This window comes from Coffea arabica, chromosome 7e (genome assembly GCF_036785885.1).
Source record: "Coffea arabica cultivar ET-39 chromosome 7e, Coffea Arabica ET-39 HiFi, whole genome shotgun sequence".
In the NCBI taxonomy this organism is placed as follows: domain Eukaryota; kingdom Viridiplantae; phylum Streptophyta; class Magnoliopsida; order Gentianales; family Rubiaceae; genus Coffea; species Coffea arabica.
This window is the reverse complement of record NC_092323.1, coordinates 39,843,929-39,916,017: the sequence shown is the minus strand read 5'-3', so window position 1 is coordinate 39,916,017 and position 72,089 is coordinate 39,843,929. Positions and strand designations below refer to the sequence as shown.

Genomic DNA, 72,089 nt, shown 5'->3' with positions numbered 1-72,089 from the left:
CTCGAGAAGGATAAAGTATCGTCAAACCAAACAACAATAATGTTTCGATTGGTGTGTTATCCGATAGAAGTTCCGTCCACAACAAATGCTCTGTTTGTAAAAAAGGAGGTTGAAAATTTTTCAATTGAAAATGTTATCGAAAATGATAATGAAGGATGGACTTTAGTCACTTGAAAAAGGAGCAGAAAATAAAGAAGTATATATTTTCGAAAGACATTCGTTCGACAAAGATTAAAGCGACAGGAAAACAACAAAATGCAATAAAGAAACAAAAAAGAGTGGTCGTAACACCAGTTCTTTCAACTCATCCGCTTCTTCAAGAGGTTCGACAACCTGTCACATTGAGAGAGTTTATGCCAAAGGGATATTTAAGTGATAATGATAATGATTTCACTTCTTGTAATGTTATCAAGGCTGACAATTCTCAAGTCACACAAATTGACACTAAATTTGAGGAAAAACTCAAAATCAATGATCAATCACTTGTAGATTGTGCAACGACAATAATTTTTTATGATAATGATTTAACAGTTGATTCCAAAATCCACAATCGACCCTTGTTTGTTAGCACATATATTCGAGAATAGAAGATGAATTGGGTACTCATTGATAGGGGATCTGCTGTCAATATTATGTCCGGATGAGCTATGAAAGAACTTGAAATTTCAAGCGATGAACTCCCCCAAAATCGTCTCATGATTCAAGAATTTAATCAAAGGGGGCAAAGAGCAATTGGTCTTATAAGGTTTGAATTGCTTATTGGTAAGCTATCTTCAAGCGCGTTATTTTATATTATTGATGCAAAAACCTCTTATAACATGCTCTTAGGAAGACCCAGGATTCATGAGAATGAAATTATACCATCCACTCTTCATCAATATTTTAAATATTATCGAGATGGTATAGTCAAGAAGATTACTGCTGATGATAAGCCTTTCACTGAAACTGAAACACACTTTGCCGATGCCAAATTTTATTTTCAAAAAGAAACAAAGAGAAAAGAATTAGTGAGAGAAGAAATTCAAGATTCCAAAGTACCTATTTTGCATTACATTCCAAAATCAAAGAGAAAAGAAAGTCAATCTTCTTTTATCAAAAGTGACACATTAAATGTTCTACTCACCAAAATAAAGCTGATTAAAAGTGAGAAAGTGAACTTGCAAGGATTTGTCCATCCCAAAGAAGAACCCGCAGTAGAACATCACTCATTACCAACCAATCGGATTCAAGAAGGTTTTGATCCAAACGCATATAGGTTTCTTGTTAAGACGGGTTAAACCCAAGTGAAAAGAATGCATTGGGTAAACTCCCTCCTGAAGTGACTGGCGAGAAGACTCATGGATTGACATCTAAGTAGAAAATATTGAAAGAAAGAGATATAATGTTGAATGTTCATCAATGGGTCTTGGTTATTGACCATCTTCTCCTATTCATATAGTAATCAAAAGGGCAAGTTGTAATTATGTGAACGAAAAAATGGAAGTCACAAGTTAGAAGAGCTCTGCTTTCGATAGATTGGAAAATAAGTCAAAGTGTACTTCTATATTTAACAGACTTGGTCCATAATCAAAGAGTTTGAAACCGCTTATCCATGAGAGATTAGGCAATAAAAAAAGGAAGCAGCAAGTTGTCAAGGAAGAAAGTTTTGCTCCAATAAAGAAGAATGACTCGAAAAAACGAGTCTCTAATTTCTTCATACACTATCAAAACTTGTATAACGTAAAAATTGAAGCCATTTTTAAAGAGCAAGGTCAAGAAAGTATTGCTTCTGGCCATCATATTACGATCAATGATACTGAAAAAGAAGAAGATGCAGATGACGCTCCCCCTAAATTTGAACAAGGAGTAAAAAATATAGTCGATATGCTAAAAGAGATTAATCTTGGCACAAGTGATGGCTCTCATCCAAATTACATAAGTTCTTATATGACTCTTGAAAAAGAGAAAGAGTATGTTGATTTGCTGTTTGAATTCAAGGATGTCTTTGCCTGGAATTACTCAAAAATGCCTAGTTTAGATCCAAGAGTCGCTGTTCATAATTTGTCTATCAAACGAGGAACAAAATCTGTTAAACAAACTCAAGGACGCTTTCGATCCAGATTAATTCCTTTGATAGAAAATTAGGTAAATAAGTTGATTGAAACTAGGTTCATACAAGAAGTGATGTGACGCCCCCACGTCTCCCTAAGGCGAACCAAAGGGTATCCGCAGGATGCCTGCCCAACTCTCGCCAGGACTCACTACAATCCACAATTCAAAAGTTCGGAATACTTCAAATAACTTCAATACATAATTAAAGTATTCCAAAATATACTTACAATTAATCAGCTCTCAAGTTTAATACAACCCAAAAGAATATTTACTACAGCCATCCACTATAATACAACTTTAAATTTTCAAAAGAAAACTATCTAGTATTATTCACAATCATTCTTGGTTTCGAACCCTGTTAAGGAAAACAAAATCGTGGAATGAGCTATACAGCCCAGTGAAGTTCCAAAACACTCTAGCAGTTCAAATAAATCAAGTAATTGAGCATACTGCATGTATGGTTCAAGGTTGCACATTGGCATATTAACATGAGACAATAATCATTGTACGAGTAATTTGAACATATCACAGGTATGGCACATTTGCATGAAACAGTTATCATTATATAAAATAAACACACATTGAAGGATACGGTGTTCCATTGGAACCATTTCGATCATCTGCACCTTATGACTTCCGGTCCCCACGGTACTATTTGGCCATCACCTTATCCCTTCAGTGGTAATACTCGAGTATACCGAAACGGTGGGCCAAGATTCCAACCTACCCGACCGATCCCAGTTCTGGCTCGAGTAGGTCAGTAATCAAAGGCAGGGCCCAAATTCAGCTTAGAACTTACAATATGCACAAGTAATCAAATAACTTGGCGAACGGTAAAAATTTATTCTTTTGGTAGGTCGAGTGAGATAAAGTACACTTCGCCTTAAAATGGTGGACAATTTCATATGAGCAATTACTAGCAACAATTAACACATAAACATGTAAGCAATATTTGAAAATTTTATGTGAACATGTAATTTACGGTAATCAAGTAGATAGGAAAATGGTAAATAATTACGGTAAACGGTTAACGGTTGATGGTTAATGGTTAACGGTTGACGGTTGACGGTAGTAATCACAGCTAATTGGTAGACATTAGTCATTTTAATAGACCGCCATTGGCCATTTCCCATTTTTACCACTTAAGAGTCGAGGAGATTCATTCCAACCGACTTATATAGCCATAGCATAATTAATTCTTTAAAAACATCACATAAATATGCAATTCAAGTATTTCATGTCGAGTAATTCAAGTATACATTACTTAAATATGCATGAATGTGGTAAATACTTGACATGTAGCATTTAACACTTAATGATCATGGAATAAGCATGTCATAGACTTATTCAAATTACGTACTCCTATATGGAACACTCACCTAGTCAAAACAAATGAGTAAGCGCCCAAACAAGTGTTTAGGTGTCCGCTCCGAGTCCCTCTTGAAGGTCCCCTTGAGCGCCTGAGCAAATAACCATCAATTATTATACACTATCACTTAGAACCCCTACTTATCAAAGAAAGTTGTACTAGGGTACAATCTAAGGAGAATTCATGAATTGAACCTTAATTATTTATAATCGAGACTCGGAAGTGAGTTTCAAAAACACAAGAGAAATCTGATTTTCGCCTTTGAAATCAAGTGTAAAATGGTCTAGCAATATCGGAGGAAAAAATGGAGAGTTTGAAACCCTCAATTTCCTTTTAGTTCGGAAATTTCAAATTCGGCAAGCAAACTTTGAAAAATCAGATCTTACTCTTTATGAGTCCAAAATTAGAAAACTTAGTACCGTTGGAAATTACTTCCAAAATACTAAAAGTTTCTAGAAGACTCTTTTCCATGATTCCAAACGGAAGATATTCAAAATTTGTCTCAAAATTGCTGTTTTGGCTTGCGAGGCAATTTCGGGGTTGGTTTTTCGCCAACTTGGAAAATTCGGTAAAATTCACAGAATTGGAACTAGCCTCTCAAATTTGAAACTCAACTAGAGTTACAATCAAAGTTTAAAATGGAACAAGTGGAATGAGAATTGAAGTTTTGAGCACCAAGATATGGTAGCTCAAAGTTACCCAAATTTCTTTGTTAAACAAGGGTTTTCCAACATCAAGTCATGAACTTTGGAAGTTTAGTTGAGCAGCGAAATAGACTTGGAATAGCACCAAAATTAGCAGTATAATACTTCCATATAAGGAGTATTTCTCTGCTAAATTTCATGGATAAATATGCACGGGAAGTTGGTTAACAAAGTCACGAAAATTTCTAAATTTTCAAGGCAAAGCTGCCTTGTGCTAACATTTCCCTTTTCTAAATCATTCGGCTAATGAAATATTTTCAAACATGGTTCATTTGTATAGACAATGTTTAAGTAACATTCAAGATACATTTTCTTAGGTGATTAACACCAAGAATTTTGAAATAACAAGTCCCACGTCAAGATTGGCCATTCGGCTAAGAGAAAAGGAAAAGTTTTCCAGATTCGAAGAGTAATTTCGAGATATCATTTGCATCTCAAAATTGTCTTATAATATCACCAAATTTTTCACAATTAAACCTCCATATGAGGACTACTTCTCTACCCAATTTCATTTGAAAATTCACACGGAAAGGTAGTTAACTAAACCATCAAAGTTCAAGAAATTTCCCAAGGCAAAACTATCCTCTAGCTCTTCTTTCCTTTTTAAACATTTTGTCCAATGCAACCAACCCAAATCTGGTTTATTTGTGAAACAAAGTCCAAGGAACATCTAATATAAAGTTTGGTAGATGTTGGACATCAAAGTTTGCAAAACAACAAGTTCCAAATCAAGTTAGGCCATTTAACTAGCCAAAAGAGGATTTTCAAGCAAAAATTCAGGTCTATAATTTGGCCATATCTCACTCAATTCAACTTGGAATTGAGCATAGTTGGTGGTGTTGAAAACTAGATTCATAAAGATACAAGTTCTCAGAAGAAATCATTTTCAAAATCCATCCACAACTAGCTCACATTTGAGCATCAATTTGTAATTCATGTTCTGCCCTGTAGTGAACCAACAAAACAGGACAGCAAATTTCAAATGAATGGTTTGGCTCACACAAGTGGAACTAGGACGTGCATTTTATACCAATAAAAATCTGGGAATGTCTAGTTTCCAGTGCCACAAACGGCACTGAATTTTGACATCGGAGTAAAAAGTTATAGCTGAAACAACAGGACTGCCTGGGCAATCCGGGAAAAATTTCCAATTCTGTCATACTTTAGAAATCAACACATTTGACCAGCCAAATCATGTTATTTTTCAACGGAACTTTCTACAATATCCATATAACATGTATACATCATAAACAAACCATTAGAACCTCAAAAATTTGCACAAAAGTCCACGAACATAGCAGGGGCAGATTCGGAAGATTTTTGCTCTTCACCTCCTTTGAGCTTCCTTTCAACAATACAACTTATTTCCACTAATTTAAGCACTAAACCAACATTAACAACATCAAAACTCATGAAATCAGTCCGTCAAGTCATTGTGGGAGTTCATAGAACCCACACACCAAGATCCAACATAAATAAAGCTACCCATGTAAATATACAAACTTATAAGTGCAATACTACTTCCATAAATCAAGATTTGGAGGGTTGATCATCCATTACCTCTCTTGAGGAACTAAACAGAAATTTTCGGTCCTTATGAGCCAAAGAAAAATCGTGAGAGCAGCCTCCTTCCCTAGCTTGAAGTGCTCTCCAAGTGTTTAACAAGGCGTGGTTAAAATTTGATGTGATTTGGTAGAGGATTAGTGAAGATTTGATGGAGGAAAATTGAAAAACTTGGTGTTCTTCCTCTTGAAGTGATGCACGGCTGTTTAGAGGAAAAAGAAAGAGTTGCACGGTTGTTTGAGGTGATAAAGTGGAGAGTTTTGATCTGGTGTGATGCTCCCATGAGAAACCTAAGAATGTGTGGCCCAAAATGCTTCAAAAGTCAACTAAGGAGAGTGCGCGTACGCGCACGTTTCGCGCTAGTTTCCCCTCGGGTTTTGTTTCACTTGTGCACTAAATCTCTAATGCACTTCTATCCATACTATTATTATTCATTCTTAATAGTCTATAAATAAAGGTCTTAAGTCTCTCAATTAAACCGCCCGTGTGAAAACGCGTATTTCCAATTTAAGCACGATAAAGTGAAATTTTCAAGAAATTCTTATAACGATGGTACTAATAACTATCACTTGAATATTTAAACATAAAAATACCTATTTTAAGACCATTGTGTAAGTCTCCAATTTTCCAAACTCACTATATTCTCAAATCGATCACTATCTCCAAACGCGTATTTCCTATTTTTACTAAACGAGCTTCCAAAAATTAATTTTCGTAACAAGTCATTTTAAAAATACATGTAAGTCATAGTTCCATGTACTTGGGTCTAAAAAGGTTAAAAAATAATATTCGGGGCAAACAAGCAATTAAATATTTAAATAACCTCATAACAGGAGTTTAAAATAGTTACATTTTTATGAGTCCTCACGACCTTTCTTAATCTACTATTGACCATTCTTACTTTTTCAAAATTAATATACTCTCAATTCAAATATAGTCTTGAAAAACGTGTACTTATTGTTCCGAATTAAACGAGTTTTCGAAAAGTAACTTTTCTAACAAAACGCTTTAAAAACATAAGAAAGGCGTTTTTCCATATAAATGGATTTTAAATAGTCAAATTAAATAATTAATTAAGCCAGTAAAATAAAATAAAATAAGGAAATTTTCTGGTCCTCACAAGTGAATATCCAACATGAATTTCGAGTATCGTCACTGTGAAAAAGAAGAATGAATAAATACGAGTATGTGCAGATTTTTGAGATTTGAATGAAGTTTGTTCATGTGAGGACCCGAAAAATTTTCTTATTTTTATCGTATATTACTGGGTTATTTAAATATTTATTCACCCGTTTTCTCCGAATAATTTTTTTCTACCATTTTAAATCCATTTACACAAAACAATGTCTCACTTACATTTTTAAAACGTCTCGTTAGCAAATTAATTTTTCGGAAGCTCGTTTAATGAGGAATAATAAGTACATGTTTTTTGAGGCAAAATTCGATTCGAGAGTACAATAATATTGGAGATTTGAGGACTCATGTTTATTCTTAAAATAATTATTTACTTTAGAGTTAGTTAATTATATCACTGTTACATAAATTTCTTGTAAGTTTTGCTTTATCGCGCGCGAATCGGAAGTTCGAGTAAATCGAGTCGGAACGGGTAAATGGAGATTTAAGAAACTTATATTAGACTACTAAGAGTGAATAATTATAGTATTAAATGAATTACATTAGAGGTTTAGTGCACAAGTGAAACAAATTCGAGAGAAAATGGACACGAAATCCTCGTGCGCGAGTACTATTTATAGTTGACTTTTGTGCAAATTTTAACCACAAATCACCTAAGCTTTTCCAAGAAGTTTCATTCATCAGCCACACTCTCTCTCTCCTCTCATCTTGGCTGGCCGAAACCCTCAAGGGAAGAAGAAGAGAAAACTTTCCACCATTCTTGCACCAATCTTCCTCCATTTCATCTCAAACTTTGCATCCAACTCACAAACCACTTGGGAATTCACTTAAACTAGAAGAAAGACTTCATCTTGGCAGTTTTCTTGGAGCTTTTGGTGCCAAAAATTTCTGGTTTCTCTCAAAGTTAGGAGGTAACCATCCAACACCATCCAATCTTTCATTCTTGGCTTTAATGGGTTTTATCCTTGGCTTTGAAGCTTGTAGCTTCATTATTGTTGTTATTACTTGGATTGGATTGGTTGAAGTAGGCTCTATGAATTTTCACCTTGGTTGTATGGGCTAATATGATTATATAATGCTTGGTTTGAGTTATGTAAGTGTTGTTTAAGATGATTATAGATAGAGAATCGAAGGAAATTGCGTAGGAATGCTTGTTGAAATCAGTTCTATATTGCCTTGTTTATATTTCAAATTTTTGGTGCTCAAATGACTGTGAAACTGATGTATATATGTTTTATATGGTATGTAGAAAGTTTCTACCAAAAATCATTTGAATTGGTAGAGCAAAACATGAAATTTTGAAATTTAATCAAATCTGGAAATTGTGTTCGAACAGTTTGAACAGTGTCCCTTTGATCGAACATATCTTTTTGTACAGACATCAAAATTGAGTGCCATTTATGACATTTGAAACTAGACAGTTGTATTTTTCCAAAGGTATAAAATGCACCATCTAGTTTGAATTGAGTGATCCGTAGTGGTTCACCAAAATTTCCTATTCTGTTCTGCTGTTCTGTTCGAATGGTAGTGAGAAGCTGCGACTTGTCACTTGAATTCGAGCTACCTATGAACTGATTTTCAGAACAACTTTTCTGATAAAATGTAGTCTTTTGAATTTAGTTTTCAATGCCATCAACCATTCTCAATTCCAAGTTGTATTGAGTGAGATATGGTACAATTTGTAAACTGCAGCAGAGCTGGAAAAACCCTACTTTTTGCTGGCCAACTAATTTGGTTGTTTGTTAGATGCTTTGCTTTGAAAATTTTGATGTCAATCAACTATCAATTATTTTTGAAATGTTTCTTGGATTTTGGTTTCACAAATAAACTAAAATGGGACTGATTTCATGGTGAAAAGTGTTTAAAAAGGAAAAGAAAGCAAGAAGACAGATTTGTCTTGGAAATTTCTTGAATTTTGGTAGTTTTGTTAACTACCTTCCCGTATGAATTTTTACGTGAAATTTGATATAGGAATATTCCTCATATGGAAGTTGAATTGTACCAAATTTGGTGTTATTCTAAAACCATTTCGATACCCAACTGAAGTCCCAAAGTTTGTTTTCAAATCTGGAATATTCACAGAACAGTCTTCAATTTTGGCCAAATTTGAGCTGCTATATTTTGGCACTCAAAACTTCGAATTTAGTTCTGCTTGTTGTGTTTGAAACCTTGATTGGAATTATTATTGTGTTATAAATTTCAGAGGCTAGTTCACTTTTTGTGAATTTTTCCGAATTTTCAAAGTTTGCTGAAAAATATGATCGAAACTGTCTTGTAGGCTTATATCAGCCACTTTGGGCTGAAATTTGAATATCTTCCATTTAGAATCTTGAAAGGTGTCTTCTGAGAACTTTTACCACTTTGAACCAAGATTCCAATGGTATAAAGCTTTTCAATTTTGGACCTATTAACTGCAAGTTCTAATTTTTCTAAATTTGACGTGCAAAACTTAATTTTTTCCCACTCGATGAGAAATGAGTTTTTGGAAACTTTTCTCTACCCTTTGATAATGATTGATCGTTTTAAACTCGATTTCATTGAGGAAATCAGTTTTTCTCATGTTAATAAATCCTTACTTTTGAACTTTTATTTGGAGTGGTTAAGGTTCTTTGTTTGAGGTATTGACTAGTCTAAATGAGTGTACCTTTTTTCTTGATTAATACGTGATTGTGAGTGAGAAATACTTGTTAATTGTTCAGGCGCTTAAGGAGATTTCGAAGGGAATCTCGGTACGGATACTTAAACTTTTGTTTGCTCACTTATTTTGAATCAGTGAGTGTCAAGTGCATGATTTGTCGTGTTTACTTGATTAATCTTACTTGTATACATGAACATAACTTGATGAGGCGAGTGTGTAGTTTATCGCACTCGTTCTCCTGTATTTGATTTATACGTGAACATGACTTATATGTCGATCAGAGTGAATCTCATCGACTATTATACGTGTACTCATGGGCGACACCCAAATCTTATTGGCCAATCTTGCGACTCGAGCCGGCATAGTCTTGGTCTAAAAGCTTGATGAACCATGAGAATATTACAAAACACAACTTGATCTTTTGAAATCTTGTTCGGCATACTCGTGGAGTATCGCCCTTTTCGTGCGTGTTCTTAAAGACAAAACTTGATCTTTTGAGATCTTGTTCGACATACTCGTGTAGTATCGCCCTTTCGTGCGTGTTTGGTTACGGATCCGAGAGGGTGGAATGGTGAATGAAGGAAGTAGTAAGTGAAGTTTCTACGGACTTAATACCTACCCGGATGACAGAGTGTCATCACGAGGGGGTATCGGATCGAACCTTGGCGAAGCAAGTGGAAATTAACTCTTGAGAGCTCCCGTATCCTTAACAAGTGTGTTATATTATAAATTGTGAATTACTTGAACTTACTGGTTTTAATTCTTGTACATATGTTATTGTTACTTGTTACTTGAACTACGTGTTCGCATGTGCATGTTTTATTTTTTTTCTTGGTCTCACGAGCATCCGCTCACCTCGTTAGATTTGTTTTCCTTAACAGGAGTTGGAATGAAAGGAATTATGGAGAAACCTATTTGATGACTCTTTTGACTAGAATTTTGGGAATGTACTTGACTAGACATTTTATGGAAGTTGTCTATTTTGGGAAAGTGGATGTATTTTGAAACTTGTAATGTAAGATTGAATATCTGTGTATGGAAGTGACTTCTTTTCTTACGTTGTCTGGTATTAATAGTTATTATTGTATTAAACTTGAATGAGAATCGTATCGAGTCTTAGCGAAAGTTGGGCAGGCATTCCGCGGATACCCTTGGATTTGCCCTTGGGAGAAGTGGAGGCGTCACAGTTTGAAAGATGATTTCCACTCCTCATCACAAAATTGACAGTAGATGCTACAACGCGACACGAAACACTATCTTTTCTCGATGAATCCTCTGACTACAATCAGATATGCATAGCAGTTAAAGATGAGGAACTCACTGCTTTTCGCACTCTCAAAGGAATTTATTGTCATAGAGTAATGCCATTTGGATTGAAAAATACCGGAACAACGTACCAGAAGGCAATGTAGAGAATTTTCGATGATATGCTTCATCGAAATATAGAGTGCTACGTTGACGATCTCGTGGTGAAATAAAAAAAGCGAGAAGATCACATTCAAGTTTTCGAAATGTTTTTCAACGCCTTCGAAGATATCAACTGAAAATGAATCCTTTAAAGTGTGCATTCGGAATCACTTCTGATAAGTTTTTCGACTTTATTGTTCATCGACGATGAATAGAGATTGATCGATCTAAAATTGATGCCATTGTGCATATGTTTGAACCGCGAAATATCCATGAATTGAAGAGCCTTCAAGAAAAATTAGATTATATTCGAAGATTTATCTCTAATTTGGCCGGACGGTGCTAACCCTTTAGTTGATTAATGAAAAAGGAGTACCCTTCGAATGGGATGAAACTTATAGAAATGTTTTTGCAAGTATTAAAATTTATCTCATGAATCCACCTGTGTTAGCTGCATCAATTCCCGAAAAGCCATTAATCCTCTATATTGTCGCTCAAGAACGATCGGTTGGAACCCTACTTGCTCAAGAAAATGATGAAGGTAAGGAGAATGTGTGATAGCCCCATCTCATCCTAGGGCATACCCAAGGAATCAGCAGACCGCCTGCCCAATTCTCGCCAGGACTCACTACAATTCATAGCAAGAATTATTTGAAATTTCTAAACTAACCAAAATAATATTAATTACATCCCAAAATAACATTTACATACATCCAAAAGCTATTACATAGGTTCGCGTACAAAAGATTCATCATTCGGCATCAATCTTAACTACAACCCAAAAATATATACACTACAGTCATTTCTATTAAAATAAAAACTTAAAGTCTCTCAAAACATTTCAACAGTATACTTGAGCACTCTCGAATCCGAATTCTATTAAGAAAAGTAAAACATGGAATGAGTTTACGCCCAATGAGCATTCTAGATAAACAGGCAAAATAAGAGAATAACACAATTTAACATGTAAGCACGTTTTTCAAGTAATATATAGGTTCAAGCAAATCGATACTCAACTTTAGAAACTGGTAGTGGAACAATTAATTGTAATAAAAATCTTTCAATATAAAATACTTGATAAACAATAACATTCATGCGTGCATTCAATCATTCGTTCAAGTAAATGTAAGGATGAATAATAATTTAAACATGAAAAGGATACGAGACTCACAAGGAGCAGGAGCAACATTCACCTTATAACTGCCAATAAACAATCCCCTACATTTTACCACCTTATAACTTCCGAACTCTCACCTTATGTCCTCCTAAAGATTAACAATCCCCTCATTTAACATTCACCTTATGCCCTCCGAAAAATCAATAATCGCCTCATTTAACATTAAACATTAAACATTGTACTCAAGATCTTTCGACAAAGAGTTTTGAACTTTGCAGTTAACATTGATAAGTTATAAATTCAAAGCTGTCCAACTAATCCGACCTCGCAAATAGCGGGTCTCAGATAAGGTGCCAGTATAAGATTGAATTCAGTTCAGCCGATGCGATAAAGTACACATCGGCCTACATTCTTGCACATTTATCATGCATTCATGCAATGTGAACATGTACTCATAGCAAATTAGCAAGACAAGAAAATCACAACAGTCATTCACTTATTCTCACGTTATTCAAAGAAGAGCACTTAAGCAAGTAATAGCATTTTCTCAAGTCATGCATAATCAAATAACATGCATTGAAACACTCATCAATCAATTGCAACCCTTTACTTTAACCCTGATTCATCCTCTTGAACTCTATCGAGTCTTGTGATCATATACTATATTAAAGGACTAGCAATACAAGACCAAAATACATGAAGAAATTGAGCTTTTAAAACTTCATTTAGAAAATACATCAATTTACAAGTTTTATACCCATATAACCTATCAAAATATAATAGTTTTTTGTTGGAATCGAGGAGAAAATCTCATGTTCTTACTAAATCAACGTTGCAAAAGTCATTTGGAGCACAAAAACATCGATTATAGTCAAACATTTGAAGAAATTAGACCAAGACTTTCAAAATACAAAGTGAAAAATTATTCGACCTAAAATGATTTGAAGAAATTCATTTCCTTTCATTTAAACCTCAATTCCACTCATAAAACCAAGTTCAAAATGGTTTAGCAACTCCAAATTAAAGTTGAAAATGGAAGCAAGAGCAAATTTAGAAAACAGAATTTTCTCTAGTTTTGCGCGACACTGTTTGAAAAATTGTATCGCAAGTTTCTTAAGTTCAAAATTTAAAAACTTTATATCGTTGGAAAATAGACTCAAAGGACTATAATTTTTCAGAATACATATTTGTAAGATTCTGTCTATAAATCAGTCAAATTCTAGTCTTAAATTGCTGCTTTATCAAGTAGAAAAACAGAGCAGGTGTAAAAATTTAGTCAATTTTGAAAAATCATAGATATTAATGGGAATTGATAAAAATTTTGAAATTTTCACGGTATAAAATATTCTGAATCTAGTTTCAAACACAACGAGAAGAACTCAATTTAGATTTTTCTATATCAAAATATAACAGATTTTCTAAAACTGGTCAGAGTCTCCTGTGGAATAAAATTTTCAGCAACACTTGACTCAACCTTCCTACTTAAGCTCATGATTTTGATTCAAATCCAACACACAATCAAAATTTAATGTCTAAAAAAGTTTGTGGAGCAAGGTTTCCCCCAAAATTTCTTGAAAATTAAGGGTTAATAGCACTTAAAAGTTTCAACCAACAAGAAACTTTCAAAATAGAATTTTTTTCACCAAAATTTGCAAAACAATCCAACTAAGATTCAACCTTTTCAAGAAATATACACACAAGCCACAACATCAAACTTTAAAGCACCAAAATCTACCACAAACATTCATCATAAAAGCACAAGAATTAACTTCAAGTCATCTACTTAGTTTGCCATGAAAACACAAGAAATTTTCCTCAAGTCATCTACATAAATCAAGGTTTCAAGAAAACCCATTAACAACCCATTAAAGATTCAATTTTTCTTGCTACAAATCTACTAGAAACTTGAAGGAAAAGAGGGTTTCAAGCCCATACCTTTCCTAACAATTTCAACCAAGCAATAAGTCCAAGTTTTCTCCAAGAGTTACCCCCAAACAAGACTTTCTACCAAACTCAAACAAGATTCCAAGAATCAATCAAAGTTGGGGAAGATTTGAAGCAAAAATGGAGGAAGAAAATTGGGCCTTTCTTCTCTTTTTTTTTTCCTAACTCTCGGCCCTCTCTCTCTCTCCTTTCCTCTTGATTTTGGTTGTTTTATTTTTATTTTTTAAGGTAAGAAAGGAAAGATTAAATGATAAGAAGGCTTGGTCAAAGGTCTCAATTGGTTTTTATGGTGACACTTGTCACTTTCTAGAGTTCTTTAGTTCCAAGTGTCCCAATTTTTTCTCTTAATTCATTAAAGTCCTCATTTTTTTTTTTGCAAAAGTTCCTTTTAATCCCACTAAAAAAGAAATTTTCATTTTACTCCATACATTAACTTTCATATATAAAATTTAATAAAAATATTAAGACAAAATCATCATCAAATCAATAAATAACCAAATAGATGATTAAATAAATAAAGTACCATGTAGTTAAATTAGATAAATTAGCAAAATTGCTAGATTCTCACAGAATGCACTGTATTACTTGAGTCAGATGAGAACATCAAATGAGTTGAATTATTCACCTATTGAGAAGTTGTATTTGACACTTATATTTGCCATTCAAAAGTTGAAACATTATTTTCAAGTACATACTATTCGACTCATATTCAAATCTAATATCATTAAATATGTCATGACAAGGCCCGTGACGTTTGATCATCTTGCGAGGTGGTATCTTCAATTTCAACAATTTGAAATTATTTATATACTTGCAAAGGCTGTCAAATGACAAGTATTAACAGACTTTTTAGTTAATCATCCCATGCCTGCCGAATAGGAGTTGACTGATGAACTCTCTGATGAAGAAATATTTATGATTGGATCTCCGTGATCGATGTATTTCAACACGGTTGCTCACCGTGACAGAACTGGTGTGGGAGTCATCTTTTAAACTCCTTAGGTAGACATATTGTCGTATTCTTTCATTTTAACACGTCGATACTCAAATAATGTGGTCGAATATCAAGCATTAATTTTTGGTTTTGAGATGGTTGTGGACATGAAACAATTACATCTTAAGGTCTATGATTATTCCAAATTAGTGGTAAATTAACTTTTTGATATTTACAATGTTAAGAAATCTAAATTAATTTCATATTATAATTATGCAAGACGACTCATGGGATATTTAGACAATGTCACCATAGAACACATCTCTAGAAAATTCAACAAACAAGTTGACTCTTTGGCAAGGTTGGCGTCCACACTCACTCTGTCTTCTTATTGAAATCAAATATTAATATATCAAAATTAGGTCATACCTCCAATATTCGATGAAAAAGATAATGGTGGGGAAGAAAATTTCTATCATATTTATGCCCATGAAATTGAAAAGAAGGATTGGCGTCATCTCATCAGTGACTATCTTAATCATGAAAAATTACCAGAAGATCCTAAGAAAAAGGTTGACATACTCCGTCAAGCGCCACGTTTTATTTCCTATAAAAGGATGTTTTATCAAAAATTCTTTGATGGAATGTTCTACGATGTCTTGGAGAAGAGGAGGCCATGCAAGCAATGGAGGAAACTTATTCTGGGGTATGCGATGCTCATCAATCTGGTCCAAAATTACACTTTCACATCAAGAGAATGGGATACTACTGGCCAACTATGGTGAAGGACTATATCGATTTTGTTAGAAGATGTCAAGTTTGTCAATTTCACAGTAATTTCATCCATCAACCTTCTGAACCATTGCACCCAACTATGGTTTCTTGGTCATTTGATGTTTGGGGTCTCGATATAGCTGGACCGCTTCCAAAATCTTCTAGTGGACACATTTTTATTTTGACAACAACAGATTACTTCTCAAAATGAGTTAAAACAGTTTCTCTAAAAGAGGTCAAAAAGGAGAATGTAGTAGATTTCGTTTGTTTACACATCATCTACTGATATGGAGTCCCACGATATATTATCACTGATAATAGTAAGTTTTTTTACAATACAACAATGAATAGGCTTTGCAAAAAATTTCACTTCAAACAATACAATTCTTCTATGTACTATACTGCTGCAAATGGACTCGCTGAGACATTCAACAAGACTTTATGTAACCTGTTGAAGGAAATTATGGATAAATCAAAAAGGGATTGGTATCTTCAAATTGGAGAAACTTTTTCGGCATATAAAACTACTTTTCGAAGTCCCACGCAAGCAACCCCTTACGCGTTTGTTTATGGTGTTTTAAACTATTCTTTGATTTGAATGTCAAATACTTTCGCTAACAATTGCGATTCAAGAAGGGTTCAGTGAAAAAGATAATGTTCGTCTTCGCTTTGAGGAGTTAGAATAACTTGACGAAAAGAGATTGGAAGCGCAACAACAGATTGAGTGCTATCAAACTCGTCTTTCAAAAGTATTCAATAAGCACATTCGACCACGCTCTTTTCAAATTGGAGAGTTAGCACTCGCTATTAGGAGACCGATCATTCTCTCTCGTGATGGACAAAAAAAATTTCGTCTAAGTGGGATGATCTATAAATTGTCCAAGAAGTGTATACAAATTGATTGTTAAGGATGGATTAAGAATTGGCCCCATCAATGGCAAGTACCTAAAAGGTACTATGCATATTTGAAAACTCCTACCACCAATAGTGTAGTATGTGGTTAAACTGTTGAAACACTCTACCAAATCTAAGGTGAGAAACAAATAGACACTCCTAACCCGCATGAGTTTAAAGTGTGAATGGCAGGAACTACGTGTGATTTAATTCTCTTTTTGGGATATATAGGCAGCTTAGATGGCAACTTCTAAGTTCAGTTACACCTCCCAAATCAAATCTTTTTTTTTGTCTACTTGCAAGAAAAAAAAAGGGAATTCTTGCTTTTTTTAAAAGTAAAATGCTAAATTTAGAAGTTCTTTTCTCTTAGAAAAAAATAACAAGAGATAAGGGATGAAAAGCGTTTTATTATTCATAAAAAGTTTTATTACATGAAAAAATGATAAAAAAAATTTCAATGAAAAATGAGAAAATGATGGAAAGTCTAAATGTCAAACTTATAATCCATTACAACTATTTTACATGTTTCGAGTGCGGATTTCATGTTTTCAAGTTCTTTCGCTACATTGTCAGTTAAGACATTGGCATTCTCGATCGAGAAGAACTCATCATACGCTTGGGTTATCTCAGTTTGGATCTTTTTGAAAGTTTCATACTTCTGATCGATAGTTGAGCTGATTTCCGTGTCTTGTCTCTCAAAATCAATAAGTTCCTGTTGAAGAACTTTTTTCCTCTTTTTGATAGATTGCAACTTTTCTTCGAGATTCTGCATATGACAATTTATTTCTTCCTTCTTTGCTTTGACTCTCTCGAGTTGTGTAGTCACTTTAGAAAGAAGTTCTGCATGTGTCTTTTTACTCATCTTTTCCCAAGATAAAAATGCCAAAGTATCGTATATCTCTGCCTTGACAAACAATTCTATCAAAAAGTCTTTTAAAGAAAGACCATTGATAGGATCTGTCCTTGTGATTTCTATAATAATTTTCTCTACGCACTCTTTTAAAGAAAAGATTTGCTCGATAGGAGTGTCAAAGATCTACCCGCAAAAATTTATCCACAAACTCTATAAGTATTTATTTCGATGCACTTGGATCAATTTTTGTCCATGAAATTCTGAAACCAATGCTACCTTAGGCCTCTTTTGGATCTCGTGCAAACTAGTCAACCCCTTCTTATGTATTGATGAGGCACATCCACTGGTAGCAAATTGTTTTGGAATGGTGACGATGACTTCGTCACCTTTCTTGTTTGAAATTGCACCATCAGTTTCAAATTCAATTGGTGAATTGTTGCTAACATCTTCTTGGCGAAATTCAAGAAAAAAAGGGCTGAAAAAAATAAAAAATAAAAAAAGTTACAAAAAAAAATGAGAAATGATATAAGTTTAATTACCTTAAGTGATGACATTCTAGCTAACGATGATGTTAAGGAAATCTCCTCCAAATCAGAAGATGTCCTCTTCTTTGATCAATTCCAATGACGGTCTTTGACTGCTACTACTGCTTGTCAATGAATGGGTTTCTCCTTGGGTAGATCCGGTGCACTGGACTTGAGTTCCTTCTTTTTCAATAGTCTTGATAGAATCATGATCATCCAACATTTTAATTTCGACATCTTCTCCCACGGAAGTCATGGTTAAAGATTTTGAAATTTTTAATGGCATCTTCTTTTTTGAAATTGCTAGTTTTGTCTTTTTAATGGCCCGTTGAGAGTCTTTTGAAGACTTATTTTTCATAACAATACTTTTCAACCGAGCGTTAGTAATTTTGTTCTTCTGCAAAGTAGATGTAGTAAGACCCGTTCCAGTTTCTATAGTTCCATTGTGATGCATTGTCTTATTGATGGAGGTAACCTTGTCCTTCTTTGATGATTGATGAAGGATTTTAATAGTGAATTTAAAGGAAGTTGAAGAGAAGCTATTTGACCGTGTTGACCACCGGCATCATAATCTTTTGTGATCAATGAATGCTTCCTATGCATAGGTATAGTCATCCGAGATCGCGTCTACTTGCGAACTGAGAAATCCTATAATTGAATAATCTCACTCAAAGTACAAGTGTGAGTAATCTCTTTCAAATTATTTGAAATATCCTGGCAGAAGCCGAATTATCTACTAAATCTACAAAGATTATATCTTTCAATAATAAATATATTGTCCTTACGTAAAATTAAGTAGTAAGAGTGTTGATTGATAAAGTAGCTTGTAAACCTTAATGATAAGGATCTATCGTCGATCAACATTTTTTCTTCATTTTCAGTCTAGCACAATTTGGAAAGTATCAAGGGATTCACTTTTTGAAGATTTTCTCAGTTTCTGATTTACCATAAAATATTGTCATTTTTTCACTACTAAATCTTGTCATGCGCGCGTGGTGGCTACTCACTTAGTTATTCTCATAATACATGTCAAAGTATTGGCCAATCCAAGCATAGACGTAATGGATTGGAAAAACTACCCCTCATTCTCCAAGGTTAAGGGCATAGACGATCTCCCTCAACCCATGATATATGCTCGCAAGGACGAAAATTGTAAAGCAAAATCTTTTTCCTGTAGCAATTAAACATGCAACCTTGAAGACACTTGGGTAAATGCAATCGACCTTTTTGCTTGGCAAAAGAAACTTGCAAATCCAACACGCTATGAATGTCGCAATATAGGTTTCCTTTCTCAAGGATCTTGGGATGTCCAATGTGTCAACAAGGATGTTGAAATCCTTTGTTTCAGCAAGATCATGAGCCTCTATGCTTTCAGAAGAGTTATAGGTCATTTTTGATCTAGATGTGGTATTTCTTCTATTCGTCCTAGTCGGAGGAACTCTATATCTAGCCTCTCCTTTAAATCAGAAACGGATCCAGTCTTTCATCCACACCCCTTGGTCATTTGTCCAAAGGTCGTAATAAGCAGAAAAGAGATTCTTACAACTCTCAGGGAGAAGTGACTTCCCTTCTTTGTCACAAGTGAAAAGTTCTTGTGCTAAAAGAACAACTTCATCAAAAAATGAGCTATCAATTGAAAGACCACCAAGTCGATAAAGGTCCCAAAATATGATGGACAACTCCCCAACAGGCATATGTAGTGTATTTGTCAAGGGACACCAATATTTGAAGAAAACTCGTAAGATATTTTGACAATGGTCGTAGAAGAATCTTGACGCGTAGACGGCTTCAAATATACCAGCACGTGTGAACACCTCTTTATACTTTTCAAGAATGTCCTTGACCCATTCCCAGTAGTGAAAAGTGAAGCACTCCTTACCAAAGAAGGAAGAAAGAATCTTCCACATGGTTTTGCCAATATTGAATCCCACAAACGGAAGTGTAAATTTGGCTATTTCTGGATCTCCATTATGAAGTGACAAGTTTAATACGACCACTTTTTCTTCTCTCGACATAGTAGAGAAAGTTGATGGTGCTACAACTTCCTTAGTCCACTTGCTAGTCCAATCTTCAAGATGAAAGCATCCTTTAAAGGATATAAAAGACTCAGCAAAGGCACCAATTGCTAGTTTATTAACATATAGTGACAGACTTTTCGATTGAGATCTTCCCTGTTCATCCGTCAATGAAATATCTGGCAATGGCATGGCATAGTCCTTGATTTGCATAGTTGTTGAAATTTCATAAAAGAAAATATTAGATGATGGAAGGAAATTCTTACAAAATTTTGGTAATTAAATTACCTAATTGGTTGTCCTTTTCTCAAGTCTCCGAAATTGCTTAAGACTCCCCTTCAAGTGCAATTTCGGTTATCTACAAGGAAGCAAGTTAATAAAGTTGAGATATTGACATAGACTAATGTGAAGATTAAGGTCAGAATTCTAGCGACAAGAAGTTGCTCAAATATCATACTTGGTATTATCCTAATAGATGAATCAAATGGCCAGGCTATCTTATGATACGTGTTGATGCAATTCTACAAGTTCAAAACACATGACAAGTAGACATACAAATTTCAAGTACCAATCACATTCGAGACACAAGGATGCATTAAATAAAACATGCAAAGTCTATTGCCGAAGTTTCTTTTAACAATTAAGTACCGAAAAGTAAAGTCTTAGGTACCTAATAAACGAAAAATGGTATCGGCAAAATGCAAATAGTGGGTGGCACCAATTTGGTAGAGGCAACCATCAAATTTTCCACTTTAAAGCATTATTGTTCATAGTGCGTCATCAAATTTTCACCTTAAAGCATGACTGGTAGCCATAATGTACTAATCAATTCTTGGTGGAAAGTTTCGTGGCATGAAAAATAAATATAGAGCGCCGCGTGTGTACCTCCAAATAATTCGAGAGTAGGTTGGCAGAGGTGATGACCAGCTTCAAATTGTTTCTATTAGTCGAAAGACAGCAAAGCAGAGCGAATAGCAAATAATAGGCAGTGGAGGTAGCAACAAAGCAATTCGCAGTAGTGGCAACTTGATGATGACAATTAAAAAGAAGGGAACAAAGCTCGGTTTAAAAGCTTTCATTGAAGAATTTAAAGCCTCGGTCTTGACTATTTATAATAAGTGCTCTTTGAGTCCAAGAAGAGTTTAAGTTCTTCAATTCAAAGGAATCCGGAAGATGAGCTTGAGGTTGACTACGAGTCCAACGGCAATCTGGCTTCGGGACTCCCAACTTGATCAATCAGATTTGATTCCTAATGAATTTCAAATACTACTTGGTATTCTTCTTGGCAATTGATCTATTGTATGGGTTGTGCACAAATCTTCTTGATTAAGGTGGCAGGTGTGATTTGGTGGATGGAAAAAAAGAAATTCTTTATTTTATGGGATTGTGATTTAGAATTTCGTATTTGGACTCCTGATAAAAGGTTTGATCCTTCTACGACTTGATTTTACAAGCCGTAAAGAGACTAGCAGTTAAAGTTTTCAAATTGGTTTGGAATTCGAATTCATCGCTTACTTTAGCCATGGAGCAAACGTGGTGTTTATAGTAGATTAAATTAAGGGATTCTTCTTGTTCGGTTTGAAATATTAAACACTCATATTGTTTGCATTCCACGAAGCAAAGTTTGCAAGATAATGTGAATGAGTTCATTTGGTCATAGAAATTCATAGCACAAGTCCCACTAAAGTGCACATGCGTTTGATGATTGGAGCGGTGGTAGGATTTAAATGTTTTGCATGGCTACATTACATGACTAAGTTAAAACACGTGGCTATAAACCTCAAACTTGAAGTTACATGAAGTTCAAGTCTTTTCATGAACTTGAATTGGAGATTGATGCTTGAATCTCGTCCTTGTGGCATTCTAATCAAATTGAAAAAAAATGTCAAAACCTGTCTGTCCAAATCTTGCTCCGATCTCCAGTATTCAAGAACAAGTTTCAAGGGAGCATTTGTAGACAATAGAATTTTAATTAAATTCAAAAAAAAATTACCATTGGTCTATACATTTCTATGGCTTATTTTTATTAAGTATGGCCATGCGTCATGCACCCTTGGAACTTGGCTATTCGGGGGCCAATTATGTCTCTACACATGTCAAGATGAAGTGTTGCAGCCAATTAAAATTGTCGAGACATTACTACCAATCAAATTATGCCATGTCACATGTCAAAGAAATAATATTTAAGGTTATTTAATCCATGTAGATGACTTATATATTACAATAGCTTGTCCAACCAAATGGCGCTACGTCATATATCCCTACAATCTTGGCCAATCAAGGAATCACTCATTGATATTATCTCTTTATTAATAAATACAAAAAGAAGAGATAATATTTAAACTGGCACAGTCCTAATATGGCTGCATGTCTTGCAAAATAAGTAGAGTGGTATACATGTTTTCAACTTCTACTGTTAATTTAGCCCCTAACTTTTGTTGTTTATAAAATAAATGGATATTACTAATATCTTCTCAAAGATCTTTTTAGCAATGAAGCAAATTAGATTCAAAAATTAAATACAATTGAAATAGACAAAGAGTGCTGAAAGCTGTTGGAAGCTCGAGAAGACTGGATCGGGCGTCCGATAATCATTGCGCAACTTCGGATGCATGAAGAATTTCACCACCGGATGTCCGAAAGAATTAGAATATTCCTTCTAAACTCATTGATCTCGTTTGGACGCTAAGCATCAGAGCACTGGCCGTCCGATAGAGTTTGCAAAACTTCGGATGCAAAGCATTGTAGGTGCTGGATGTCCGAAAGAACTAAAGAAGATTTCTCAAAATGATTATCTGCTGTCGGACGCAAATACCAGAGACACCGGACGTTCGATAAAATTAAAAAATTTCTCTCAAACTCACTGCCTACTGTCGGACGCAAAATTCAGACGGACCGGACGTTCGATACACCCAATGGTTAGTTGACTCTTCAGCTGCCTTCTATCCGTTGGAAGCATTAATGGGACACTTTTTGGTCTCATATAAATAGTGCATGGCCAACAACTTTTAAAAAACTTTTGCACGTTGAGGCTACAAAAGATCAAGAATGATTTTAGTAAAAAAATACTCTTCCAAGAAGATTTGTACTCTTAGTTGTGTAAATTTTATATAAGATTTTCTTGTGTGAGACAATTACTTCATAGTGTAGTTTTGTGAGGGTTATCCGAGTGATTGTAAAATTTCATAACTTAACCAAGTGTGGTTTGGGGTAAGGAGGAAGTGATCCTTCCTTTATACACAAAGAGTGATCGTAATTGATCAACTTGAAAAAACTTACTCTATAAAGTAAAATTCAAGTTCAAGAGGGGCTTGGAATTTGGTTTGATATTCTTTCCCTACTGCTTACTATCTTGGAAATATAATTTGCTCATCTCTTCTACTCACAAGTAATCTTGCTTTCTTGTTAACTGTTCCATTGAGTGGTCATAAAAAAAGGGGTAAATTTCATATTGAGTCAAAAAGTGTCTCATAACTTGATTGATTTTTAAATAGCCTAATTCACCCCCCTCTTAGGTTGTCTTCAATCCTTACAATTGGTATCAGAGATTGACCTCCTAGAGATTAATCTCAATCAGTTTTGGAGTAAAAATGGCAACAAACAATGCCATATTTTTTGAAGGTCAATCTGTCACTAGACCCCCAATGTTTAATGGATCCAATTATGTGAGTTGGAAAGAGAGAATGATTATTTTCTTATAATCTATTGATATTGAATTATGATTTATTGTTAATAAAGGTTCATATGATACCTCTATAATAGATGAAGTCACTTATAGACCAAAATAAAAAATTAGAATGAGTTGACTGGTGATGATAGAACCCATCTTACTTTGAATGTCAAGACTATGAATGTGTTGAATAGTGCTTTAAATTCAAATGAGTCTATTAGGATCAAATCTTGTAGGTCGGTTAAAGAGATTTGGGATAAATTGAGAGAAATCTATGAAGGAAATAAGAATGTGAGATAACAAAAGTAATCTATCCTAGTTACCAAGTATGAATCATTTAAGATGGAACCTCATGAAAATATTGACAAGATGTATTGTAGATTCAATGATCTCATTAAGCATTTAGAGGTGCTGGAAAAGGAATATTTTCTAAGTGAGAAAAATAGAAAAATCTTGAATATCTTGACCAAAAATTGGGAGAGTAAGGTAACTGCCATTGAAGATGCCAAAGATCTGAAATTCTATGCCTATTGAATCTCTTATTAATTCTCTAATTTCTTATGAGTTGAAACTTAAGACCAAAGTATAGGAGGAAGAGGATGCAAAGGTAAGAAGAAACATTGCTTTAAAAGCATCTCAAGATGAAGGTGACTCGACTTCCTTGGATGGAGATGATACAGAATTTGACGACAATGATCTTGCTCTGATCACAAGAAGTTTCAAAGAATTCTTAACAAGAGGAGATTCAGAAAGGGAGGACCTAGCAATTCATCTTCAAATCAGCTAAACATTGCAAGAAACAAAGGAAAATTAGAGGCTAATAAAAAGCAAACTGACAAGTGCTTTGAATACGGCCAACTGGGATACTACATGAATGAGTGCCCAATGAAGAAGAAGAGAGAAAGAAATATTGAACGAAAACCTAGATTCAACAACTTTCAAATCACCTGAAATGATTGCAACTCGGATGATGATGTTGAAGAGGAAGAAGAATCTGCTCAAATGGCTTTCATAGCCATTGGTGATAATGAGGTAACTTCTTGCAACTCTCAACTTAATAGTGATGATGAATCTGATGATGATGTTAATTCCTTCATTGAGAGATTGCATGATAGTTTGAAAGAATCCTGTACTAGAAACAAGCAACTAAAACAAAAGATCAATTTTCTTATTCAAGACAATGCAAACCTTTTTTGACAAAATAAGAATCTGAAAGATGAAAATGACCATTTCAAAAAGAATGAACCTGTTTTACTTTTTGAGTTTGATCGAATAACAAAACTTTGTGATTTGTTTAAAAAAGAACAAAGTGACTTGAAAAAAAGAATGGTTTGTTTAAATGATTTGCTTCAACACAAGAAACAAAACTGTTCAAATGAACGAATCAAAATCTCATGAGAAAATGCTAAATTCTAGTGCAAACAAATTTATTATTTATAGGAGAAAGCAAGTTAGATTTGTTAAACCTGTCCATATAAGTAATTCGCTGACCGTGTGTAGTTTTGTTGTCAAATTAGTCACATAAAGAGTAATTGCCATGTAAGGAAAAATATGAGAAATGACATGAAATGTATGTGGATAGTTAGATATATTGCTAACTCTCAAGGATCAAAAAAGTAAAGGATACGAAATATTATCTTGTGAACTTTTGTGTAGGTGAATTTGGTGAACATCATTAAGGAATCAAAATGGTACATTAATAGTGAATGTTCAAAACACATGACCGGTGATCCATCACAATTCATCAAACTTAAGTCAAAATCAAGTGCAAAAAGTAACATTTGGGGATGATAGCAAAGCCAAAACAATTGGAATAGGAAATGTTGGTAAGAATGGTCAAACTTTTGTTCATAATGTCCTTTTCGTTGATAATTTGAGCTATAACTTGTTAAGTATTAGTCAATTGTGTGATAGAAATCTGTTTGTGTCATTCAAAAAGCATGAGTGTCTTGTTCTTGATTCAAAATTTAATATTATCTTCAAGGAAAAAAATAAATGATATCTATGTAGTTATTATTGAAAAAATTGATTCATCTAACTTTAAATGTCTTAAAGTTGAAAATGAAGACCCTTGGTTGTGGCATAGAAGGTTTTGTCATTTCAACATGGATTTGTTAAAAGAAATTTTCAAAAAAAAAACTTGTTAGAGGTTTGCCAAAAATTAAGTTTGAAAAGACTAAAATTTGTAATGCTTGTCAATTTGAAAAACAAGTAAAAGTTTTTTTTAAATCCAAAAAATGTGTTTCTACTTCAAAACCTTTGGAACTTTTACATTTTGATTTGTTTGGTCCTACTCAAATTGCTAGATTGGGTGGTAAAAGATATTGTTTGATTATTGTTGATGATTATTCTAGATACACTTGGGTGATGTTTCTTGCCCACAAAGATGATACTTTCAAAAATTTTGTTTCCCCATTTGCAAAAGTTCAAAATCTGATTGGGTTAAAAATTATTAAAATTAGAAGTGACAATGGCTCGAAATTTAAATTTTGTGATTATAATGGAATCACTCATGAATTTTCTATTACAAGGATTCCACAACCAAATGGTGTTGTTGAAAGAAAAAATGAACTCTTCAAGAAACCGCAAGAACCATGTTGAGTAAATGCAATTTGCCAAAATATTTTTGGGTCGAAACTGTAAATACGGCTTGTTATGCAATGAATAGAGATCTTTTGAGATCAATTTTGAACAAAACCTCTTATAAGTTAATGTTTGATAAAAAGTCAATTGTTGAATATTTCAAAATTTTTGATTGCAAATGTTTTATTTTAAATATCAAGGAACACCTTGAAAAATTTGATAAGAAATCTGATTAAAGTATCTTCTTGAGTTATTGTGAAAACAAAAGAGATTTTAGAGTCTATAATAGAAGGACTCTTGTCATAGAGGAAGTGATACATGTCATATTTGATGAATCTAATGATGATATTTTCAAGAGTTGTTGTGCGGATGATGATGTAGGTGTTCAAGAAGGACTCAAGAAACTCACAATTCATGATCAAGACAATGCTCTACTAGAAGACAATTCAAAGGAAGATCAAACATTGGAAGAAAATGACAAGGATGATGATACACCTAGGGATCTTCCAAAAGTTTGGAAGTTTGCTCAAAATCATCCCAAGGAACTTATCATTGGCGATCCATCCGAGAATGTTAGAACTCGTTCCTCCACTAAGCAATTGATGGATAATTTTGCCTTAGTCTCATATTTTGAACCCAAAAATATTGTTGATACCTTGAAAGATGAAAACTGGATTTTGTCCATGGAAGAGAAACTAAATCAATTTGAGAGGAGTAAGATTTGGACACTAGTTGAAAGACCTCAAAATCATCATATTATTGGTACAAAATGGATTTTTAGAAATAAAATGAATGACAAAAGTGAAGTTGTGAGAAATAAGACTAGATTTGTAGTTAAGGGGTATGTTCAAGATGAAGAAATAGACTTTGATGAAACATTTGCTCCCGTAGCTAGATTAGAGTCAATTAGAATATTTTTGGCATTTGCATGCTTCAAGAATTTTAAATTATTTTAAATGGATATTAAAAGTGCTTTCTTAAATGGTTTTATTGATTAAGAGATTTATGTTGACCAACCTCCCGATTTTGAAAATGAAACCTTTCCAAATCATGTGTTTAAACTTTCAAAAATTTTGTATGGATTAAAACAAGATCCAAGAGATTGGTATGAGTGGTTAAGTGATTTTTTGATTGAAAATGGTTTTAAAAGGGGTATTGTAGACACCATTCTTTTCACTAAACAAAGTTCTAATGATCTTTTAATTGTACAAATATATGTTGATGATATTATCTTTGGTGCTACTAATGAGTGTTTGTGCAAAAAAAGTTTGAGATGAGTATGATGGGAGAATTGAATTTCTTTCTTGGGCTCCAAGTGGTTCAAACTCAAGAAGGTACGTTCATCAATCAAGCTAAATACACCAAGAAACTACTCAAAAGATTTGAAATGGAGGATTCAAAGCAAATTGAAATACCAATATGCACATCTACCAAACTTGACGGATGAAGAGGCGTAAATGTTGATGAAAAAAAGTATAGAGGTATGATAGGCAATTTACTTTATTTAATCGCAAGTAGACCTGATATTATGTTTGTTGTTTGCTTGTGTGCCTGTTTCCAATATTGTCCAAAAGAATCTCACTTGATTGCTGTGAAAAGAATCTTTAGATACTTGAAAGAAACTTTGAACTATGGTCTTTGATATCCAAGATGTCTTGAATTTTCTTTATGTGATTTTTTGGATGCTAATTTTGGTGGATGTAGAATAGATAGAAAAAACACAAGTGGTACATGTCACTTTCTTAGTAATTGTCTAGTGTCATGGCTTAATAAAAAGCAAAATGTTATCCCCTTGTCTACGGCCGAAGCGAAATATGTTGCCGCCGGTACGTGTTGTGCTCAATTAATATGGATGAAAAGTACCCTAAATAATTTTGGATTGGAGTATGACTGTGTGTCTGTGTATTGTAATAATACTAGGGCCATAAATTTGACAAAACATGTAGACATAAAGTATTATTTCATTCGTGATCTTGTCCAAAAAGACGAAATTTGTGTATAATATGTTTGCTCAAAAAATCAAATTTCTGATATTCTTACAAAAAATTTACCGCTGGATCAATTTGTATTTTTGAGAATAAAATTGTCCGTTTCAGAAAAAATCTTCTAAAAAAAAAAAATCCTCTGATCACACTTTATCGGACGTCCGACAGTGTTTTTGGTCATTTTTTTAGAAACAATTTGGTTCAGACGGGATTGTCAGACGCTTCTCTTCGTTCGGCCAATCGACACTCAAAAGATGCGTATTATAAAGCAGTTCTCTCGTTCATTTAGTTCATATCCAACCATTGGTTTTGGACGCACCCTTTCCTCTTCTCCCACTTTCAAATTTCAAATTCATCTCTCCTTTGAACAAGTTCCAAGAAATTGATTTTTTCAACACCATTACATTCCTTTTGCGTGTCCATTAGCCCTCATAACTTCCTCCAACTACCAACCACCCTACAAATCTCAAATTTCAGCCGAAACCCTAGTCACTCAAAATTCACTCTTTTTGGACCATTCAAGCATACATTGTAGTCTACACCGCTCTCTAAGTCCATCTCATACACATTTGCATTATACTCTGCAATAAAAATATCCTGCATATCATCATGGTAAGTGTAAGAGGAGGATCTGTTGGTGTCGGACGCACTACCCGTCTTAGAGACGAAGATATTGAAATTGTTGAGCTTTCGACCATGAAATCATCTAGAAAAGGAACTGAAACTCACGGTGAAAAAAGAAAACAGTCTGCCAGAAAGAAACGGATTGCTAAAACTGAGAAACTGCAAACTACTGAGTCTTCTATTGAGTAAACTGAGGAACAGCAAAATACTGAGAAAACTGTTGAGGAATAGCAAACTACTGAGCCTTCCACCAGAAAATCACCAAGAACAAGGGCTGATGTACGGTCTGATATACCAACTGCTCAACGCAGTAGAAAGAGGAAACGCCTTGCCAGAAAGCAACCTGAGACTCAAACTGAAGAAGAACCGACTTCATTACCCAAATTCATTGATGATAATGCCAAGGAGGGGTTTGAATGGATTTCACAGAAATGCTTGATCACTCAGAGGACCATTATCCCTTATGAATTCCGTAAACTTGATCTTGAACTAGCTATTAAGCCTTTTGAATTCCAAAAATGGACTCACATTCTGACTATTCCCAACACTTATTATCCTGATATGCTTCATCAATTATTTGCTAACCTTAAGAAAGGTCACACACTGATCTTGTCTCTCGAGTCAATTCAGTCGATATTACTTTCAATCCTGAGATTGTTAATATTATTTTAAAGACCAAAATTGAACATGATTTTAAAGAAAAAATTGTAAAATTTTTCTCTTATGAAGAGTTTCCTTCTGTCTATCATTATTTTCATATTGCAAAACTAATGATCTATTTTCAAACACACTTTAACACTCCTGTTGAGACAAAATTGGAGGATCTCAATACTCAAAATTTGATCAACTTTTCAATAATCTCAAATCTGTTGGTTCCTACTGATGGTCATAGGACTGATGCCAATAAAATAGAGTTTTACTTATTTTATTGATTTCTTGAAAAGATCAGAATTGATTATGGCTTTGTTATGTGCAAATTTTTGCTCAAAATCAGCACTGATAGTCGCAGAAAACTTTCTTATGAAAAATTTCTAACACCAATCTTTGCTCACTTTAAGATTCCTTTCACTGGAGTGTCACCAAAAGAGAGTGCATCCACCATCTTTTCAAAAACCTATTTTGAAAGAAAAAAATATGAGATTCTTTGATGGTAAGTGGTGCTACAAGGAGTCTGTTTTGGAGTTTAGGATAAAGAGTCGCCATGAAATTCCTGTCACCCCTAAAACTCCTCGAGATCAGTTTAAATTTGTTTCACCCTTTACTATCCATTCTAGAAAATCATCCACACAGTCTTCCTCATCAAATTCTGAGGTCATCTTCCTGCTTGAGGATCTCAAATAGCACATTCTCTTTCTTGAAGATGGTCTGATGATGACCATGTCACCTGAATAACAAGCCACTTTCATTAACAAAAGAAATTTATTTGTACCTCATATCCCTCAAGAAAATGGGAATGTGCATCAAAAGGAGTCTAGGGCTGAACCAACTGAGCACACTCCACATACTGAATCCACTCCAGAAGTTCATGCTTCCAGTTCTCAACCACAAGATAAGGGAAAGGTTCCAATAACTGAAGACAGTGATGACTGTCAGGAAACTGAAGAAGAAGAAGTGGATCCTGCTCAGTTTTGCCTAATAAGAAGGAGGTCTGGATCGTCCAAGATCACCTTTTAGGCACCTTTAGACACTTGCACTTCATTTCTAGGATGACACCTCATAGTAGACATTTGCATCATTTATATTTTGACATTTCAAGTACTCTGTACTCAAAATTCTGGTTATTTGGTTAAACTCTGTTGGTTTGTAGTGTATTTGGTTAACTTTTATTTTTTGATGGTTTCTGGTTACTTTTGTTGGTTAACTTTCATTTGGTTAATTCTGTTTATTTTTGGGCTAATGAGTGCTGAATGATTGGTATAGCTGTGACATTGCTGATTTCTGATATCAATTCTCTGTGCCTGTCAACTGTATTTCTGCTGTTTTGGTATATTATATTGGACGTTGGTATATCAAATTGCATCTCTGATATTGACTGCTGATATTGATGATGTTGGGTGTTATGGGTTAATGCTGATATTGGTTGTTGATATTGATGATGTTAATGCTGGATCATCAATATGGATATTAAGATTATGTTAAAATCATAATCTTAAGATGATTATCATCTATGATGTTATGCCACTGGTTGTTAAAATCATCTAATAATGATAAAAATGGGGAGAAATGGATGTTAAGATTATGTTCGAATGTCACACCAGGAAGTGTAATTTGGTAAATATGTAAGGGGGAGCTATCCTAAGAGGGAGTGTGTACTTACAAACTTTTTGGATGCATTAAGTGAGAGGGAGCTTTAACTCAATTATTTTTTCCTCCATTCATTGTTTTATCATCATCAAAAAGGGGGAGATTGTTAATCTTAGTCCCTAACTTTTGATATTTACAAAATAAATGGATGTTACTAATATCTCCTCAAAGATCTTTTCAGCAATGAAGCAAATTAGGTTCAAAGATTAAATACAATTGAAAGAGACAAAGAGTGCTGAAAACTGTCGGACGCTCGAGAAGACTGGATCGGACATCCGATAATTATTGAGCAACTTTGGACGCATAAAGAATTCCACCACCGGATGTCCGAAAGAATTAAGACATTCCTTCTAAGCTCACTGATCTCGTTCGGATGCTAAACATCAGAGCACTGGCCGTCCAATAGAGTTTGCAAAACTTTGGACGCAAAGCATTGTAGGTGCCGAATGTTCGAAAGAACTAAAGAAGATTTCTTAAAATGATCATCTGCTATCGGATGCAAATACCAGAGACACCGGATGTCCGATAGATTAAAGAATTTCTCTCAAACTCATTGCCTACTGTCGGATGCAAAATTCAGACGGACCAGACGTCCGATACACCCAACTGCTAGTTGACTCTTCAGCTACATTCTATTCGTTGGAAGCATTAATGGGACACTTTTTGGTCTCATATAAATAGTGCATGTCCAACAACTTTTAAAGAACTTTTGCACATTGAGACTACAAAAGATCAAGAGTGATTTTAGTAAGAAAATATTCTTCCAAGAAGATTTGTACTTTTAGTTGTATAAATTTCGTATAAGCTTTTCTTGTGTGAGACAATTACTTCATAGTGTAGTTTTGTTAGGGTTATCTGAGTGATTGTAAAACTTCCTAACTTGACAAAGTGTGGCTTGGGGTAAAGAGGAAGTGATCCTTCCTTTGTACACAAAGAGTGGTTGTAATTGATCAACTTGAAGAAACTTACTCTATAAAGTAAAATTCAAGTTCAAGAAGAGTTTGGAATTTGGTTTGATATTATTTCCCTACTACTTACTGTCTTACAAATATAATCTGCTCATCTCTTCTACTCACAAGCAATCTTGCTTTTTTGTTAACTGTTCCATTGAGTGGTCATCAAAAAAGGGATAAATTTCATATTGAGCCAAAAAGTGTCTCATAACCTGATTGGTTTTTAAATAACCTAATTCACCCCCCCTCTTAGGTTATTTTCGATCCATACAGCTCGTCTCTCCTTCCTGATCCTTCAGCATTCTTCTTAGATCGGGTCCTGGGCATGTCATATAGGAAGGTTGAAAGTGGGCATGTCATATAGGAAGGTTGAAAGTTTCCTACAGATGGTGCCAATTGAAAAACTTGCTGAGGAGCTTGACCTGAATAGAATAGCTAGTAGGCAAACACAAACTAACTTGCGAAGAACCGAACTATGGGACTATCTCCCATAGTGGTTCTGACGCTCAAGTCAGTCAAAAAATCAAAGTATAGAATGAGATAGGCATAATAATTTTTGGTATCTACATTCTTTTGATTCTACCCATCACTATTTATAAGGCTTCTCCTGATAAGTTACGAAGGTGCCAAGATTTATCCTCTTACTCCTAGTAGTCATCCTATTCAAGAATATGAGTCCTACTAGGTTACCAGATGTAAAGTCCTCCTTGGATTCAAGTTCTAGTTTTATCTTGAAAACTGAGCTCTTTTGAACTAAGATATCTATCACCTCAGTTCTGTTTGGGAGATGAGTCCGAACAAGGCCCTTTAGAATTGACACATGTCTGCAAAGGGTTCCTCCCTCTACATCATCCATATTAAATTCTCCGTCTATGCCAATTTCACATGCAAGGATGGATAGTAGTAGTGTGCATCTATGCTTTGTGAAAAGAGTGATTTTAGGATGGAATCATTTGATTCATTAAGGAGTTTTCTTGACATGCGAGATTTGCCTAAGTTCTATCAATTTGGTTTCTAACTACACATAAAACATGGAATTTGAGAGTATCGAGTACTGAGGTGGTGAATATGGTGACTCTTTGAGAGGTTCAAGATGACATAAGAACAAGGGTGTTGAGAAATAAGAACTTGATAGAGACACCTATGTAAAGACATTTTGTTCCACATTCAACCGGACAAACCAGTAGCCCGTAATGCCCCTTCCCAACTAAATGCAATCAATGGTCAAGAATTGCTCGTAACTCAAATGAAAGTTACAGACTATAATTTAAGTATTTTCCTTTACAGCCTAACATTCATTCATGTTTCATTAATGGTGGAAACGGATGAAGGAAAAGTGACAAGTTTAGGCAATCTTGTAGGATGTGCCTAAATCATATTACTTTTGGGATGCAAGCTTGAGAGAAAATTTCAAAATAGAGTAGTAAGTTATTTACTATCAAGTACATGCATTTTGACTTTGCTATAAATGTACACTTGTATATTAAGATCAATATATGTTTCTTACTTTAACAAAAAAAAAAAACAGAAAACATGTGTCATCTTTGTAAATTAGGTTCCAAGTATGCACTTTTACGAACTCTTCCCAAAATTTTCTAGTTACTTCAAACCCCCCTCTTTCTAACTTAATTCAAGTGGTGTCTAAAAATAACAATTCCCTATTCTAACTTAATACGTGAGTTTAATGATTGGTATAAACGTTTAAAACTTAGTAAACTGCTTCAAGTGACATATCATAGTTTGAAATTATCTCTGTTTTTCTAAAAATATTAAATATTATATCTTAAGCTTCCAATCAAACTTTTAAAACTACAATCTCACTAGCAAGCAAAAGAGAGGTAATGAATCTACTTAAGCAAGTTTGTTTAGACGTGATTTTTTATAATACTCTATGTGGTAAAAACAAAAAAAAAGAAATAATATTCATGTAGACATCAAATGAAGTTTAATGCTTAATTTTTTTATACTATATTAAACCATGTCTGCCAAGTACAGGGAAGGAATTAATGATTAATAAATGAACGTGCAAAGTGTCATGTATTACTGATGTGTACGATGAAAATGATGAATCGTTGTGATTAATTTGGCTTGATAACAACCTTAATCATCTAGCCGTTGACATCAAACCAAAATATACACCATGTTTGAGCAGCACAATATATATATATCTATATAAGTAGATCGTAAGATTTCTTAATTATTAATTATTAACTATGTCCCTGTGCATTGTACACTACTAGTACTCAATGCATATCCAATGTGTGTGCAATCAAAAAATACATAATATTATGGTCATATATTTTAAATAAAATTTTTATTACTAAAACAAACTTTAATCTCTTAAAAAATTTTCATAAAATAATTTTATACTTGTAGTTATAATGTTTAGGTGTAGTTAGATTGAAAGCATATATTTTAGTTAAAAGTAAAAATAGCCATGGATAGTTATAGGTAGTTAAAGTAAAAATAGTTTTTAAAAGGGCAAAAAAGAAAGTTCATAAAGTGACAATAAATGTTAGCCCCAATGTTAACCCCAAACCTCTTCCTCAGGCTTCATATATAGTATAGATAATTCGAGATAGTGAAATCATATAGAGACAGATATATTCATCAAATATTTATAGGTGGGCAAAAAAACTAATCTTTCTAAATAAAAGAAACCAATATTTAGGGCATGTAATTTTGTTTAAAAACAGAAACCAATCTTTTTCCAAAAAGTATTAGCCATACAGTTAGAAACTTGATACGGGTCGTGCAATTATAGTTGGCACTAAACTATACACTAGTGCTAATCTAGATCACTAAACTATTTTCTTAGCCAAAAATGTCACTAAACCAACCAAATTGTATGTTTTGTGTCATTATATGCAATTCAGCCATCGAGACAAACGAAACGGACGTCACGTGATTTGCAGGCTTGGTATTTGGGAGGCAAAATCATCGATTCAGTTTTAGGTTGATGTTTGTCTTCTTCCCCTAAATATTATAGACAACAATGAGTCTCCATTCTCGTTCAACCTCGAGGCTCTTGTGAATTTGTGTCCAAATCTGAAGTGGGTTTCTTCTTGTCGTCTTCCATATTGCCAGCCAACAAATGGCTGGCATTCGTAAGCACTGTCTTTTGAATTGGAACGGTCTCTTCCCCTTCCAACAAAAATTTCACTGGTGACTTGAGCTCCCTTCTTGGTCTAGTGCCATAGTGCCATAGCACTTTCTTGGTCTAGTTGGGTCTGTATACCCACTAACCCCTACCATAGCCTTCTTATACTCTCCCTCCCCTTAGATTAGGATAGAGTAGGTTAAACAAATGTATCGTTGCTGACAAAAAAAAGACTTGAGCTCCCTTCCTCCCTAATCACAAACATATCTAAAACAATAGATCCTTAGCTTAGAGCTGAAACCATGCCAGTTCAAGACTATATTGAAGCTATAATTTTTAATAGCCTTTTTTTAGGCTTTTGGGGATGGGTCGAGTTTTAAACTTTTCTCTCTCGCTAACGGTTGAGAGAGAAAAAGAGAGAGAGATTTGTGAGTAAAGAGGGAGGAAAGCTTCAAGCAAAATTTATTTAGACGAGTTTGCTCTCGAAAAATTTCGCCTACAAGTCACGTGACTTGAATTAGTACAAGTGATATTTTCGGTTAAGAAAGTAGTTTAGTGACTTAAACTAGTACAAGTGTATAGTTTAGTCACACATTCAGTGCAGTTTGATAAACTGCTATCTCTTTTATATCTTTATACTACTTTTATTTTGTTTAAATAAAATATTAGCCATATTCTGGTGTATGTTTATATAAACCGTTATACTTTTAACATTGGGTAAACAACAAAAAAGCCCCCTGTGGTTAAGCAATCATACATAAAAGCCCCCTGTGGTTTCATATCATACCAGTCGATACCCCGTGGTTTGAATTAACCTGAAAAGTGGACGGAAATCGTCAAATTTTTGGCGTGTGTCTTATACGAACTGCAAAGGTGCGTGCATATGCGAAAAACAGATTTCCACCACAAACTTTCACCTGATAAGCCTACTTTACCCTTCACTCTTTAATAATAAGAGACCAGCTTTCAAGTCTTCCGAGTCTTCATGTTCGGCCAAAATTGAAGATTGAAGGCAGCATTCGAAACCTGTGCAAGTAATCAATCAAGCAGAGCTTGCAGGCTAGCAAAGGAATTGCAGGAAACAAAGCCTTAATGTAAAAATGTGAACTGTATCTGTATATATTCGGTCTGCAAATTCTGAAGAAAAAGTGCAAAAAGTACCTCAAGATGTCTTCCTCAAGCTCTCGACCAACAAGCGGGGGAAATGGAGGCAGAGGTCTTCGATACCAGTACAAGGTATGTAATTGTCGAAGGAAGGCAAAACTAGAGATTGTTGAGTCGGAAAAGCCATCGAAATGATTGTTATATTTTGTGTGTGAAAAAGATGAATGTGGGTTCTTTTCATGGTGTAACCCAATTTACAGAGACGAGCCAGATCGAGATGCACCTGTTCCCGTAGTGAGCCAACCTGTTCAAGAAAATGCGTATTTTGGTGGCGTGCTCTCGAAACTGGAAAATTTAGACAATGAAATGAAGAATTTGAAATTGCTAGTTGGAGGTTGTGTTATGGTATCTATCTTTTTTATTTTACTATTGTTGATGTCTACCAGATAAGATAATGGTAGGCTGTTGTTGATGATATAGTTCTTCATCTATCAAATTGCTAGTTGGTAGGCTGCTGGTGATGTATGGAGTTTTGTTGCAGTGAAATTGAACAAAATTGGTAATCGACATCTTGGAGTTTTGTTTTGGTAATCTGCATTTTGAAAACACCAAAAAATGAACGAAATAAGCTAGCTGGAGTTTTGTTTGCACATTAGTAGTCTTAGCTCAACTAGCTACATTTCAGCAGGTAGTCTTAGCTCAACTAGTTGTGGAGTTTTGTTTGGTGTCTACCCCAACTGAATAATGGTCAGATTTGTTTTGGTGTTTCCACTACGAGTAAGAAATATACCTGCTGAAAATTGGACAATAACCGATACAGAAGACAAACAAAAGAAGATTGGACAACAAGTGATATAGAAGACAAACAAAAGAAGACAAAATTGAATCTAGTTGCTAGTTGCCATTCCGCATAACATTCATCTCAACTTGCCAGGAACATAGATTCAGAACTGTTTCCAGAACAAAGAGTGTAACTACAAAATTTGTTTCCAGAATATTCAGTAACTACAAAATTTGGTTGCCATTTCAAGGAACCAAAATTTGGTACCCAAGAACTTCATTCAGTCACCACAAAAATAGTAAATACAGAAGCTAAGTGTATGCAGAACATAGATTCCATCACTGTTTCAAGAGTCATTCAGTAACTACAAAATCAACTTGCTATTTCACACAACCAAAATCTGGTACTCAAGAACTTCATCCAGTCACCACAAAAATAGTAAATACATAAGCTAAGTGTATGTAGAACATAGATTCCATCACTGTTTCAAGAGTCATTCAGTAACTACAAAATCAGCTTGCTATTTCACACAACCAAAATCTGGTACTCAAGAACTTCATCCAGTCACCACAAAAAAAGTAAATACATAAGCTAACAGTATGCAGATCAGTAGACATTACATTTTCATGGACAACCAATCATTGTACATTCCAGATAGTTGCAGACATCATTGCAACTACATGTAATATTCCAAAATGAAGGTCTAACTACAGCTCGACAACTATTAGGCAGGTAATTAAGGCTGGATAGCTTTTGATCTCTTTGGCCTTAACTTGCGCAAGACATCAGTAATAGTTGGAGCTGTGGCTGTGGTTGCTGTTGCAGTGTGGCATCAGCACTATTACCCCCACTCATATTCGTACCATGCGCAGGCTGCAATTACATATATAAAGAGAACTTAGATGTATATCAGAACTCCGTTTGTTTTTATGAAACTCATTAAATCAATGTAAAAGCTTGGTTGAGTGTACACCTTCCTAGCCTGTTTGCTAGTCATTGTGGTACTTCGTGCAGTAGTCACTCCTTTACTAGTTGACTGTGGTTGAGTGGACGACTCAGCAATTGGTTCAGCTGCGCTTGCTTCAGGTGCCTATAAGAATGATATTTAACATTATTAATACATACAGATGCTATACAAATGACATTTAAGTGTACAAGGAAAATTACCTTATAAAATTTGGAGTTAGGGTGAATGGGATTCTTGCGCGTCCGTGAGTTATGCCTTGGCTGAAAACATCTCTTGCAATGTACCACAAGCCCCTTTCTAGTTGATACTTGACCCTTCTTAGGTTCATCTTGTGCTCTCCGGCGTAGTTTCTTTGGTCTACCAGGCATTCTCCTAACTGCAGGGGGGTTTATGGACTCTTCTTTAGCTGTTATCCAGTTAATATCACTTGGAACAGGTGTGATAGTATATGCATATGTTTTCAGATATTCTGCTCTAGTGTAGCAAGCATGCACATAATTTTTAATAGGTAATCTACACACTCCTATTGCCGCACGTGCATGGGCACAAGGATAACCTGTTAATTGAAAATATCCACAGGTACATGTCCACTCACACAAGTCTACTACCACACATTTTCTCACACCACAGTCGACCTCATACTTGTGACAACCGTCCCAGGTCGCAACAAATGTCCTACTCAACCTCTGATTCTTGTCGATCTTTTCTGCTATATTAGGACGGATCTCTCCTTGAAACTTTTGCATTCCAGATCTCTTTGTTTGAATTCTCTGCATCAATCTCCTCCTTATCCATTCAAGCATCCCAATGATAGGTAACTCTCTTGCTTCTAATATAGAGTTGTTGAATGACTCATTTAGATTGTTTACCAGAATGTCACATTTATTATAACCTGTAAAATGTGATCTACTCCAAAGAGCTGGCGGAATTCTGCTCAACCATTCAGCAGCTTCTTTGTTTGCCTTTTCTAGTTCAATCATTGCCATTTTCCATTCCTTTTCATTGCTAGCACTTGCAGCAGCCCAAAACATGTCTTTCATTTCCTTTCCTTTAAACTTTTGGTTAAAATTCTGGTACATATGCCTCAAGCAAAATCTATGCTCTGAATTTGGAAACAGTTCATTCACAGCATGCACAAGCCCTTTCTGTCTATCTGAGATAAAGGTCCAAGGAGTGTTATCTCTTTCCATGCCCAAATCAGCCATTAGCAACTCCAAAAACCATTTCCAGGAGTCATACCGCTCTACCTCTACCACTGCAAATGCTATTGGCACCATGTTGTCATTGCCATCTCTGCCAAGTGCTGATAATAATTGTCCACCAAATGCTGTCTTAAGGAAACAGCCATCTAGACCAATTATTGGTCTACAACCATCAAGAAAACCCTTCTTGCAGGCATATAAGCAATAATATAACCTTTGAAATGTACCCCTTGAACCATCAGGAGGCTTGTCAATCTGCATTTTTACAGTACTTTCAGCATTTGTGTCTCGGACTGTGGCTGCATAACTCCAGAGTTTTTGATATTGCTCCATGTCCGTGCCTAGCATCATATCCTTTGCCTTACGTTTAGCTCTACCAACCTTAGCAATTGACACATTAATCATTAAATCTCTCCTGATGTCATTCTTCAACCCCATCAAATCAACTTTTGGATTATCCCTGATCTTCTCTTGATATTTGTTGCTCAGATATGAGGCTGTTGCATGCTTATTTTGATATTCTCGAGCACACACATGCTCACCCTTCAGTGACTTTATTTGGAAGGTCGATTCATTTTGAATTGGTGTTGCCCGAATCTTCCAACTACAACCTTTTGCACAGATAGCAATAATTTTTTTGAAGTAGTTTTTCACCCAAGTAACTTCATAACCCTCTCTTACTAGCCATTCACACAACACAGATCTAAACACTCTAAAATTAGCAAACTTCTGCCCCACTTTCAGCTCAAAGTGTGGCTTCCCAAACTCAACTTCAGGATTGAAGTCAAGGCAGTCATCTTCTTCTCCACTACCAGATCCAAATCTGTCCAGCAAATCTTCATCTGGAACCACAGGTTCTTGCCAATCCTCTTCAGTCACCTTTCATCTTCTTCTCTCAAATCTGATTCTCTAAATGTTGCAGAAAATTTTTTGATGTTTGCAGCTTCATCTTCTGATGGCCCTTGAGATGAAACAGGTCCTTTTTCAATGCTTACATCTTCAACATCTGATGGCCTTTGAGATGAAACAGGGGGGTCAATTTGCCGAATCACATCTGGCCCTCTAGATTGTGAAGTTTTGCTGGCCCTTTTCTTTCTCATAGTACCCATTTTAGGAGAACTTTTTTCATCTGTCTTTCCACCAAATGAGAATATATGCACTGGCAATTTTTTTATGTCTCCATCTGCCCCTGCCCCACCTTTTTTGTTATAGTTGCTGTGTCCAGCAGTATCTTTCTTAGGGCTAAAGATGTCTTCGTCTTCTATTGTTTCCAACCCATCTTTTAACCATTCTGTCTCTTCATCATCTTCACATGCACCTGTCCCCGTAGTGTTAGTGACCCCACCATCTTCATGTCCACAGGTTGTATCAGGGCATTCATTTTTTATTCCATTACTGACCCCACCATCTTCTGGCTCCTTTTCAAATGGCTCATCCCCACTACAAGCATAAATTAGCCTTTCCGTTGGCAAGTTCCAGTAGCACTGCTTCATTAAATTAATATCATTATTGTCCCTAATTGGGTGTAGACCACCTTCTAAATCAACATCTGGGACATAAAACCAAAACGTTACTTTATTTGCTCCTTCATCTACTTTTTTAAACATTCTGCACAGGCTCACTATCGATAACTGATCTTCAATTCTGTCTTTGAAAATAGCCATGTGGGTTCCTGTGTAGTGGAGCCTTGGTTTTTCTTTAAATCTCCCACTAAAATACATGTGTACGTCAACTTTGTCCTCAGATTTCTCCTCTATGATACCATGACAATCAATAAAGTTCTCAGAGTCTTTCACAAATACACCAAAAACTAACATAATACAATCAGAACAAACAATTGGGGACCACATTGGACCACAACATGTATCGATATAAGCCATATTAAGATAATGACAGATTACAGAAACTGGCATGTAATTGATCAATAGAAATAATACTGCACTTTGATAGTATAACTTCAAGCCAAAAAGACGGACTGTCAGACTCAACAATTGAGTCTGACCAAAAACAAGGGATGACCAGATTAGGACCTGAAACACGTAGCCTTATCATCCCAAACAACTAAGGCATTGGAACCAAAGCTGCTAAACGCGTTTTTGGAGGGACCTCTTCTATAAAGCTGTCTCTTTTTAAGCTTTCAAAAATTATCAAAACTTTACCAATTTGAAAGGGACACTTAAACTATCTATCTATGCAGCTAGGTTTGCTGGCCATACGTCAATACATTCGCTTAAACTATCTATCTATGCATCTTCATTAACAACATTCGTAAATACATCAAAAAAGCTATCTTTGTTAAATAATGGCCTCCCAATTTAATCTTAAATCAGTAAATAACAATTTTTCTTGTACAACATTCCCCAAAACCCGAATCGAAATAGATGAGAGATGATACACTAACCCATTTTTTCTTTGATTTTTTACTGCAAACCTTAACTTCCTTGTATTCTCCGTCGATCTTGATATTTGATTGAAATAACAATCGAAAATTTTGCTGAAAATTGGCTAGAAAAGGGGCTGCTCTATCTCTCTCTAGGGTTTTCTATTTCTTTCTCTCTCTCTTCGTTGGTTTCGATAGAATGAAAGTGCAAAATTACTTCTGCAATTTTCGCTTATATCAAAAGGGTATTTTCATCTATTCACTCAGCTCCGTCTGTTTTGACGATTTTCGTCCACTTTTCAGGTTAATTCAAACCACAAGGTTTCGACTGGTATGATATGAAACCACGGGGGGCTTTTATGTATGATTGCTTAACCATAGAGGGCTTTTTTGTTGTTTACCCTTTAACATTTGGTGTAAATGAACATAATACACACTTTTGGCAAGAAAAAGAAAAAATTACACATATGACAAGATAATATAAGTGTACACCAAAACAAATAATAAATACAATGGTAAAATACAAAAAACCTGGTGTGGGATTTGGTCATGACACCTCTTCATTATTTAAAAATTTCTAGAGAACCTCCTTATACTTTGGACTTATTTGGAATATGGATGGAAATCATCCAACTTGATAGAACTTGGTAGGCAAAAGATGCAATCTCGGCTTCGACACCAAATCATATCTCTTCTAACTTTTTGGCTCCCCAAGAAACCTTACGGGATAGGAGTATCCTTTCAAAATCCTCTAACCCTGCTCTGAGCCAAACCATCCCTCCAAACTCTGCAAAAAGGATTCCAAACTCTGCTCCTACTCAATCCATGGCCCGACCTTCCCCATCTCTGCTATTGTCACAGCCTCCCTAGTGTGGAGTCCAGCTATCCCCCACACACTGCTCATCAAAGATACTGTCGCCCTCAAATGTACCAAAGGCATTATCAGAACCAAGTAGCCAGAAGATCCTGCTCCTAAACACATCACTACCAAAAAAGTAGGGTCTTAATGAACCATCCAAGGAACCAACATCCCTTGCGTAGAGTCATCTCAATTCTCGTGAGATCTTCAATCCTTGTCTGGCAACTGAGACCCAGCTCCCAAGGGAGGAATTTCAACAATTTTAGGAATGCAATTTGCTGGGTCAACTGCATTTTTGGAGGAACCAAACGGGCCTTGTTTCAATTGTGATTCTAGACCCAAATGATTCCCCCTCCCACTAGTACATCCTCTCCCAACAATCAGCTAGCAGGCCACTTAGAGAATGTTCGAGAGGTCTCCTTCAATGGCAAATCAGTTATGGATTCCTATCAATCATATAGGGGAAGCCAAGCACTCAAACACCAATCTTGTATACCTGCTTCAACCTCCTATTCTCATGACTCATGAAAATTGTGACGACCCCACCTCCCCCTAAGGCGAACCAGAGGGTTCGGCGGGCCGCCTGCCCAGCTCTCGCCGGGACTCAAAACCTAAAGTTCGAAAGAGCACTAAATACAATATATACAATCCCAAAAGAGTTATAATTACATTCTCCAAAAGTATCGAGTCAAACCACCAAAACAAAAACAAACATCCTAACTGTTCAACTATTACAAGCCAATCTAACTATACTAGTATACGTGCCAAAATCCCCGCGTCGGCCCCTGCTAAGGAAAACAAAAGGAAAGGGGTAAGCTATATGCTTAGTAAGTAAACAGGGGCGAAAGCGTAAAGTTCACGTAATAACAATTACACAGTAAGAGTAAAGCAAAAGCAGAAAAGTAACATCACATAATAAGGATACAGGTGGCTCCAAAGCCAATTCATATGCCATGCGTGATCTCCTGCCGACACTCCGTCGACCACACTCAATGGTCCGTAGAACTTCACTTGTACACCCACCGACACCTTATCACCCTCACTGGCCAGTCACCTCACAAACTTGCCCGGGCGAACGAAATCACAAACTCGAGCTTGAGTCACAAGCTCGGGTCACAAACTTGGTCACCTTCTCGGTGAACCGGATTCACAAAATTGGTTCATAACATGAACCTATAAACTTGGTGACCTCAGACTAAGTTGGACTGCCTTCGACCAAGCCCTTACCGGCTCGAATAGTCCAACCAGGTCAAGAGTTCACCCCAAACTCACAAACTTCACAAAATTATTCAAAATCACAAACTTTGCAAACTTTACAAACTTTATTCGAAAGTCGCCCCGAGCCACAAGCTCAAGGGTTTTGGTTCCAAAAGGTTCATATACATATGCCAAGTACAATTATACATTCAAATTAGGGTTTAGGTCGAGTGCGATAAAGTACACCCTCGCCTAAGTACCCTTTTCACATATCTCAAACACATAGCCAAGAAAACACATCAAACTGGCCTGAATACTTACTCAGAAACTGAAATAGCAAAAGTACGAAGTCGGATCGAAATGAACAGCTAGTAGTGGGCCCCACCAGTTCCGCCCAGCTCACCACCGTCTGAAATAGAAGATTGTGTCACATAATATCGCAAACGGCTACTATCGTGCCTAAAACAAGCAAAACGGCAAAAACGGCACGCGCGCACGTAAATATGACGAACGGAAACGGAGACGGCCGTTAGCGAAAACGGCAGATTTGACACTCGTTTCTAGTTTACTCATAAGTTGAGCTACGAATATCGGATTAAGGCGTATGAGATGCCATATCGAAGCTTAAAGGATGAACAACAACTGTTATGAAGATATCCAGAACTGAAACTGGAGGCTTTAATCCCAGATGAACCAAACACAATCACTTACGAAATCTGGCCAATGCACAAATGGTCAGTTTTGAGTGCAAACTGTTTTCTATGCTACACATGGTCAAAAGAGCTGAAAATTGGCAGTTAGATAGTTCATTCCAAATGGAACAACTTTCATGAAGGTCGGCAATCCAAATTCGGAACGGAAATTGGTCATCAGGACCAAAACAGATTTCTGGTCATTTTCACGGGCAGGCCTTGTTTGCTCGGCTATATCTCAGGTTTTATAAATCCGATTCATGAAATTCCAAGGGCGTTAGAAAGCTCTGATATAGGGGTATAAGTTTTGTGTTTTGGTCGGAAGCCTAAACAGCTTGTAACTCAGTCAAATGTGAAGCCACAGTTCCAGCCATAAACTTTCCAAAAACGTACCAGAATCACAAACCGTATTTGACCTCAATATGCGGTAATGGCACCAAATTCACTACGGTTATCGGATGGGGGTGTAAGACCCACCGTTTCGAAGCTATGAAACAGGGCTACAACAATGTAGAAGGCCACTCAGTCCAAATCCTAGCACAACTAGGTCAAATATGCAAAATACGAAACCAGAATTACCAAAACAGGTTTGCAAAACACACAAAACTGTAATACGTCAATCTCAGCCTACACAGGTCCAAATGCCGAAATTCCAAAGGCATAAGTTAGCTAAGACATCCAGCTACATTTCCTCAGAAGATACCGACTTCAAAATCCAAACCAATTCCAGTCAAAACAGGCAATTACTATCGCAGTTCGGACATTCTGTGCACCAAAAACAGCAACAGTAAAAACGGCATAACTCACTCTACACTAGTCCAATTGCCCTGAAATTTTGCAGGCACACTAAACTCATCAATACCTACAACTTTCATGTTTTGAGCAAAGTCCAATTCGGCCTCTAGCTATGACCTAAAATTTCGGACAGAATAGGGGTTCAAGAACCCTAACTTTTCACATTTCATTCCAATTCCAAAATTGGTTGCATTTAACAACAATCCACACCTACTAGAGCCAAAGCCCCTTATTACCAACCATCATACTAGTCCAAAACATCAAAATCATATGAAACCAGAAAATTCATCATAAAATGGAAAACTTCACCAAAACTCTTCAAATCAAGAAATAAATCACATTTTCCAACACTCAAGCCACTTCTAAGCATAATATAACCATCATTAGGTGTAGGGGAAAGGTTGAAGCATCACTCACCTAATAACAAGAGAGAGGAAGATGATGGACACCTTAGCTCTTCCAAAAGCTTCAATAAACCAACCAATATCACCAAAAGGAAAGATTGTATGGAGTAAAACTAACTTAAACTCTTGATTTGGTGGATTTTGGTCCAATTGGAAGCTTGAAAGTTGAAGAATTTCCTTCTTCTTTGAGAGAGAAAGGGCCGGCCAACACAAGGAAGAAAATGGTGATTTTTGAGCAATTTTTGGATATTTAATCTTTTGGTCAAAAAAGTCAAGAAAGTGAATAGTAATTCTTAAGTCTTCTCCAATGAAATGGTGACACTTGTCACCACCATTAATGCATTCTTATCCTTTCTTTTCTCTCGCACATCAATCATATCACACTCTCTACTTATCTCTTAACACCCGATAAATTTTACACAGTATCCGGAATTTAACCTAATTGGCCGAATTTTTCCGAACTTTTCGCACTAGTGGGTCCCACGTCCGATATACGTTCTTGATTTCTGAAAAACTAACTAATACTAGAAAAATCATCTAAAAACTATATTTACTCATAAAAATTATCTGGGGAATTTTCTAATAAAGAAAATGTAGAAAAAAACGGGTTTTCAATCTTAACCGGAACTTAGGGTTTAAATCGTAATTCCTACTTAGAGTTTTCGAAATACTCCCAAAACCAAACGTTACCGCCAAATTAATGAATATATCAACGTAGTTCGAACTGGGGCCTCACAATCTCCCCTCCTTAAAAGAATTTCGTCCTCGAAATTCCAACTTGCACTAATCAGATCAAATAATCCTCAAAAGCAGTCAAGTACACAACAGGCAATGCCTCAAAAGTTCAACCACTCGAGTAGTAGTCGGTCTACAACTACACAAGTACGAATAAGTTCAAAAGCCGGGTTCAAACAAATAAGCTCAAAAGATTATACTCAAATATACATATTTTTACAAAGTCACACTAAAAATATACAAGTTATCCGACATCCGGTCGGTGCAAAATCCATTATTTACGTGAGCACTACGGCTCCAAAAATGTAGTCAATCACTGGGTAACAAAAGAAGCCAGGCATACTGGTTATAACAAAATAAACATGGCAGATATAACAAATTAAACATATCAGATAGTCAAAAAGAAATTCCATCAACGGTCCTACACGCCTCCCCTACGGAACCTACCTAATCCACCAGCACCGCCCCGGCGGCCCTAGGGTGCAAACCTAAAGAATAGGTCCAAATAGCTAACTTCAATATTAAGTAAGAACCAAATCGATTCACACTGGGACTGGCCATCTCCAAGTGCAATCAACTCAATCCCCACTTTGCCTTATGGAAATTACAAAAGTCAATATCAAAATCTTAGCATTCAATATTTACCTTAATAGCCAAGTATCCCACAGTTCGGCATCCTAAACTTCAAGCCTAGGATACACTACAGAGATCGAAAGCCTAAGCTCTGATACCAACTGTGACGACCCCACCTCCCCCTAAGGCGAACCAGAGGGTTCGGCGGGCCGCCTGCCCAGCTCTCGCCGGGACTCAAAACCTAAAGTTCGAAAGAGCACTAAATACAATATATACAATCCCAAAAGAGTTATAATTACATTCTCCAAAAGTATCGAGTCAAACCACCAAAACAAAAACAAACATCCTAACTGTTCAACTATTACAAGCCAATCTAACTATACTAGTATACGTGCCAAAATCCCCGCGTCGGCCCCTGCTAAGGAAAACAAAAGGAAAGGGGTAAGCTATATGCTTAGTAAGTAAACAGGGGCGAAAGCGTAAAGTTCACGTAATAACAATTACACAGTAAGAGTAAAGCAAAAGCAGAAAAGTAACATCACATAATAAGGATACAGGTGGCTCCAAAGCCAATTCATATGCCATGTGTGATCTCCTGCCGACACTCCGTCGACCACACTCAATGGTCCGTAGAACTTCACTTGTACACCCACCGACACCTTATCACCCTCACTGGCCAGTCACCTCACAAACTTGCCCGGGCGAACGAAATCACAAACTTGAGCTTGAGTCACAAGCTCGGGTCACAAACTTGGTCACCTTCTCGGTGAACCGGATTCACAAAATTGGTTCATAACATGAACCTATAAACTTGGTGACCTCAGACTAAGTTGGACTGCCTTCGACCAAGCCCTTACCGGCTCGAATAGTCCAACCAGGTCAAGAGTTCACCCCAAACTCACAAACTTCACAAAATTATTCAAAATCACAAACTTTGCAAACTTTACAAACTTTATTCGAAAGTCGCCCCGAGCCACAAGCTCAAGGGTTTTGGTTCCAAAAGGTTCATATACATATGCCAAGTACAATTATACATTCAAATTAGGGTTTAGGTCGAGTGCGATAAAGTACACCCTCGCCTAAGTACCCTTTTCACATATCTCAAACACATAGCCAAGAAAACACATCAAACTGGCCTGAATACTTACTCAGAAACTGAAATAGCAAAAGTACGAAGTCGGATCGAAATGAACAGCTAGTAGTGGGCCCCACCAGTTCCGCCCAGCTCACCACCGTCTGAAATAGAAGATTGTGTCACATAATATCGCAAACGGCTACTATCGTGCCTAAAACAAGCAAAACGGCAAAAACGGCACGCGCGCACGTAAATATGACGAACGGAAACGGAGACGGCCGTTAGCGGAAACGGCAGATTTGACACTCGTTTCTAGTTTACTCATAAGTTGAGCTACGAATATCGGATTAAGGCGTATGAGACGCCATATCGAAGCTTAAAGGATGAACAACAACTGTTATGAAGACATCCAGAACTGAAACTGGAGGCTTTAATCCCAGATGAACCAAACACAATCACTTACGAAATCTGGCCAATGCACAAATGGTCAGTTTTGAGTGCAAACTATTTTCTATGCTACACATGGTCAAAAGAGCTGAAAATTGGCAGTTAGATAGTTCATTCCAAATGGAACAACTTTCATGAAGGTCGGCAATCCAAATTTGGAACGGAAATTGGTCATCAGGACCAAAACAGATTTCTGGTCATTTTCACGGGCAGGCCTTGTTTGCTCGGCTATATCTCAGGTTTTATAAATCCGATTCATGAAATTCCAAGGGCGTTAGAAAGCTCTGATATAGGGGTATAAGTTTTGTGTTTTGGTCGGAAGCCTAAACAGCTTGTAACTCAGTCAAATGTGAAGCCACAGTTCCAGCCATAAACTTTCCAAAAACGTACCAGAATCACAAACCGTATTTGACCTCAATATGCGGTAATGGCACCAAATTCACTACGGTTATCGGATGGGGGTGTAAGACCCACCGTTTCGAAGCTATGAAACAGGGCTACAACAATGTAGAAGGCCACTCAGTCCAAATCCTAGCACAACTAGGTCAAATATGCAAAATACGAAACCAGAATTACCAAAACAGGTTTGCAAAACACACAAAACTGTAATACGTCAATCTCAGCCTACACAGGTCCAAATGCCGAAATTCCAAAGGCATAAGTTAGCTAAGACATCCAGCTACATTTCCTCAGAAGATACCGACTTCAAAATCCAAACCAATTCCAGTCAAAACAGGCAATTACTATCGCAGTTCGGACATTCTGTGCACCAAAAACAGCAACAGTAAAAACGGCATAACTCACTCTACACTAGTCCAATTGCCCTGAAATTTTGCAGGCACACTAAACTCATCAATACCTACAACTTTCATGTTTTGAGCAAAGTCCAATTCGGCCTCTAGCTATGACCTAAAATTTCGGACAGAATAGGGGTTCAAGAACCCTAACTTTTCACATTTCATTCCAATTCCAAAATTGGTTGCATTTAACAACAATCCACACCTACTAGAGCCAAAGCCCCTTATTACCAACCATCATACTAGTCCAAAACATCAAAATCATATGAAACCAGAAAATTCATCATAAAATGGAAAACTTCACCAAAACTCTTCAAATCAAGAAATAAATCACATTTTCCAACACTCAAGCCACTTCTAAGCATAATATAACCATCATTAGGTGTAGGGGAAAGGTTGAAGCATCACTCACCTAATAACAAGAGAGAGGAAGATGATGGACACCTTAGCTCTTCCAAAAGCTTCAATAAACCAACCAATATCACCAAAAGGAAAGATTGTATGGAGTAAAACTAACTTAAACTCTTGATTTGGTGGATTTTGGTCCAATTGGAAGCTTGAAAGTTGAAGAATTTCCTTCTTCTTTGAGAGAGAAAGGGCCGGCCAACACAAGGAAGAAAATGGTGATTTTTGAGCAATTTTTGGATATTTAATCTTTTGGTCAAAAAAGTCAAGAAAGTGAATAGTAATTCTTAAGTCTTCTCCAATGAAATGGTGACACTTGTCACCACTATTAATGCATTCTTATCCTTTCTTTTCTCTCTCACATCAATCATATCACACTCTCTACTTATCTCTTAACACCCGATAAATTTTACACAGTATCCGGAATTTAACCTAATTGGCCGAATTTTTCCGAACTTTTCGCACTAGTGGGTCCCACGTCCGATATACGTTCTTAATTTCTCAAAAACTAACTAATACTAGAAAAATCATCTAAAAACTATATTTACTCATAAAAATTATCTGGGGAATTTTCTAATAAAGAAAATGTAGAAAAAAACGGGTTTTCAATCTTAACCGGAACTTAGGGTTTAAATCGTAATTCCTACTTAGAGTTTTCGAAATACTCCCAAAACCAAACGTTACCGCCAAATTAATGAATATATCAACGTAGTACGAGCTGGGGCCTCACAAAAATCTCTCCCTATTCTCTTTAGCTCAAGGTTCGCAATATCGGGATCCTATGTAGAATCGATTTTAATTTCATAGGATCAGATTGTAAGATAAAAAGATCCAACCAAAACTTCCAAATTAACTAAATCAATTAATTTGAAGTTCATATATAGGTTTGTATAACCTAAAAGATATCAAATAAGTAAATTATTTATAAACATATAGCATTTTCTACCTATAGTTTGACAAAAATAAAAAAGAAAAATATAAATAGTTATAAATTATGATTACAAGTCTTAAAACGGAATGCTTTATAGTTTACACAATAATAATTTCAAATATAAGATAATCATCAATCTCCACCAATAATAAAAAACCGTAACTTCCAAATCCAAGGTCTCCAACATTAAAATTAACAAGTAAAATGTCATCTATTAAAATAGCACCTTTATTTTTCTCCATTAGTGTACCTCACATGATTTTCTAATTATTTGCTTTCATTCTTTTAGCAATTCAGCTATGTGGTTGGTTACAACTAGCAGAATTTTCAAGCTATCATTCTCCTAAAATACCTCAATTTTTTTCAAGAAACTAGATTAATTATTTACGTATTTCAATTATTTTTAGATCTTTTTTGACTTCTAGTAAAATGGAGAGTTCCAGTAAAACCCAGACCAACATAGAAGAATAAATACCATTGACAGATTATTAGTAAAATGCAGACCAGCATAGAAGAATAAACACCATTGACACAACTTTAGATAGAATTCACAAGAATATTAAGTAGTACAAGGATGGCAAATATCATAAACAAGCACTAGAATGAAATCCACAAGTATATATATTTCAATGTCAAAAATAACCACACAAAAAAAAAGAAAAAAAAAAGCAACGGAACCCCAAAATAAAAGAAAAGGTCTAGGCATCTTGCCTAATCAGAAATAAGAATACAACCCATATTAACACTTGATAGTAAAACATTTAGTACACATATATAGCTGATAGGCATAATTAAAAGAAACAATCAAATTAGGGGTCGCAGGTACTTGCGGTTATTTTTGTTGGGCAACTTCTTCTGTCGAAAATTTCTTGAACTTGGACAAGGATACAAGGACAATAGAGAATCAGAGATGGGAGATTGGCAAAATTTTATGAAATTTATTGGAATCTAGATGGGGAAGAAGTTTGGAATGGAGATGGGGAAGAACCAAAGAAGCTTTCTCTCTCTTTGTCCTTTGTGACTTTGTCTCTATTTGTTTCATTCATTTGTTTTCGAAACCTTTATTGTTGTAGCTTTTGTTTTTAAGACAAAAATTGTTGCAAAATTATAATTAAAGGATCTAATTCTTTGATAAGTTACAAACATGCTCCAAATGTTTCCATTTAGTTTCAAAATTTAGCCCCACATTTATAAAATTCTCAAAAATCTATAGGATCACAATGGGATTGTAGGATCGTACGATCCTACATACAATCCTACGATCCCATGAACGATTATAACAATCCTATGCATATTAAGATAATTTTCGATTCTATACATGATTCGGACCGATTTTGCTGATCCAACAATTTTGTCAACATGCTTTAGCTATAAGGCTTTGTGGCACAGAAGAATCCGTGTTGGTGATCCATACTCTGAAAGAACTCATAGGAGTCAAACTGTCTCTCTCTCTCTCTCTCGTGCATCTCAACTCTAGAGTAAAGAAATCTCAACCACGAGGTTGAAATTTGACCCAGGAACCAAAGAGGAGAAACTCTCCTCCAGGGCCACAATTGGGAAACACTGAGCCCAAGATCCAGGGGGAGGCTATTGTCGCAACGACCATTTTGCAACCCTAACCCTAAATCCATGAAGATCCTGATGTGGAATGTCAGAGACATGGGAATTAATGCTTTCTGAAACCACCTCCTCAAATGCATCCATGCCCACAAGCTAGGGATAGTGATTGTAGTCAAAACTTGATTGAGTAGCAATAGAGCAATAGAAGTTTGTAAAAGTCTACCTTTCACAAACTTCAACATAGTGGATCCATGCACCTTCAAGGGAGGGATATGGCTTCTCTGGAATGATGTTGAGGTCAAGATGGAACCCATCACCAGCAACTTCCAGGTCATTCATGCCACAGTTAAGGTAACTCCAAAATCCCCTTCTTGGCTTCTTATCTCTGTTTGTGTGAGCCCTAGGTTATGGGAACACCTCATATCTATTGCTTCCCATAACAATTTTCCTTGGCTATGTTTGGGTGACTTCAATGTACTTCTTAGCAATAATGACAATTTGGGAGGTCTACCCATAAGTAAATCTAGAGCTCTTGCCTTCAAGGACTGTTTGGGCTCTTGGAATTTCATTGACCTAGGCTTCTCTGGGCCTCGCTTCACTTGGATTGGTAAAAGAAAAAACAGTGTCATTTATGAAAGACTTGACTGGGCCTTTGGGGACCCTAATTGGAGAAATCAATTCCCGGAAGCCTCCATTACCCATCTTGCTCGTACCAAATCTGACCACTGCCCGATCCTTCTCAATCTCAATAATCAAAGCTTTAACTCACCTTGTAGACCCTTCTAATTAGATAAGTTTTGGATAAATCACCCCTCTTTCCCTAAAATCACAAAAGATTCTTGGCCTCTCCCTTCTTCCCTCCTTTTGACAGCCACCAAGATATGGAGCAATCTCACCTTTGAAAACATCTTTGCAAAGAAAAGAAAGTTGTTCTCTATGCTAGCTGGAATCCAAAAATCCCTGCAAGTCCGACCCTCTCCATTCTTCACTAAACTAGAAACCACCCTTAAATGTGAACTTGAGGCCACTCTTGCTCTCGAGAAAGATCTTTGGCAGATGAAGTCTAGAGTGGACCATCTCCTATGGGATGATATGATCCTAAAGTTCCTCCATACCACCACAATCATCCATGGGAAAAATAATAGAATCACATGCCTTCGAGACTCTGTTGGAAACTGGATCAGTGAGGATTCTTTTCTCAAAAAGCATATTCTCTCCTTTTTCTCCAACCTCTTCACCACGGAGTTCTGCCAAGTTGAAATCCACCCAGACCACCTCCCATCCAACCCTATTTGTTTGGCCCCTGACGACAAAACTACTTTATGTGCCAAGCCATCCATTCCCGAAATCAAAAGAGCATGTCTTGAGTTTGAGCCTTTCAAGACTCCTGGACCAGACGGAATCCATGTCTTCTTCTTCCAAAAATTCTGGAATCAGGTATATCTCCCCTTGTTAACTTTATTTGGGATACTTTTGACACGAAGTTGAAGCCTTTTCTGGAGGGCCTTAATGACTCATTCATTTGCCTTATTCCCAAGGTTGACAAACCTAATACCATCCGCAACTTGGCCTCTGTAACTCCGTTTACAAGATTCTTTCCAAAGTGGAGGTCTCATTCGAGATCACAATGGCTGCTAGATCAAAGTCTTCTCCAAGAAACTAGGCTTGACTGACAACTTAATTGCTGAATGTTGGGGATTACGTGAAGGACTTGAACTTGCTAAAATCTCTTGGCATAAATAACTTAGTTGTAGAACTTGATTGTGAAATCATCCTTACTATGCTGTTCGATACTAACTCATTATTTCATGATTTGAACCCCATTTTGCATGATTGCATGACACTGATAGGCTCGTTCCAGCAAATTAAAGTCCAGTACATCTATAAGGAAGCAAATTGAGGAGCTAATTTTCTTGCAAAGAAGGGTGGAAATCTTTTGTTAACTTTTTCACTCTATCATAACTGTCCTCCTCAGCTAGGAACTATTTTGTGTGATGATTTAAGGGGTACTTCCGCAAACAAATATGTGACGTACGGCTTTAAAATTTTATTTATGCAATCTTTTATTCCTAAAAAAAAATAGAATTTGGCATACACCCGCCAAATACACAAATGTGGTGTGTTACCAGTAACATCGAGGGTGGTTTGATAATTTGCATTTCTCTTTTTCTTTTTTCCTTTTTTCGTCTCTTCATTTTTTCCCGGTTTCCCTTGTTTCATTTTTTTTCTTTTTTTATCTCTTTATACTAATTTTTATTATTCCTCGTACACTCCCTGAATAGGGATCGCTTGGAGCAACCACTCCCCGCCACAACCCTCCATCACCGTTCATCCCACCTCGACTCTCCACTACCCTTCAAACCCCACCACCACTCTATCTCCGTGGCAGCAACGTTGTTGGAATTTTTTTTTTCCAAACTTGGGCTTCTTCTCTACAGGAGCTTTCTCCACGGAGTTGTTTTCAATTTCTTACCGATCAACCTTCAACCCATTCCCTTCCTAGTAAACAAAATTTAGTGCCTTTCATTATTGATTGTTGTCACTAACTTGTGTTAAGGCCGGACAGAAATTGGATCCAAAGGAACCGGGATGGAGTTGGGATGTAAACGAAGACTGGTATTGTGTTTTGCTTTTGATTAATGAAATCTGTTGCTTTTTGTGGGCAATCAGTACTCTATATCGATTTTCCTGATCCAAAGGATGATTCTTATTCATCATTTTGGTGGTTTTTCTTGCATTTGGATTGCATGTAATGATTAAGCTCATCATTGTTCGTGCCTATTTCGCTATTTTTTAACTCATCTTTGGTCAAATCTGATGTGAAAATCTTGATCTATTTGAAAATTGGAGCTGATGGGGTAATTTTTTTGTTGAATTAAGACAGTGGCGGTGAAATCCGCTGGTAGGCGGCTTCTACGCAACCACTGGTACAGAAGATGACAAACTTTTAGATTTTTTAAATGAGCCCTTGAATTTTAATTTTGTCTTAAATGAAGCAAGAAAGATTTTGAAATCTTAATTAAATCCTAAACTAACTTTTAGAATAATTTGAAAACAAGGCTAATATAGAAATTTTACATTTTTTTAGTCAATTCACATGGCTTCATCCCATTTTTTCAATTAGTCCAAATCATAAGAGGGTTTTTTGGAGATGTACAAACAGTGATGCAGTTTTATGACCATACCCCAAACCACATGGGGTTTATGTGTGTTTTACCCTAAATATAATGATTATTCACAGCTGCACCGGCCCTTAATTGTAAGAAACAAAATATTGATTCTACCTATCATTAATGGATAGTGTCATAAACTTCCCTTAAACTTTCTGACAATTTCAGTTGGCTCCTCTAAGGTTTTGAATATCAATGTAGCATAGTCAATCCATATACCTTAAAAAGTCATATGAAAGGTTGAAGAGTATTTTCTTTACCAAATTTCCTTCCATACCGATATAATAAACTAAGAACAGGACTAGAAAAATGCAACAAAAGGATTTAACTTGATCTTATAAAATTTCATAGGGTAAAATTGTGAGGTAAATCATAATCAAGCCAGTGAGAGAAGTACAAACCTAAAATATCATGTATAGAAATACTTAAGAAAAATAACAAATTATACTCGCCAAATTAAGATTTTCATTTTTAGATGTTCCTAGCTGTGATTATGTAGCATACTTCATTATTGCTAATGGGTGATATGTCTCTTCATTTTTCTTTTACAATTTATAGCTATTTTTTAAAAATGAATTTGCAATTTCAAGTTATTTTGACCCTAAGTATTCGCAAAAGTCGAAGTTTAGATATTAATTCTCACAATGTTTTGTTAAAACATATATGACTCTTTGTAATCTGTGACAAATAATTTTTTTTTTTAGATAAACATCATTCACTTTGAAATGAATTTTGAACTTATTTTAGTTAATTTTGTTCTATCCTTATTTATAAGCCATGAAGGGTGATAAAAATAATTTTTTTTAGATAAACATCATTCACTTTGAAATGAATTTTGAACTTATTTTAGTTAATTTTGTTCTATCCTTATTTATAAGCCATGAAGGGTGATAAAAATACTTTATAGCATTTTATATGGATTTTTTATGCACATGGGCTGACACTGTTACATTAAAACTCAAAATTGAGGAAATAAGTGTAATATTTAAAATTCAGGGGAGTCAAGTAAAATAGTCCGAAACCTCTTCGAAGGTTTTCTGAAATTATCGCTATTATAAATGCTAAACCTTGACTGAATAACATGCTACACACTCTGTCTCGGCAGCATCTGTTTGACTAAAATATTTTTACTCTTTTACAGTACCTTATAACTGTTTATATTCTATTTTTGATAAGTTTACCATTAAAATTAATCGTCACACAAACCATATTGTGAAGTGATTCGAGTATGAAATTATGATTAAAAAATTTTCAGATATTTGCTTTCTTTTATTTTTTAAGTTCTTAGGCTTGAGCAAAAGGATATTGTAGCATAGTTCATATTTATATGAGGGAAAACCATAAACTGTTCTGCTTGCTTCATTCGATAAATTGGAACGATAAAGTGAAGACTGTAGCACAGTTGCTAAAAACATATACTTCTTCGTTGTCCTAAGTAGTTAATTTTCAGTTTGACAAAATCTCTTGCAACGATTACATGGTAATAAATAATCAGTTTAACATATTTTTTTTTGCAATCATAACCAATTTAATATTGATAATGAGATTAATACCGCGCAGCAGGCTGCGACTACGTAACTGCAACTATTATTTGGCAAAGGCAGATAGCAACATTGCCTTCAATGGTTGTCTATAAGGCCAGTCTGAAAACTACTCATGGACTGTGGATGGCAAACGCAGTCCAAGAAATCCATAGATATGTTGACAGAAATCTCTAAGACTTTGTTAGTGATTTCCATTCTTTTTCATCTGATTTTAAGTTCATGTTCAAGTTTGATTCCTCAAAGTTTCATCCATTGCCTTTCTCACAAGGTTTCTCCTTCAAATGTTTCCATTCTCAATGTCATGTATGTTCCCAAGAATTCTTCCTATAAGTCTATATTGGATTCTACCATTCATAATCGTAGGTTCTTGACACCTACTACCCCAAAACCGCTGGCCATAATCACTCCTCTAGATTATTCTCATGTTCAAACCACCGTAAAGTGTTGCAAACAAAGTGCATTGCAGATCAGAATCCGAAGTGGTGGGCATGACTACGAAGGCACGTCATACAGATCTGAAGTTCCATTTGTTGTGCTCGACCTCAAAAGCCTGAGGTCTGTTAGCATTGACATTGAAGCAAACACTGCTTGGGTTGAGTCTGGTGCAACCATAGGCGAATTGTATTACTGGATTGCAGAGAAAAGTCGTATTCATGGCTTTCCAGCAGGCCTTTGTCCAACTGTTGGTATTGGAGGACACTTTAGTGGTGGCGGAGTAGGTAATTTGATCAGAAAGTATGGGCTAGCTGCTGATAATGTCATTGATGCACGAATAGTTGATATTAATGGTAGAGTTCTAGACAGGAAATCGATGGGAACTGATCTTTTTTGGGCCATAAGAGGAGGTGGCGGAGCAAGTTTTGGAGTTATAGTTGCTTGGAAAATCAAGCTTGTCCATGTTCCACCTATAGTTACCGTTTTCAAATTAACTAAGACCTTGGAAGAAGGAGCCATAAGTCTAATTTACAAATGGCAATTTGAAGCACACAAGCTAAGTGAAGATTTACTCTTTAGAATCATAATATCACCAAGCATTGGGAGGGAAGGAATTGAAGCAACATTCAGTTCATTGTTCCTCGGTAGAGCTGATCAGCTCCTGAAAATGATGGAGGAGAGCTTCCCCAAAATTCGCCTGAGAAAAGAAGATTGCATTGAGATGAGTTGGATTGAATCTGTTCTCCATTTCGCGGAGTATCAAAGTGGGGAAACTGCAGACGCCCTAAAAAACAGAATAGATCCGCGACGTCTTAGTTACTTCAAAGGCAAGTCAGACTTGGTTTACAAGCCCATACCTTATGAGGCATTAGAAGAGCTCTGGAAAAGGTGTTCGGATGCAAATTCTCCTTTTATCTACCTAGAATTGCAGCCTTATGGTGGAAGAATGAACGAGATACCAGAATCAGAAAGTCCATATCCGCATAGGAAAGATGTGATATTTGAAATCCTCTACATGGTGTTATGGATGAACGATGAGAATGGTGAATCTTCAGAAAGGAACATCAATTGGATAAGAGCATTATATGAGTTCATGACTCCTTATGTGTCTAAAGGGCCAAGAGGTGCTATTTGGAATGGTAGAGATCTTGATTTAGGTGTAAATGGTGTTTCTGGCACTGTTACTTATTCAAAAGCTAAGGCATGGGGATCAAGGTATTTCAAAGATAATTTTAAGAGGTTGGCAGTCATTAAAGGTGAAGTTGATCCAAATAATTTTTTCTACCATGAGCAAAGCATTCCACCTCTGGTTTTCCATGCACAACGAAAGTGTGGAATACCAAATATGAAGTTTCTGGATAAATGTTCCTTACGGAATGACTCATGCCATGTTCAAGTTTTCTAATATTGTAAAGTCCCTAGTTCCCACCCCCCCCCCCACCCCCTCTCCGGGGGAGCCCCATCCCAAACAAAGTGCAATGTGATTTGTAATTGTCCCCAAACATGTTTGATTCATTGTACCCAAAGCACTGTTGATTTATTTTAGCCTTTCATTTTGACAATCACTGCTTTCCTAAATGGCCCTTTATTATAAGCAGAAAAATCAGCATGTTGGTGGCTATAAATTTCTTTGTTGAAAATTGTGGGCAATGTCCCTTCATTTTTTTTTAATCAAACGGCAAAATCTAGTTTAACTTACTCCTACTCCTACTTTAGTGTTAGCCTACACTAAGAGGAGACCCAAAAGAGTTTAAAAAAATCGACAAAGACTGAACCACCATCAAACTAGATAGGTACACTACGTGCTTGTATGGATTTAGGAGAAGTCACATATAGTGGCACAGCCATGGGAAGTAAGGTTTGAACCATTGATCTCCTATTCTATCAAGATTTAAAGTATTTGGTGGTGACATATAGTTCAAAGTGCCATTGGTTAATGTCCCTTCATTCACTTATTGATATTTTTTTTGGGTGGTTGGAGTCCAAACAAAACAAATCTAAGAGATATGTAAAAGTACATGTTCACCAACAGGATGGTAACATAGAAGATAACTTCCTCGAGCAAATTGACCAATTATTTAGATTAACAAGAGAAACGAAAAGGACCATGATAACATTTTTTGAAGGAAGATAAATTTTATTAGAAAAATACCAGATGGAGTGAATATAGAATTATATTCTAATTTGAGATTCTACTAATTATATTTGTTTTGTCAAAATAGGTAAAATAAAAACCGATAAAAACTACTGTAGTACGATTCACTACAAGTGGAGTTTAGATTTGTCTCAGTTGTCTGTTTGGTGTGATATGTGAGGATGGTCACCTCGGCCTTCGGATAGGCCGAGGTCATACCACCTCGTCCTCCATACAGAACGAGATGTCCTTGGGCCATGACTCCTTCCCCTGACCTCGGTTGTATCTCAAGTCTACGTCACGGAAGACCTCTGTACTTTAGGTGCGTCATCCCAGCTCCACGTGGATGATGTCAACCTGCCTGACACCTCACTGAAGGCCATTGCTTTATCTAAAAAGCTACCGATGCTCTTAATGGCTATTGCACAGGACTACCTGTCAGCATGTCCAGACTGCTATAGTGTCAGAATTAGACCTGTAGATGCAGAACAGAGCCGTAATAGTCAGGATGTGGGTCTCGCTAGCATAAGCCCACCGTCCTGTCCTTCACTCCTGTCCTATAAATACCCCTTGTTCACTCCCAACAAGGAAGCACACTGTTTCGTTCACGTCCCCTTTTATTTCTTGCTTCCTCAATATACTGACTTGATCGTCGGAGTGATCCCAGGGGAGAAGTTCCGCCATTCACTTCGGACAAGCGAATCTATCATACCTCACTTGAGAGAGGACTGATTCAGGTCGGTTCGGATACCTACCTGAAATCACCTCTTCAATATGCAAGGTGTTAAGCCTTTTATTGAAATTACGGTTATCGTAACAGGATCCTTTTCTTTATAGCACTAGTATTATATTGCGAGGGTGACTTGCTCTATTGATGGTCACCATGCCGAACTTGGAGGAGAGGGAGCTTCATAAACTAGACAACCGAATCACAATATGCTTATCAAGGTTCTTACGCATCTCTCAATCCCTCATACTAACTTTGGAGAATGCTACGTATTTTCTACTATAGTTATAATCAAATATCTGATATTGGAATTTTGAAAAGCCCTGCAAGTGGTATCAAGCAGGCAAGTCCCAGTTGCACTCTTTAAATTTTGACAATCGAAGCAGCTGCTTTGAACTAGTCCACCTTTCTGTTGTTTTTGTGGCTCTTCCTTGAGGGTTCTTTATATAGCTAGTGTCTCTCCTCAAGTTAGTCCCATGAGTTTTTCCTTGTTAGTATTTCCTAATGCCTTTAATGCGTGAAGTAAAGTGCTTTCCAGGCGGGCGTGCTCTTCCGTGTCTTTCAACCTCTAGACTTTAAAACTCCTTTCTTGAAGCCCTGCGAAAAAACTCTTGTTGCTGCCAGCTTAAACAACCACCAAATAAATAATATTTCTTGTACGACGCATGCTATCGAATGCCAGAATAGCATTTGTGAAAGACTCAAAGTCCCCACAAATGTTAGGTAGGGTACGTATTTGTGGGAGACCTAGCAAAGCTAACTTGTAAAGTGCAAGAAAAGATCATAAAAAATCTCGCTTGGCAATGTGATATACTGCCAACCATCTTTTCAAGTGATAGTAAATACATTGCCCACCCAGATTTCAACTTTGGGGGCAAAAATATATTGCAAAACAATTATCTAAGAAAGATAATATCAACCACCGCACGTAATTAAAAGAGTCAATTTTATATAATCTAAAAATGTATACACTAACGAGTATGAATATATCACATGATCTCAATTTGAATTTAAATTTTCATTATTGCACGTGTAATATGCATTTATGCACACTAGTTTATACACTTTAGTATATACAAGATTAATCTTAAATTCTTAATTAAAAGTTCACTAATACTCAAATAGCTAACCAGTAGAGCGCTGTGCAATTGTCCAAAATAAAAAAAAATTATATCTAACAAATGGATATCAACTTATTTGGTATTGACATATCATATTGCATGCCGTTCTTAAAAGCGTTCATATTTTCGTTTGCTGTTTGATATTCGAAAAGCAAATATTTCTCCTAAACAAACCCAACATATCATTGAATGAATCTTACAACAACTCTTGGAGGTTGGACCTGATATAGCCTTTTTTTTTTTGGAAAATATTACTAACACTACTACTAAATACTATACTATGCTGTAGGTAAACATTATAGCGAGGTTCCAATTTGCCTTGGTGCAGCTAACGTTCTTCCGTACGGTAATAAACTAATAATAGAGCATATATTGTTAACAATGGCTCCCACTGGCAATAAAATGGCCAGCTCGAAATATACAATGATTCCTGATTTTCCCATATGTCCTAGACAGTTACAGATAATGCTAGTCTTCTGACCTTGCTAACAAAACTATGTGAAGAGCAACACCTACTATACCGCATTATTTCATCCAGCCAACTAGTTTGTTCTTTGTAAACTAGGACTTAATATAGTTAAGCAATATAACATGAAAATTGAAGGCCTTTTTCAATTTTCCATTAATGAGAGAATCAATTGAGAAAGAGACCAATTGGATGAAGCATTTTATTTTCTCCTATGCATGGACACGGGAAAGGATTAAAGTTTCTGATGCCAATGAATATTTTATTTTTCCATCTGTTCATCCTGTTATAATTGAATAGTGATGGAGTTTTTTGTATCAAATTGAGTTTCACGGCGGGGCTTCTCTATCATACATGCAATAATTTATTATTGGGTTAAGGGAGTCGTGAATATGGGGCAATCCTGTGGCTGCTAATTTTTCAACATAAGTAGAATAAGAGCCGAAGAGCTCTGATGACCTGGATGGTTTTCGTCGTCCTCTCACGTGCGTTGTGCGTGGTTCCTGACGACATCGTTTTGTGTTGTTCGCCTCTTTCGCTGGTGGTTTAGCTTTGTTGTCTTCTTCCATGACGTTCGGCACTGTTCTATGTCAGAAAGGCAGTCTGCACTTGGTCACTCCCATTTCACTAATCCAGCTAGCCTTCGTCCTCATCTAATAACGGCAATAAATAATTTCTGTACTACTTTTGCTCTTACTCTTCGGCCTTTTTTCAGCTTTTCAGTCGGAGCATTAATGGGTTTAGGGTTTGGGGTTTGGGGTAAAGAATAGAGACCCCACACTTCTCTCTTTCTTTTCTTTCCTCAGAAGCTCCGCCACCTTCTTCCTCTCCAAAGCGTTTCATCTCTCATTTCTTCTTCGTTCATTTTTGTTATTTTTCCTTTCTCCTGCACGATCATAGATGACTTCCGAAAATACTCGTGGACGGTTTGCTCTGTGGTTGTGCAGGTGCCGTCTCATTTGCTGTCGTACTTTCATATCTCTACGAGCAAGACTGGAAAGACGCCATTTTAGTGCTCTTATATTCTCAAATGTGAAGCTTCCCTCTCGCATCGGATTGACGGCTATTCTGGTGGTATCTCATTGGGAATTCTGTGTCCCTACGGCAACTGGGGTCAATGATTCCGGCTCAGTGGACTCTACTTTGATCCAGTCCATAAGGAGGAAGGTTTGATCCACTGAACGTATCTCTTTTTTGCCCTTCTTGTATGATACATTCTGTATAACGAGCTCCTCTGATCATTTTTTTCACTTAGTCGGAGCAATCTTTGGTGTTGTTTTATTCGCATAAAAACAGTTGATCCTGTGTACCTGCGGCAAAAGAGTGCAGATGGATCTGAGCTATTTTATTTCTATTCAAAAATTTGCCTTTTTAATTTCGTTTCTATTTTTTTTTTCTAATTTTTAACCAATATGACCTCCTTTTTTGGGCCCTCTTAGAGATGATCTCAAAGAAAAGCTTCAACCCCAGATCTTCAAGCTAAAGTAATAGAGTGAGGTATGTGCGATTTTCTCTACTTTTTTCCCTAATTATTTCATTTCATAGGATTTTTTTCTGAATTTTCCTGATTTTTTTAAAAAATGACAATATTGATTTTATTAGAAATGGCTCTACCGAAATTTTTCTGGCTGATTTTCAAGTTTATTATTGCTAATTAATTGGATTACTGGAATGGACAGGTTGTTGCAGTTAAGCAATTGGATAGAAATAGGCTTCAGGGTAACCGGGAATTTTTTGTTCAGGCTCTTATGTTCAGTCTTTTATATCATTCTAACCTTGTAAATTTAATCGGTTACTGTGCTGATGGGGACCAGAGGCTACTTGTCTATGAGTTCATGCCCTTGGGATCATTGGAAGATCATCTTCATGGTATCATTTCAGGCATTCTTGTTCATTATCTTGTCAATTCTTTGTGGTTTAGTTATTGCATGTTCAGCAAGAAGTCCATCCCATTTTTAAATTGAATTTACATGTTTACTGAAATTTACAAACTGCGTACACTTTCTTAAGGAAGGCTTGATGACAGTGTAAGTTTTGTTTAGAAAGTTAATTGGGCTTTTTTCTACTTAAACTAACTTTTATGTTGATTGTTCTTTCTTTACAATAATGCCGTTTATAAGGAAAAATAAAATGCAGAACTAATGAAGCCTCAATAACAGAGCATAGGCTCAAACTTGCTTATTCTAAGTATGGGGGTCAATGTTCATTTTAGAAAAAGGGGAAAGGTGGGGTTGGGGGCATATAAGTGGCATAGTATAGTGAATGGATGGTTTGGTGTTTTGAATAGTGGTGATTGGTATTGTATCATGTTATGCCTTTACTCCACATTCTGTTGTTTGAGGTTGATGAAGAGTGGCATAATGCATTTCTTCACTTAGTAAGAGTGGGTTCCTTAGCTGATCATAATGTTAAGGGATCTTGTGCTTTGTGCTTTAATTGCATTCCTGAAACTCTGTCTCTCTCTTTTGTCCTGCATGTGTTTACATTCAGGCTACGAGAGTTTCAGTTGAATGATTTTAAGCCTTATCACTTCTCCACCTAATGTTGTAAGTGAGGATTAACATTGTCAATAGCTATCAACAAGCTGAAAATGTTGAGCACAGATATGAAATTTATTTGTACCACCAAATGACTTTACACACCTTGCATGTGAAAATGACTCACTGTTGTGATTCTCGTAATTGTTGTTTAATAACTTGACTTCTTTTGTGGAAAGCCAAAATGAAAGTCATGCCATTTAGTTTATTTATGTTTGTGTTAAGTGTTCAGTAGAGCATTCCTCTTTCTTAATCTTTGAATGAATTTTGGGTTGTTAGACTCTTATATCAGTTTAACAATGGGGGAATAAATTTTGCATTTAACAAATCTTAATATGCGTGCTTATATTTTGAACAAATTTTGCTCTCAATATTAATGTGTGTGCCTATGATTTTTCTCCACAAGTACAGCTGTTATTGCCACTGTATTACAGTTGTCATAATTATAACTGGTGAATAATGTGCTAATTTTCAATGTCATTTAATACTCCTTTGTTGGGTTTACGTTAGAATACTATTCTGGTAGCTATCGCTTAACATCAACTTTGGATAATGTGCTAATTTTAATGTCATTCAATACTTCTTTGTTGGGCTTATGTTAGAGTACTGTTCTGGTAGCTATCGCACAACATAATTTGTTACATCCTTGTAAACCATTTTAACAATTCTTTTGCAGATCTTCCACCTGATAAAGAACCATTAGATTGGAATTCAAGAATGAAGATAGCAGCAGGTGTGGTCAAGGATTTGGAGTATCTTCATGATAAAGCGAATCCTCCTGTCATTTATAGGGATTTCAAGTCATCTAACATATTACTGGATGAAGGGTTTGTTCCAAAGCTTTCAGACTTTGGGCTGGCGAAACTTGGTCCTACTGGAGACAAGTCGCATGTCTCCACAAGGGTCATGGGAACTTATGGTTATCGTGCTCCTGAGTATGCTATGAGTGGGCAATTGATGGTGAAATCTGATGTCTACAATTTTGGGGTTGTCTTCCTGGAACTTATCACTGGACAGGTACTTTTTTCTCCTCTTTTTTTTTTTCCGGAGCATTGGTTTTATGTCTTCAATTTGTTTTTATTTATGAAGTTTAAACTGCCAAGTTACCTTGAGGGATATTTTGTAATTATGAATTTGTCTATAGTCCTGGAAGCCAGTAATATGTTATTTCACTTTTTTATTGGTTGGAAAAAATATGAAAATGATCTATTTGGAAAAATCCGAATAGATCCTAATGAGGCCCTTGTGAAACTATGGTGGAAGTTGTTTCTTTTTGAAATTTTTTTACTCATAAGGAAAGTGTTACGGTAATTGGTGTAAAGGATATGATTTGGAAGGTATATATTTGTTAATAAAACTTGATAAGATGAACCTTTTGAAACAAGTCTAAGGGATGACCCTCAATCCTGTGAAATACTTTTTTATCTTCTTGTGATCTTTTGTATTTATTTTTAATTAAGAAACTAATGTGTATGAAGGTTGAATGCTTAAGTGGGTTTGAAGGTTTTTCTAATAGTCTTTGTTGTGACTATTTGGGTTGATTTTCTAAATTTTAATGTTTGGATTTTTGGTTGGTGGCAGTTGAGACTTGGGTGTGTGTTTCATGAGGGAGAATCACTTGGATTAGGTTTGTCTCTTTCTTTATTTCTTCTCTGTTTGAACAATCTATTCCAATGCTTCCCTATTCAGCTAGCTTCTTGTTTTATTTTTAAAACTTGTGTTGCCTTTCTTTCTATTGTAGATACGAAGCAATTGTAGAGTTGTAGATAGTCTTTTTGCCCTGCAAATGCTTATTTGATGGCTCCAAGCATATTCAAGAACAACATTTAAGCCTCCACAGGTTATGCATAAAAAATGCTGAATTTGAAAATTAATATGGTTATGCATGTAGTCTTCTATTCCATGCTTCTACTTTAACCAGAATACCTAGAACATTATTTACCTTCTTTCTGTTCATTTTTGTTATATAGCTTTCTCTAACATGCTTGTTTTCTTTATTTCATCAATTTGCTGATGAGAAAATTTGTGAGAAGGACCCTTCTAGGTGGTTTGCTTATGTTTTTTCCTAAGATTTTAGCATCCTGGCTTTTCTAAAAATCATTTGAAATTAATGTAGTGACTGTAATTCTTGTACGGGAGATCTTTCTTTGTTTCTCTTCCTATGATACCTATTCAAATGTTATAAGCATTGTTGTCACTTGGCTGATATTTTCCCTTTTGTTTGTTTGAGCTTGTGGTTTTTATAAATTGAGAAGCATAACTTTTGATATTTTTTGTTCTATTTCTCTATGTTTTGAAGTCATGTGGTTGGGGTTTGTCAAAGGGAAATTGCTGATGAAGATTGCTCACATTCATGAGAAGATTAATCGCTTTACTCAACTTGTAGTTTTGCTCTACCTTGTCTTTTCATGAAAAAATCAGTTGATAAGAAAAGTAAATTTGAAGAGTCCAAATTTTCGAAAGAACCAAAAAATATATAAAGCAAAAACCGTCCTATTTGCTTAGGCATGATGTAATTCTAGAAGTAAAAGTTTGAAAGATTACCTTGCTTTATTGCAAGTAATTATGCTGAACCTGGTTTCAGTTTGTTTGAATTTAAATTCTGTGCTGGGTTTCACTTTTGCTTGATGAAGGTGTCTGAGTCACTGGAATCAGATAAGTCGATGCTGAAGGATCTTAATCATGAATTTGAAGAAAAATTAATTGTGAGTTATTAAAAAAATAGTTATTAGGTTTTCAAGATTAGGTTGTAGCAATTTTTTTTTATTTTCTGAAGCATTTATGTCTACATAATCTACAAGGAACATATGGATAAGCGGGAGAAGGAGATTCAAGAACTACGGTTGCTTGGTGCATCAAATGAGAAGGCTTATGCTGTTTTTCACAATGCTGGATATCTACTTCAGAATGTTCCTGGTCAATCTTGGAGGTAAATTCTGGCATCACTTTGTCTATAAAAAGCAACACATTAATTGGATGAAATTAATAGCTTCTTATTAACATTGGCATCTTTTGAGCTTTAAAATTGTAATTAAGGACTTTAAAAAGTGTTTGAGGTTGTTGGCTGCAACATAATGGTCTTGGCATCAATATACAGAAGAATGTTAATTTCGGGCTGTTTCTTCTTGTCATTTTCCTCTTTTTAACAGGTACAGCTGATATCAATATCGAATAATGTATTCTGACTTGTGGGATTGACGAATCCATAAAAGATGAAAGTTCTACAAATTAGCTTTGTCATCTTCTGTTTTGGGATTTGAATCTAGAGTTGAATAATGTTACATTAGGTTTTAGACAGCAGAATCTAGATTCATGTCTGTCTTTGTTGTTGTAAACTACTGTATTGATAAAAAATTAATGAGGGTTATCTTTTTTGACCAAAAATTTCTATAGTAGGATATTTTGTTGTGTATCATTTGACTTTGAAGTTCCAGTTCTTTTATTAACAGAACTGTTAGGTTCTTTTCCTTTCCTTCTTTTTTTGGTTGAATTATTGAATAGAAGACTGTGATCGCATGGATATTTTACATTGTGATATCTACTCAAGTCAATGCATTCGAAGAGCATTTGCCAATCTTTGGTGCCTTTCACTTTCAATCCGATTCACTGCCTTAGGAACTCATGCTCTAGTGAAAGTACTTGTGTGTGCAAAATATGTTCCAGTTAAAATGTTTGTGTATGTTATTTGGCATATCCCATAATTTAATATTTCATCTAGAAGATCAATGGGTTGGAGGTCTCTTAGTATATTGTCTTCTTGTAACCTCCTCCACATTTCTTAACTTTTCATATGTTTGAAGCTACATCAGTATTCGAATTAGCATGATATGGTAGTAAAGGCATTAATTTATATATTGATGTCGTGTTATAACACTGTAAATTTCTTTTCAAAAGGACAACAATGTATATATATACACACACACACACATGTACATGGATAAATTTTTTATACACTAATAGTGTATATACTATCAGGTGTAGATGCATGTCACATATATAAAATTTGATACTTAAATTCAAATTTAGAAGGTGTGGTATTCATGTAATCCTGTCAATGTATATTTACTGATAGTATAGAAAAGATTAATTCATACATTATAAGTATATATTTTATTTCATTATTAAAGAATATTTATTTTTAACTAACTATACAAATTATCATCCACCAAACGTTGTTATTTCATGAATCCATGTTTAACTGGGCATGTTTTCTATTCATTCCAACGCGCATCGCGCGTCTTATGCCTCCTAGTTACAAATAAAGAAGCCATCAATATTGGGCCCAAAGCTGTCCAAAACTGCATTCAGTACAACTGGACTATTGCGGTAGTACCCAATACCATTTTTCCAATTCTAAATCAATAGTGAGATCAAAATTCATTGTGCAAATAAAATCTTTAAAATTTTTGGAGATGCAGCTGCCTCTTCTTATTCTTCAATAGAAAATTATTGCCGTGATCTAGGTCCACTTGAGTTTTCTTTCTTCTTTTCTTTTTAAATTGCTGCTTGAATGGTGTTTTTTTTTTTTGAGTATTTGTCTAAAACTTTACGATAAGTTGCTGAAAATGTTTTAGAAAAAAAATGTTGTTGTTTGTCCAAAACACCTAAAACACCTCTTAGTGTTTCAAACACCCCCTTCCCCTAACCCCACCACCAGCAACTTCCGCCATCCACGACCACTATCCACCTCCGCCATTGATACCTTATTTAATATATTTATGTAAGTATTTTTCTAAGACTTGTAGGTATTTTAGGCGTTACCATAGTTGGTGTTTTAAACAAATTTTGAATTTCTAAAACAGGCCAAAAAAAAAAAGACATCCAAACGGACCCAATTTATTAGTTTACGTCCCTCTTGCAAAATGGAGGGGTAATGATGCCAAAATTCATCCGTAACGGCTTTCATGTCTGGCTTTACATCACCACTAGTTATCCATTTTAGATTCTTTGAAATTGATTACATAATTCATTCCAAACATTTTGAAATAATATTACTGAAAAAATATATTTTGAAAAAATTACAATTTACCAGCAATAATTTATTTCATATATAGCATTTTTTGTTCTTCAAACATTTTTATTTTTATTTAGAAGTCATAGAAGAGTAAAATGTTACATAGACCTAATTTTCCGAATTGAAGGCATTCCTAGCCTATCAAGGCAAATTGCTCCACGAGCCATTGTTGGAAACGTATTCAATGTCTCGTATATCTTGATTTGTTAGTCTGGATGAGATACGCCCACATTGGATAACACATCAGCCACCTTGTTCGCTTCCCTGTAACAATGCGAAAAACGATCCGGATCTTCCATAAACTGCAAAATTTGCCTGATCATCCATCGGATGTGCCAGGGACATTGAATGCGATGCTGAAGAATTCCAATTAATACCAAAGAATCCGATTGCACATAGATATTCCGAAAGCTCCTCTGTGCACATGTTTGTAGCCAAATCCATTCAATTGCTGAAAGAGGAGAACATGTTTGTGGTTAATAATTAGGGATAATTCCAAAAACACCCATTGAGGTTTTTGATGATATCACTTAATACTCCTAAATTTTGAAAATATTACTAACTTCCTAGTATCACTCAACACCTCTGATATTTGAAAAAATCACTGAGCTCCCCTAATTTTGATTTTATGTAGCATTGTCAACCAATTTCAAAGCAGACGGTTAGAAACTCATTTGAAGAGAGAAGATAATCTCATTCCAAACTTACCCTGTCGTGCCCCATTTTTGAAAAATAGAAAAGGGTTTTAGAAAAATGAGTTTTTGATTTTATTTTAGAAAATAAAGAAAAAGGGCCTAAAATAGAACATAGAAAATGCAACAGTTTGGATCCAAATTAATAGTCCAAAAAGGGTCTTTAGAAAAAAAAGTAGAGTCGCCACTTGGTATCGACTTTAGGTGTACCAAACTACCAAAAAATGTTTGAAAATGAAAAAAGTAAAAAAAACCCTTTTAAATGACTCCAGATTTTCGAAAATAAGAGAAAAAAATTCGGGAGTCACGGTTGAAAAAAGGAAGGCAAAGATTTTGATTTAAAACATCTTTTCAACCTAATCAAGACTAGTTGCAAGATTTAGGCAAAAATTTTCCTAATCTAACATATAGAACTTATCACATTCAGATGCTTCTATATAGATACAAACCTAGACCTGGGGGTATTGAAAGAGACAAAATGTCTCTTCGAAGTTTAATTGGTGCAAATCACATTAATTATGAAGCCCAAAACTAATCCCTTAAAGAGGTCAAGAATATGCAAAAGATGAGAGTCTAAGAAAAGAAAATTATGCTATATAGATAAATACACGTGACCTAGAAGAGAAGAATGCAGCATAACGGGTACGAGATGCTAAAATTCGTGATACAATTTTCCTTCTTATAGAGAGGGTAAAGCGTGCTAAAGCTAAAAAGTCATATTCGTTCATTTCCCATATTCGAAGAGTGGCTCTTCTAATCTAGTCAAGCAAATGAATTAACTTACTTCTAATTTCCTAAAATGAGATACAATTCTAAATAATCGTCCAAACGTATAGAGGGTAAGGAAATAATAGTAGAAAAAAATCATGCAAATGAAAATAACCTAAAAATAGAAAAAAATACATGAGATGCAATAAATGTTGCATCAAACCATGAATCTAGCGTATCGATGACCTAAAGGGTCTAGCATTGAACTAATCCATTTCTACAAGTCCTCATTAGAGTTGGACTAGTGAGAAATCAGGGAAAAAAGCCACAACTAGCATTGGACTAGTGTGGTGATGTCAGTCGCTCATTATAAATAAATAAAATATATAAAGCGTAATTAAAGCAAATAAACACATAAAACACATAGAGTATATAGAGCACATAATACATAGGTACACTATCTAGATGCAAAACTCTAAAGAAACCAAATAAAATACATAACCACACAAGTATGCAAGCAAATAAAATCTAACTATTACATTAGGGACCCTAACTTACAATCTAAAAGGGGAATTTTGAAAATAATGAGCCTATCTATTACATTTATTTGACTAATTACATTTTTGGTAAAACAATAAAATCTATATATTACATCACCTATCTAAATACATTTCTTGGGCAAGAGGATACAACATATCTATTACAATTTGGCATTTAAATGCCTTCCAAACAAACATCTAAATTAAATAAAATAAATAAAGGCTTCAAATGAATAAAATGAGTGAACAAAAGAAAAAGTACTTAAAGCATGCAATCACATATAAAAACACATAGGAGCACATAAAAAAGGATTAAAAATAATAAAGGGCATCTCCCTTAAAGTAGTGACTAAATGAGGTAGAGTTTGCCCTATTTATACTTCGAAATTAACAAAATGATCAATGCACTAATTTATTAATAATTTAAAAGAAAATGTAAATATATAGCAACTTTACTTTATTATTCCAATGAAATATGAATAAACATAAAATCCCTAAAATTTATAAATTAGATGCATATAATTGAAGCATGATTAACAATTTAAAGAGGATAAACAATTGTGATTAAGAAATAATAAAGAATAGGGACCTAATTATAAAAATTGAGAAGTTTTTGGGGTCAAATTATAATTCTCAAGAAAATAGAGGTCAAAATTGAATAAAAATAAAGTTTAAGGATGAAACTGTAATTAAATTAAAGACCTAAATGAAAGAAATCCAAAATTTTAGAGCCACACCAAATTATTTATAAGATCAGGGGCCAAATTACAAAAATTGTTTTCTAATAACAAAATAGAACCTCGCCTTTTCTTTTTTTTTTTTGTTTATTTGTTGTGGCTTGGGCCAAACCCACTTCGGCCCAGCAAAATGGGCGGGAGTGTTGTTAAAAAAGGTAGATCAGCCCAACTTATTTTACTG

The 72,089-nt window shown here is 35.6% G+C and overlaps 2 protein-coding genes and 1 long non-coding RNA gene across 13 annotated transcripts; all 3 read left to right on the top strand.

Moving 5' to 3' along the window:
* The first annotated feature begins 52,721 nt into the window (after positions 1-52,721).
* On the top strand, positions 52,722-54,897 carry LOC140010972 (uncharacterized). The gene is made up of 2 exons (XR_011818171.1): positions 52,722-53,521; positions 53,623-54,897. It is a non-coding gene; the product is annotated as an uncharacterized lncRNA (long non-coding RNA).
* A 1,093-nt stretch (positions 54,898-55,990) lies between these two features.
* LOC113701587 (O-acetylstemmadenine oxidase-like) lies at positions 55,991-58,667 on the top strand. The gene has a single exon (XM_027222318.2). It carries the CDS (start codon positions 56,911-56,913, stop codon positions 58,636-58,638), a length of 1,728 nt encoding a protein of 575 aa, XP_027078119.2. The 5' UTR covers positions 55,991-56,910; the 3' UTR covers positions 58,639-58,667.
* Positions 58,668-62,083: 3,416 nt separating this feature from the next.
* LOC113700838 (serine/threonine-protein kinase PBS1-like) lies at positions 62,084-67,690 on the top strand. 11 transcript variants are annotated; one of them, XM_072059696.1, is made up of 7 exons: positions 62,709-62,848; positions 63,121-63,178; positions 63,361-63,550; positions 64,895-65,235; positions 66,852-66,923; positions 67,020-67,147; positions 67,368-67,690. In XM_072059696.1, the coding sequence occupies exons 3-7, from the start codon at positions 63,430-63,432 to the stop codon at positions 67,375-67,377; spliced, it is 672 nt and encodes a 223-aa protein (XP_071915797.1). In that variant the 5' UTR covers positions 62,709-62,848; positions 63,121-63,178; positions 63,361-63,429; the 3' UTR covers positions 67,378-67,690. The 11 variants fall into 11 exon arrangements, 6 of the variants coding, with proteins under 6 accessions (XP_071915796.1, XP_071915795.1, XP_071915792.1 ...); XR_011818441.1 differs by lacking the exons at positions 63,121-63,178; positions 67,368-67,690 and adding an exon at positions 65,960-66,058 and having other exon boundaries at positions 62,087-62,848; positions 63,496-63,550; positions 67,020-67,148; XR_011818442.1 differs by lacking the exons at positions 63,121-63,178; positions 67,368-67,690 and adding an exon at positions 65,800-65,845 and having other exon boundaries at positions 62,092-62,848; positions 63,496-63,550; positions 67,020-67,148.
* The last annotated feature ends 4,399 nt before the right edge of the window (positions 67,691-72,089 follow it).

Coding starts and splice junctions, on each gene's coding strand:
- LOC113701587 (XM_027222318.2), top strand. CDS start 56,911: ATGGACTGTGGATGGCAAACGCAGTCCAAGAAATCCATAGATATGTTG.
- LOC113700838 (XM_072059691.1), top strand. CDS start 62,582: ATGACTTCCGAAAATACTCGTGGACGGTTTGCTCTGTGGTTGTGCAGG. Junction 65,236..66,851: donor TGGAACTTATCACTGGACAG/GTACTTTTTTCT, acceptor TGCTTGATGAAG/GTGTCTGAGTCACTGGAATC. Junction 66,924..67,019: donor AATTTGAAGAAAAATTAATT/GTGAGTTATTAA, acceptor ATAATCTACAAG/GAACATATGGATAAGCGGGA.